General features: G+C 43.4%; 1 protein-coding gene across 3 annotated transcripts; it reads right to left on the bottom strand.

The window, feature by feature from the left end:
• Positions 1 to 41,959: 41,959 nt before the first annotated feature.
• HSD17B6 (hydroxysteroid 17-beta dehydrogenase 6) lies at positions 41,960 to 69,178 on the bottom strand. Of its 3 annotated transcripts, none has more exons than XM_008003714.3 (5): positions 68,952 to 69,178; positions 58,866 to 59,197; positions 48,973 to 49,231; positions 44,743 to 44,906; positions 41,960 to 42,629 (listed from the first exon to the last, which is right to left on the bottom strand). In XM_008003714.3, the coding sequence occupies exons 2-5, from the start codon at positions 59,176 to 59,178 to the stop codon at positions 42,412 to 42,414; spliced, it is 954 nt and encodes a 317-aa protein (XP_008001905.1). In that variant the 5' UTR covers positions 59,179 to 59,197; positions 68,952 to 69,178; the 3' UTR covers positions 41,960 to 42,411. The 3 variants fall into 3 exon arrangements, with proteins under 3 accessions (XP_008001905.1, XP_008001901.1, XP_072876972.1); XM_008003710.3 differs by having other exon boundaries at positions 68,944 to 69,177; XM_073020871.1 differs by lacking the exon at positions 68,952 to 69,178 and adding an exon at positions 67,336 to 67,492.
• Between the last annotated feature and the right edge of the window lie 2,911 nt (positions 69,179 to 72,089).

Below are 72,089 nucleotides of genomic sequence, written 5' to 3'. Positions count from 1 at the left end.
CAGAGGGAAAATGACTTGTTTTATTAAAAGGTTATAAAGGTAAAGAGGTATTTTTGTAAGGAAGTTTATAAAGAAAAGGGGTTTTGTATGAAAAAAGATCTTGTATGGTAAATTTTTGTCCTAAAGTTAAATAACGGTTGTTTAAAGAGAGGGATGCTTAGGACAAGTCAGAAAGTCCAGAGATGTCATAATTAGTCTGTGAGAGTCATGAAAAAGATCCTTGAAAGGGAATTTATGAAAGAAACAAAATATAATTTAAAAGGTTATTAGGCCCTCTAAATGCTTCGTAAACCACTGCTATTACTCTTAACTGTACAACTTGCCTGCTCTAAAACTAGGTAAAGCCTGGGGACATACAGAGTTAGCCATGCCCCCCAGCTATGCTGTAAAGAATCAGACCTTATCTGAACTTCTGTCTGGTGTCCTGGGCGCCACACACCTAGTATGTAATTAAAATCACACCAGGTTTTTCACCAAAAGTAAAAGTTGCTAAGAGTTAACAGTGAAATGTGTACTTGAGACTACTGAAAAAACTTTTCATGCAAGGAGTGTAAGGAAAGTAGAATGTGTTTTTGGTAAAAGATTATGAGAAGGCATGGGAATGTGGAATTTTTTTTTTTTTTTTTTTTTTGCCTAAGTTTAGAGGGTTAAAGGATTGTTTTAAGTTAGATAGGATAAAGCTGAAGGTTTAAGCAAGTTTTGGAAGGTTTATGAAAGATTAATCTGTATGTGAACATACTAGCTAAAATTATAAGGGTATTATTCAGTTTATCCATAAATCGAACTTGGAATAAAAGCACAACAGTGGACTGGGAAGAGAAAAATACCTCAAGTGAGCATGCATTACAACTCTTACGGCATTGTTCTGCTCTTTAACAGAAAACTATAAAGCGTTATAAAAGGTTTATGAGAATATTACCTTATGTTCAAACTGATTAAGATTGGATAGATTTGTCTATAATGTTTTATTAAGAACTGACATCAATGTACACTAATGCAAGGTAATATCTGGCTTTCTTGGGGCTGTATTTGTATAAATGTGTTATTGGTATGTGCTCCAAAATTATGTGAAACTCCTATAATTCTGATATAACAGTATATGTTATCAGTAATAATTATAATTGTTATGTTAAATTATTGTGTGCCACAGAGGTAACAAATTTCCTTGTTGATTGTGTCTTTAAATATGGCTGCCCTAATACCTTTTGTCATCCACAGACAATTGTTGTCTTGTTTTAATACTTTTTAAAAGGTGGTTTCATAATCAGCTGTAGGACTCGAACAGGTGCTTTTTTTTTTTTTTTTTTTTTTTAAACAGAGTCTCACTCTGTTGCCCACGCTGGAGAGCAGTGGTGCGATCTCAGCTCACTGCAACCTCCACCTCCTGGATTCAAGTGATTCTTCTGCCTCAGCCTCCTGAGTAGTTGGGACTACAGGCACACACCACCACATCTGGCTAATTTTTGTGTTTTTAGTAGAGACAGGGTTTCACTATGTTGGCCAGGCTGGTCTCAAATTCCTGACCTCAGGTGATCCACCCACCTCAGCCTCCTGTTATACTGGGATTACAGGGGTGAGCCATGTGCCTGGCCTAATAGGTGCTCTTAAATGCAGATTTCTGATAACTTCAGAGATTGTGACATTAGAATAAAGGGAAAAGTTTCAGGACTCTCATGGAAAGCTGAAATGTTCATGAATATTAAGCAGAACAGGAGTTAACTGCATGAGCTAAACTAACAAAGGACTAAAATAACCATTTTACGACTTTTTGCTCAAAATATTGCTAATCCTTTGTTTTTCAAAGCCAAGAAAACTTTTCTCATGAGCTATTTACAGCTTTTAACAATTGAGTAAAGTGTACTCCTATAAACAAAATTTGGAGCATATTTCTCTCTACCATTTTTCCCCAAAATTTGAAAACTATTTGTGAGTATTCTTAACTTGTGTAAATATAGTGATTTGCATAAGTGCAATAAGCATCTGTTTTCTTTCGTATCAGGACACAATTGGAGACACTGGTTATTTTATCAAGGCTTTGACTAGAATGGCATGCTTTCCTTTAAGAATAAAATTTGACTTACTGAGCCAATAAAAGTCCCTTGGGAAAACCGGCCTCATACCTTGTCTATACAGTCCCTGTACAGAGTTCCTGACCTGTAGTAAGTACAGAATCTCATTTTCTAACAGGCCCAGGAGTCCCAAGTTATCTTGATACCTCAAGAGGAGAGGAATTTACCCAACTCACACAGGTGTTTGATGTCATCAACCCATGGCTAAGCTTAAGGGTTTTAAAAAGTCTTGTCTGGGATTCCTTACAGAACAAAGTTCCATCAAAGCCAATTTAAAAAGGAGCCTAAATGGCAAATAATTATTCTTGCTGTGCTTTATGCAAATAAGCCAAGTAGAATAAAGCTAAAACTTATTTTGCAAACAAATTAGTCCTATCATTATTTGTTTTTAATAAAAATGAGGACTGGAGAGAGAAAAATTATGATTCAAGAACTATGGTACTGCTGTTATTAGATTGTACTCTCATTAGTTGTTTTTCAGTTTTTGTCTGCAATTTAGATTGACCCTGCTTATTTCTGTGAACCAACCAGTGGTCTCTGGCTGCAGCTCAGAAAAAACAAGAGGGATAGGCCATCCAACTCCAGATGATCCTCAGTGAAGGATACCATCCTCTCAATATTCAAGAGTCATCCTTCGACAGGGGACCCCTAGACTGCCCATCAGTGGGACACGACAGACGTGAAACCCTGCCCCTGTCTCCTGTGGACCCGGCTGGATACTGCTTTCACCAAACTACAAAGCCACCTGCCCTGACAGTTAGCAAGAGGCCAAGACCCACAGAACAGCCACTCCCACCCCTCTGTCAGCAGGAAGCAGTTACAGAAGACTGATCTTTGTCCATTTTCCCCCAAAGGATTGGGGTCTGGGACTCTTGAGGGGGAAAATACATTAGGTAGCTAGTCAGACATGAGCAGGGCAACAGAAGGCCACTCCCCATTACCACCAGGAATGTCAGACAACAATCAGGTGATGGTCAGGCAGTTGTCAGACTGTCTCTCTGAAAAATAATTGGTCACAGCCAGCACCAGGGAAAGGCAGTCTTCCAATAGATAGAAACAGCTAAAACTGGTGATCAGCAGCTTCCCAGTTAGATCTCAGGAGTTGGGCAAGTGGGCTCACACATGAGCACTAAGAGGCAAAACAGCAGATGACCTTCCTCTAGGAACACTGGACTGGTAAAGCAAAAACACCTCAAGTGGCCGGGCACAGTGGCTCACACCTGTAATCCCAGCACTTTGGGAGGCCGAGGTGGGCGGATCACGAGGTCAGGAGATCGAGACCACCCTGGCCAACATGGTGAAACCCTGTCTCCACTAAAAAGACAAAAATTAGCTGGGTGTGGTGGCACGCTCCTGTAGTCCCAGCTACTTGGCAGGCTGAGGCAGAAGAATCACTTGAACCCAGGAGGCAGAGGTTGCAGTGAGCCGAGATAGCACCATTGCACTCCAGCCTGGGCAACAGAGTGAGACTCCATCTGAAAAAAATAAATAAATAACACCTCAAGTGAGCATGCCTATAACTCCAGTAAACACGCTGCACATGTGCCCCTGCCCCAAGTGCTAGGAGTCTCAAGGGAAGAATCAGGGGAGAAGAAATGGAAGACCCCAGAAATATGCCAACATATAAAACCCTAAGTCAGTCAAACCATGCGCTTGATCTCTCAAGTCGCCCACTTGGCCCTCTTCCAAGTGTACTTTCTTTCATTCCTGCTCTAAAACTTTGTAATAAACTTTCACTCCTGCTCTAACACTTGCCTCGGTCTTTCCTTCTGCCTTATGCCCCTCAGTCTAATTCTTTCTTCTGAGGAGGCAAGAATTAAGGTTGCTGCAGGCCCGTAGGGATTTGCCGCCGGTAACAATTCTATCCTATAATCCCGTTCTAGATCCTTTCATATTTACTCTCTAACAATGAACACTTTATGTACTTGTTTAATATGCCTTTTATCTAGAGCAAGTTATAAACCCTTTGAGAGAAAGGATGTTGCCATAATTATATGTGTGCATGTTTAGTATGTATAGAAAATCTTTAGGTCTTTCTCAGGAGCTCTTGGTGGTGTTGGACACAGAAGAATCAGCACATATCTCCTGCACCAGTTGGTGCTAGTACAGCACCAGGACTAGATCCTTTGTCCTTTCTCATCTGAGAAGAAAACTCAGTAATAGATAGTGGGTGAGGGGGAGCATGGAGCCAAAGGCGTGTATTGTGCAAGATGCCACCCTCTAGGCTCACAAATCATTAACTCTTAAAAAATAAAAATAGGGAAGGAGGCTGGGTGCAGTGGTTCACATCTGTAATCCCAGCAGTTTGGGAGGCCAAGGCAAGAGGACTGCTTGAGTGCAGGAATTTGAGACCAGCCTGGGCAAGAGAGCAAGACCCTGCTAAGAAAAAAAAAAAGAAAAAGAAAAGGAAGGAAGGGAGGGAGGGAGGGAAGGAAAGAAGAAAGAAAGAAAAACGAAGAAAAGAAAGAGAGAGAGAGAGAGAAAAGAAAGAGAAAGAAAGAGAAAGAAAAAGAAAGAAAGAAAGAAAGAAAGAAAGAAAGAAAGAAAGAAAGAAAGAAAGAAAGAAAGAGAGAGAGAGAAAGAAAGAAAGAAAAGAGAAAGAAAGAGAAAGAAAGAAAAAGAGAGGTGGGAGGAAGGGAGGGAAAGAGAAAGGACAGAAAAAGATAGAAAAGAAAGAAAGTGGTGCTGGCAAGTACCACCACTCCCAGCTAATTTTTGTATTTTTATAGAGACAGAGTTTTGCCATGTTTGTAGGTTGGTCTCGAACTCCTGGGCTCAAGCAATGTGCCCACCTCAAGCCTCCCAAAGTGCTGACATGAGCAACCATGCCCAGCCCCTTTGACCACTTTTTAATGGACTTGTTTGTTTTTTGCTTATAAATCTGTTTAAGTTCTTGTAGATGCTGGATATTAGACCTTTGTCACATGCATAGTTTGCAAAAATTCTCTCCCATTCTGTAGGTTGGTCACTCTGTTGATACTTTCCTTTGTTGCACAGCTCTTTAGTTTAGTTAGATCCCACTTGTCAATTTTTGCTTTTGTTGTGATTGCTTTTTGTGTCGTCATTATGAAATCTTTCCCCATTCCTATGTCCAGAATGGTATTGCCTAGGTTGCCTTCCAGGGTTTATATAGTTTGGGTTTTACATTTAAGTCTTTGACCCATCTTGAATTGATTTTTGTATATGGCGTAAGGAAGGGGTCTAGTTTCAATTCTGCATGTGGGTAGCCAGTTGTCCTAGAACCATTTATTGAATAAGGAATCTTTCCCCCATTGTTTGTTTTTGTCAAGTCTGTCAAAGATCAGATAGTTTTAAGTGTGCAGCCTTATTTCTGGGTTCTCTGTTCTGTTCCATTAGTCTATGTATCTGTTTTTGTATGAGTACCATGCTGTTTTGATTACTGTAGCCCTTGTAGTGTAGTTTGAAGTTGGACAGTGTGATGCCTCCAGCTTTGTTCTTTTTGCTTAAGATTCTCTTGGCTGTTCTGGCTCCTTTTTGGTTCCATATGAATTTTAAAATCTTTTTCTCTAGTTCTGTGAAGAATGTTAATGGTAGTTTAATAGGAATACTGTTGAATCTATAAATGGCTTTGGGCAGTATGGCCATTTTAACGATGTTGATTCTTCCTATCCATGAGCATGAAATGTTTTTCCATTTATTTGTGTCATCTCTGATTTTTTTTTTTTTTTTGAAATGGAGTTTCACTCTTGTCGCCCAGACTGGAGTGCAATGGCCTGATCTCAGCTCACTGCAACCTCCACCCACCAGGTTCAGGTGGTTCTCATGCCTCAGCCTCCCAAATAGCTTGGATTACAGGAGTGTGCCACCATACCCAGCTAATTTTTTGTATTTTTAGTAGAGATGGGATTTCGCCATGTTGGCTAGGCTGGTCTTGAACTTCTGACCTCAGGTGATCCACCCCCCCTTGGCCTCCCAAAGTGCTAGGATTACAGGCATGAGCCACCATGCCCGGTCTTCATCTCTAATTTCTTTCAGCAATGTTTTGTAGTTCTCCTTGTAGAGGTCTTTCACCTTCCTGGTTACTTGTATTCCTAGGTATTTTACTTTTTTGTGGCAATTGAGAATGAGACTGAGTTCCTGATTTGGCTCTCAGCTTGACTGTTAGTGGTCTATAAGAAAACTAGTGAGATGGTATCTCATTGTGGTTTTGATTTGCATTTCTCTGATGGCCAGTGATGATGAGCATTTTTTTCATGTGTCTGTTGGCTGTATGAATGTCCTCTTTTGAGAAATGTCTATTTATATCCTTTGCCCACTTTTTGATAGGGTTGTTTGTTTTTTTCTTGTAAATTTGTTTGAGTTCTTTGTAGGTTCTGGATATTAGCCCTTTGTCTGATGAGTAGATTGCAAAAATTTTCTCCCATTCTGTAGGTTGCCTGTTCACTCTGATGGTAGTTTCTTTTGCTGTGCAGAAGCTCTTTAGTTTAATTAGATCCCATTTGTCAATTTTGGCTTTTGTTGCCATTGCTTTTGGTGTTTTAGACATGAAGTCCTTGCCCATGCCTATGTCCTGAATGGTATTAGAATGGCAATCATTAAAAAGTCAGGAAACAACAGGTGCTGGAGAGGATGTGGAGAAATAGGAACACTTTTACACTGTTGTTGGGATTGTAAACTAGTTCAACCATTATGGAAAACAGTATGGTGATTCCTCAAGGATCTAGAACTAGAAGTAGCATATGACCCAGCCATCCCATTACTGGGTATATACCCAAAGGATTATAAATCATGCTGCTATAAAGACACATGCACACGTATGTTCATTGCAGCACTATTCACAATAGCAAAGACTTGGAATCAACCCAAATGTCCATCAGTGACAGACCGGATTAAGAAAATGTGGCACATATACACCATGGAATATTATGCAGCCATAAAAAAGGATGAGTTTGTGTCCTTTGTAGGGACATGGATGCAGCTGGAAACCATCATTCTCAGCAAACTATCGCAAGAACAGAAAACCAAACACCGCATGTTCTCACTCATAGGTGGGAACTGAACGATGAGATCACTTGGACTCGGGAAGGGGGACATCACACACCGGGGCCTATCACGGGGAGGGGGGAGGGGGGAGGGATTGCATTGGGAGTTATACCTGATGTAAATGACGAGTTGATGGGTGCTGACGAGTTGATGGGTGCAGCACACCAACATGGCACAAGTATACATATGTAACAAACCTGCACGTCATGCACATGTACCCTAGAACTTAAAGTATAATAATTAAAAAAAAAAAAACATAAAAAAAAAGAACACTAGTGATTTTTTGACATGATTTGACCATAGTCTTTTAGAGAGAGAAAAGTTAAGATCCAAGACACATATTGCCCCAGGAACATTTCCTCCAATGTCTACTTCTAAAGCAAACAATCTATCAGCATTGCAGTTATTTAAATTTCAACTAATGTTTCATCTCTGTCTGGAGATGATGCAAACATACTCTGAATCGATAAAGCTTTTGGGTGGAATAAGGTGTGGGAACATGCCTATAATATGCCTACAATTAGCTGAGTGCAGCAAGATTCTCACAGGAACTGCCTCACTCTTGGCAGCACACAAAGGTGCCCTGGAATCATTTCCTCCTCAGCTATGGAAGTCTCTGTAGTCTTGTTCCAGGAATCCTCGTCCTTGACCACCTTTTCCTATCTTTCCAGCTCACACACTTATAGTAGTAAATGTAGTAAATATCCTTACATCCCACCAGGATCTGCACTCACACTTATTCTACCATCTCTTCACTGTCATTCGCACCCTTCATGTATTCACTCCATGTATTCACTAGCCAGCTTACATTCCATGAACAATTGTTCCAATCCCTTGTTAATAATCAATTTATTTGCCTATAATCCCAACACTTTGAGAGGCCAAGGCAGGAGGATCCCTTGAGGCCTGAAGTTTGAGACCAGCCTGGGCAACATAGGGAGACACCATCTCTACAATAAAAATTTTAAATTAACCAGATGTGGTAGTACACCTGTAGTCCCAGCTACTCAGGAGGCTGAGGTGAGCAGATCACATAAGCCCAGGAGTTTGAGGCTGGAGTGAGCTGTGATCGCCGCCACTGCACTCCAGCCTGGATGACCCTGCCTGTAAAAAAAAAAATTAATAGTAATAAGAAAATAATATTATAATTGACACTATAACAAAAGGCAAATACCTTAAACTATTCCTGCAATGTTGTTTTGTCCAGGCCAAAACCAAAACTGGAGCCCCAAAGGCTGTAGCAGGGAAATTCCCAAGAAGGATTATCTGCAAACCATTTGGAGCTGGGGCCAGTTGGGATTCCAAAGAGAAGCACTAAACACCAGGGTAATTAGTCTAAAGTATTTATTGGGGGAACTTAATTACAAAAAGGGGCTGCAGGAATCCTCTCGACAGCAAGCAAAAGAGATGTTCCACCTAGCTATGTCTGCAATAAGGGGGTTGTGTTGTGGAGTTTATATGAGGGTTTGAGAAGTTTGGTTAAGGGCTAGGGCTAGTTTCTTTCAGTGTTCTGGACAACACCCTAAACATGTTTACCAGAGCCTGGGAATGTTCAAGGACCTGACTTAACCCTGCAAAAAAACACGCAACTGGCCAGGTCACAGAGTGGTCAAGGCACTCTGTATTTCTTAGTCGGGACAGATAAAAAGGTTGGGAAAACTAGAGGACCCTATGAATGTATTAGCCAAATAGTATTTGATCAAAAGCATAAATGAAAATTGATGATCCCAAGCATTCATGTGGCAAATCATCTTTTTTTCTAGAACTTATCCAACAGTCTAGACAAAATTCTATTTCTGTAAAAAGTAATCAGCTTACAAGATGTAGCTGAAAGAGTGATGATCAATATTGTTTCAGATTGCCTAGTACATTTTCTCATGTACTGATCTCGGAGTCCTCTCAGTTCACTGTCATCCAACCCAGCCTCCCCCATGTCATTTAAACAAGGAAAAGATATGACTTTGTTTTTATTATCTAGGTTAGACAAAATGTTCCCTTAGTTTCCATCAAGTTTTAATTTTGCCAAAGAAATATGATCACAGTTCTCTTAAAAGCCTGTCCTAAGTAGTCATTCCTCTATCTCTGAATTTATTGGCTATCCAGGTATCTTAAGGTTTAACCAGCACAAGTTTCTTTGACTAATTCTTACTTGCATTTAGAAAAGTCATGTTGTTCAGTTTCTGGAGACTGACTTGAGCTGAGAACAGGCTCCACCAAAGGTCATGGATGGCAGAACGGGCTGGCCATGAAAGACCTCTGAACTCCAGTGGAAAAGCAGATGGAACTTGGGAAGTGAACAAAGTCCACCCCAAAAGAATAGCCTTTGTCTTAGGGCAGGCAAGTCAATAGATTATACGAAAATTGTTCTGGGCTGGGCACGGTGGCTCATGCCTGTAATCCCGGAACTTTGGGAGGCTGGGGCAGGTGGATCACCTGAGATCAGGAGTTCATACAGCCTGGCCAACATGGTGAAACCCCGTCTCTACTAATAATACAAAAATTAGCTGAGCGTGGCGGCACACTCCTGTAATCCCAGATACTCGGGAAGCTGAGGCAAGAGAATTGCTTGAATCTGGGAGGTGGAGCTTGCAGTGAGCCGAGATAGCGCCATTGCACTCCAGCCTGGGCAACAAAACAAGACTCCGTCAAAAAATAGAAAAGAAAAGAAAAGAAAAGAAAAGAAAAGAAAAGAAAAGAAAAGAGGAAGAAAAGAAAGGAAAGAAAGGGAGGGAGAGGGAGGGGAGGGGAGGGGAAAGGAGGGGAGGGGAAGGGAGGGGACGGGAGGGAAGGGAAGGGAAGAGAAGGGAATTGGCCAGGCATGGTGGCTCACACCTGTAATCCCAGCACTTTGGGAGGCCAAGGTGGGTGGATCATGAGGTCAAGAAATCAAGACCATCCTGGCCAACATGGTGAAACCCCGTCTCTACTAAAAATACAAAAATTAACTGGGTGTGGTGGCGCTCGCCTATAGTCCCAGCTACTCTGGAGGCTGAGGCAGGAGAATCACTTGAACCTGTGAGGCAGAGGTTGCAATGAGCCAAGATCGCACCACTTCACTCCAGCCTGGGGACAGAGCGAGACTCCATCTCAAACAAAAAAAAAAAAGAAGAAAAGAGAATTGTTCTATACTGAAGTACCGTTAATTCTCCAGGACTTCCACTGACTCTTTCAGTTTAGGTTCCAAATCTTCAAATGGTATGTGAGATTTAGCCAAATAAAACCAATCAACTACCACGTGGATTCAGAAGTACATGGACTAAAGACGAAAAGGACTTTCAATTGAGAAACCCTGGGCAGAAATAACAGAACAACCAGGATAAACATTTGACCTCACCAAACTGGGAAAGGTAGAGAGAAAGAGCCCAAGCATGAGAGGTTCTTTAAGACAACTCCACCTTGGCTAAAGTGAGATTAGAGACCAGGCACTGTGGCTCATGACTGTAATCCCAGCACTTTTGGAGGCCAAGGAGGGAGGATCGCTTCAGCCCAGGAGTTTGAGATTAGCCTGGGCAATGTAGTAAGACCCTTGTCTCTACGACATATATTTTTAAACAGATATGTATTTTTTAGTCAGGCATGGTGGCACGTGCCTGAAGTCCCAGTAACCTGGGAGGCTGAGGCAGGAGGATCACTTGAGTCCAGGAGTTCAAGGCTGCAGTGAGCAATGATTGAACCACTGTACTGCAGCCTGGGTGACAGAGCCAGACCTTGACTCAAAAAAAAGAAAAAAAGAAAAAGCAAGGTTGGAAAACTCATTGATGAATTTAATATATGACCAGGTATATTATTCTCAATCATATTGATGCTTTGGAATATTTTTTCCTCAAATCAATTCCTTTTTTGTTCCTTACATACCTTAATCTCATATTTCATAAAAACATAAACTCTGGTACTAACCTACTCACCCAAGATAAAGATCTTGACATTAAATAAGTCTCTTTCATTCAAATGATGCCTTGTAATATCTCTGCCCTGAGCAAATGTGAACCATGATGAACATGAAAGCCCAACAGTGGGCCGGGCGCGGTGGCTCAAGCCTGTAATCCCAGCACTTTGGGAGGCCAAGACAGGCGGATCACGAGGTCAGGAGATCGAGACCATCCTGGCTAATACGGTAAAACCCCGTCTCTACCAAAAAATACAAAAAAACTAGCCGGGCGAGGTGGTGGCGCCTGTAGTCCCGGCTACTCGGGAGGCTGAGGCAGGAGAATGGCGTGAACCTGGGAGACGGAGCTTGCAGTGAGCTGAGATCCGGCCACTGCACCCCAGCCTGGGTGACAGAGCGAGACTCTGTCTCAGGAAAAAAAAAAAGAAAAGAAAGCCCAACAGTGTCAAAACCATCTATTTCAATCCATTTGTCAATAATTCACACTTGTAAAAGGTGTTAATGTCACAGAAATGTTATATAACTCACACTAGATGTTCTCCTGGCTGGGTTTACTGAATTTTGCCAGATAGTTTCTGTTTCAGCCTAACCCCAGATTATTTTCTCTGTTAAGAAGTAAAGGGCCAGGCACACTGGCTCACACCCATATAATCAGAGTACTTTGGGAGGCTGGGCTCCCAAAAATCTTTAAAAAATAAAAAATAAAAATTAGCCAGGTATGGTAGTATGCACCATTGTCCCAGCTACTTGGGAGGCTGAGGAATTGCTTGAACCATGTTCACACCACTGCATTCCACCCTGGGCAACAGAGAGAAATCCCATATCAAAAAAGAAAAAAGTGGAAGCAAAAAAAAAAATGGGTTTTTCATAGATGTACACTAGGCAATTTACAAAAGTGAAAAAGATAATTGCTCTTGGTCCTTTTAGATCACTGGCATTTCTCCTCACCATCACTTTATATAATCAGTCACCAAGTCCCACTCATTCTTTCTTCACAGTGTCTCTAGAATCCGTTCTTTCTCTCCATTTCAAAATAAGATAACAGTTTTTTAATGTTTTCTGTAAACTAGAAAGTACCATACAAATGTGAGATGTTATTTCCACTATGTTCTCCTTACTCCAGGTCATCATTGTCATCACCTTCTCTTAGTTAGGTCCCGTACCCTTCTGATTCCCCTTTCTCCAGTCTTACTCCTTATTCCCACTAATTTGACATTAAAGATCATAACTATCTTGGTCACAATTGTGTCCTCTCTCTGGGACATAGAAGGTGTAGCAAACATGATAAGCAAATACTTAATAGCTGTGTCATATAAAATGTCCATACATGTTGGTAGACAAAAACATCAAGACCCCATTAAATTAAAGAGCACAGAACTATGTTTGTACCTGAGAATTGGAAAGTTATCAAAATAATTGATGCTCCTGGTGAGTCCTTCTCCACCAAAAGCTCTTGCTTCCCCTAAAGGTAACCACTATCCCGCTACCTATTTTTTTCCCTGTTTTGTTTTATAGATTTACTGTATGTTAATATATATATATAGATATGTAGACATATGTCTCTCTCCCTAAACAACGTTAGGTTAGTTTTCCTTGCTTTTGAACTTTATAAAAATCTTTTCATGTTACAGTCTTCTGAACCTCCTTTTGTCACTCAGCCTTACATTACTAAGATTAATCCATGTCGATATTGTATAGTTAGTTAATTCATTCTCACTGCTGAATAATTTTCCACCATACAACTATATCATAATTTTTGTCTTTTAAAAAAGTTTATGGTGGCCAGGCACAGTGGCTTATGCCTGTAATTCCAGCACTTTGGAAGGCCGAGGAGGGCAGATCGCCTGAGTTCAGGAGTTTGAGACCAGCCTGGCCAACACAGTGAAACCCCATCTCTACTAAAAATACAAAAATTAGCCTGGTGTGGTGGCGGGCTCCTTTAATCCCAGCTACGCAGGAGGCTGAGGCAAGAGAATGGCTTGAACTCAGGAGGAGGAGATGGCAGTGAGCCGAGATCGTGCCATTGCACTCCAGCCTAGGCAACAAGAGCAAGACTTCATCTTAAAAAAAAAAAAAAAAAAAAAAAAATTTATGTGCAAGAGCAAGACTTCATCTTAAAAAAAAAAAAAAATTTATGTGAGTTTTTTTTTGTTTTTTTTTTTTTTTGATACAGAGTCTTGCTCTGTCACCCAGGCTGTAGTGCAATGGCTTGATCTTAGTTCACTACAACTTCTGCCTCCTGGGTTCAAGAGGTTCTCCTGCCTTAGCCTCCTGAGTAGCTGGGATTACAGGTGCCTGCCACCAAGCCTGGTTAATTTTGTATTTTTAGTAGAGACGGTGTTTCACTGTGTTGGTCAGGCTGGTCTCAAACTCCTGTTCTCAGGTGATCCACCCGCCCTGGCCTCCCAAAGTGCTGGGATTACAGGCGTAAGCCACTGCACCTGGCCACCATAAATAAGAAAACAAAAGTAAGATACATTTATTGTAGGTAATTGGAAAATACAGAAAAATAAAAATAAGGATCATTTGAAATCTCACCACTGTTAGCATCTTGATTTATATATCATTTTGACCTGTATTTTTAACAGAATTTGGATCATACCCAACATAATCTACATTTTACTTAACCATAAACATGAACATTTCCTCATTCATTAAGCATCATCCTTCTACAATTTGACTTTTAATGGCTATTTTTTTTTTTTACCGTAACATGGATGATGGACCCTGAAGTTTTTTGAGCAAGAGAACTGAGGTTGTCATGAAAAGGCGTTCTGAAAAGCAGGATGGGCAGAAGCTAAAGGTGAAAGGCCCATTCAGAGGCCAGTGAGGTCACCTGTAACAGACTTGCACCTGTAACAGACTTGCAATCACCTGTTATTCACCATTTTCTATTCTTCCAAAGGAGATAGTTCTCTTCCCTGCTCCCCTTTCTGTGAGGGGACTCAGCTGCCACTTGTTTTCTCCCAATTCCCTCAGGAAAGATCCAGCCTGAAGGCCCACCAGCACTCTCAAGGGTGACTCAGCATAATTTTTTACCTGATTTCAAATCCTTGAAAATGACTTTCAGCAAGTTCGTATTTGTTTCACCAATCACTTCATGCCTTGTCAGCTCTTCAACACACACACACCACCACCACCACACACATTATTTATTTGGAAGCAAATTTCTGCTTTACTTTCATGGCCTACTCACCTAGTACATTCTCTGAGAAACCTTCCCCAAATTATTTCCTTTCCCTCCCCTCTCTGAGCAATGACTCCTTTCTCTGAGCCCCACTGTCCCAGCACCAGCTGCTGCTGTCCCACATGGGAGGTAGTCTTTTGCTGCAGTTTAAGCTATTTGCCCTCCCAAGACAGGGATGCTTGCCTCCTGACCTCAGCAGTCCCAGTGCCTGGCTCATGGGAGCTCAGTTGTGTTAAATGGTTGCCAATTTGAAAACTAAAAGAAAAAGGAATACAAGAAAGGTTTAGGAGACATCAGATTACCTTGGGTCGAGGCTGAAAAGAACTCAGCTCTAGGTAACTTTGTTATACAATCACATCAGAAGTTTTTCACAGTACTATTTGCCATCGTGTTGTCTCGGTGCCCTGTGTGTTCCACATTAAACTGCCATTTTATTACCACTTCCACCCACGCCAAAAACCTGCAGTACATCTCAATGAGCAATTCTTTATATCTGCAAAGATCTAAAGTGCCTGTCCCTGCTTTCTCATTCAATGAATATTCAGTAAGCAACTATTATGTGCAAGGAACAATCTCTTTGGGCAGCCCTCTTGAGACCCACCGCAAGAAGTAAATAGGGGCATTATTATAAATGTACACCCAGACGCTGAATAATGACGGATGAGGATGAGTCCAGCTTTACCTCTGCAACTTGTGCTTTCAAAATCAGTACATCCTGTCCTAGCTTTCCCTGTGCCTTTTAAACTTTATAACTTAGGCGCCCACATGATACGAGCCATCTAGAAACAGCTTTTAAAATAAGGCAATTTAAGTTTAGAAAAACTTTGTTGTTCATGATCACTCCTATGCCTAATGAGAAGTAACAATATGGGAAAAGTAAAGTGCGTCCTCACGCTGGCAGAACTGAAGGTCTTATCTCCTGTAACAAAATGCATCACTTTTCCTCATAACATTGAATTGCACAGAAAGAGAAGTTCACTTTCTCATGTGATAAAGAAGTTAACAAAGTTCATTCTGTGTTGAGAACTGGGCTGGAGTGAGGTAGAGGAAACCTGAGACACACAGAGGAAGGGGACCTCCTCAGAGGAGACTTAGGAAAACGTGGTGTTATGGGGAAGAAATATAAAAAAGAATGGTAATCAAGGGGCAGACACTATAGCAACCTCAACTGAAGTAAAGGCTGACTAGCATCCACTAATTTTGCAATTCACCAGTTCCAAGCACAGTTTCAGTGCTGGCAATGAAAATGACTGAATTGCATTGGACTGAGGAAGGAATGAGGGTGACAAAGTGGTGGGGAGAGTGTAAATTACTCTTTTAGGAATCTGATTTCAAAGGAAGACTAAGACAGGATAGTATCTAGAAAGAGGTCCCAGGGTACCAAGAGGGGCCTTTTAAAGACAGTGGAGATGCAAATGTGTATCTAGGCTTGGCAGACAGCCAGTAGACAGAAGCTGAGGATGAGGGCGGGGGTGGGGGGCTGGAGATTGGATTCAGAACAGAGGGGAAGGACTTAGACCTCCACAGGAGAGGGTCACTTCTTCCATAAAACTGCAGGGGAAGAAATTATACTGGTCAGTGGGGAAAACAGGAAATGAAGGGATTTCTCAAGTGACTCAATTTTCTCTCAGTGTGACAAGTAGTCAGTGGTGTCAGGGCATTGAAAACAATGGTGAGTGTTTAAAATAACACTTGGGAAAATTGGAGACAGCTGGTTAGCGACATAGCCGCTGCAATAAGCTCAGTGCTAGACTGCAAGCTCAGTATTGTATTAGCAAGTGGGTAACTGAAACAAAGGATGGTGAGCGTGGGGACACACAGAGGAAGAAGCCACTCTCCCTTCTTCCTCCTCCTAGGAAGAAAGTGAAGGCAGGAGCAAGTTGATAGATTGAAGAAAATGGAGGTAATGGTCAAGGGACCTGCAGTTTCCATGAGGTCAAACAACAGGATTTGGGAGGACAGAAGGGAAAGACCTGGAAAGACAGGACTACGGAATCAGGAATTAGGTACTGAAACTTAAGATTTCAGAGAAGGAGTGGCTCCGAGTGCTTAAAGTCTAGATTGAGGTTATGATCTGTGGTTGCCTGAAACAAATGAAGATCACTAAAGTCGGAGAGATCAAGGGTGAAGCTAAGATACTGTATCGTCTTCATGAGCACCAAAGACACTCAAAATGATGGCAGGACTGTGACGGAGAGGAAGGTCCTAAGCCAGGTGAAAGAACATAATGGGTATGGTGGACATTTGGTTTTTGATGGCCCACCTTCCATTTCTTCCTCTTCTAATGTAGCACCCTGATTTCCTTTTGGAGAATTACCTCTCTCTGTGGTCTGCAGGCTAGGTGGGTATGTAAATCCCAACACCTTGTCCTCCCCTATCCACGGTATGGGCACAACACCTCTCTATCCTCTCTCTCTCTCTCTCTCTCTCTCTCTCTCTCTCTGTCTCTCTCCCCCCTACCCCCTTCCTCCCTTCTTGGACTTTGAGCAGTACAGAACAATATAAAAGTGAAAGATGGTTGGGACACATTTTCAGGGTGGTACTCTGACAAACCTGACAAGATTCTACTACTGAAAATCTTTCTCCATGTCTAGCTCTTTAGCCTTCAATTCTGTACACCACCCCCAAAATTATCCCCATAAAGTGTCTTTTTGTGCATCTTGAGAGCCCTAATACAACTGAAAGATGACTACACATTCTAGTTTGCCTGGAGCAGTGCCAGTTTATGCCTGCTGTTCCAGTGTTACATATAGTTTAGCATTTATCCTAAATTGTTCCTTTTGTAATGGAGTTTTTAAAGTAATTATTAAACCAAAATGGATTTGGAAGATTTCTACCTTCCATCATGCTTATCTGGTAGCACTAAAGTTAGTTCTCAGGTAGTTACATCCAAAAGAAAAACAACATTAATGCATTTCTCTTTTCCCAACCTGTTCTAAGGTGTTTAATGATAAAACAAAATGAAAAGTGTGCTTGGTCAGATATGAGCAGATAAGGAGAGCTAATGCCTTCTGGTCTCAAATGGTCAGTGCTAACTGCTGCCCCTAATGGTCACTTGGTGAAAGAACCAGCCAGTTGAACCACATTCTATGCTGTGGCCTGTGAGATACCCTGCAAGAGAAAGTATAGGTTAAGTACACTTGAAATGTGTACAGGAAACAGACTGAATAACACTGCTGAGGTTTGAATGCTCTTGCTTAGAGTGATTTTGTACAAACCTACAACTACATATTTTATGGCTTTATGATACTTTTTTAGTTGAGTAAACCTTTGTTAGCAATGAGTTTAAAAATGCATATTTAATTTTAAAATTAAATAATAAATCTCCATTTCTTTAGAAAGTTAGTGATGAATATAACTTGCACCAAGTATTTGTTGACATATGAGGGCCATAGCGGTATTGCTGACCAACCCCATGAAAGCTGAAAAAGCATCTACATCTACTTCAAAAGTTAGTCATCATTTTAAGAAGACTGCACTGACCTGCCACCATGCCACCACGCCCCGCCTACACATTCTATTTTAAGGCTGCATGTTCAGTTTTCATAAATTCTTCAAGCCCCTGGTGGCTGCCGTCATGCATCGCTATTGCTAGAAAGTTGGCCCCTTCTTCCTGAGATTTTTTGAAAAGTAAATATTATTAACTAATTTCACTATCAAACCACTTAATGTTTTACCTTTATTTCTAGTGTGCATATGAAAGCATGTGGTCAATCCTTGCTGCATTAGAGCTTTGAGAGGCCCTTCTATATTAGGCGAACATTATTTATATACTTTTTCATTGAATATTAAGGACATTAAAATGTAAGATGCATGAAGAAAATCTAAATGGAGAGGCCCTTTGTGGCTGACTTATAAGAATATTGTAAATTATGCATGAGGTAGATGTTCAGGGTAACAGTCCTCTAAATTAAAGAAAGAAACATTTTGATTTTTCAAAATGGAGTGTAGTGGCATGATCTCAGCTCATTGCAACCTCTGCCTCCCAGGTTCAAGCCATTCTCCTGCCTCAGCCTCTTGAGTAGCTGGGACTATAGGCACACACCACCATGCCCAGCTAATTTTTGTATTTTCAGTAGAGATGGGGTTTCACCATGTTGGCCAGGCTGGTCTCAAACTCCTGACCTCAGGTGATCCACCCATCTTGGCCTCCCAAAGTGCTGAGCCACCGTGCCCTGCCTTTTTTTTTTTTTTTTTTTTAATCTTTTTTCTTTTTTGAGACAGAGTCTTGCTCTGTGGCCTAGGCTGGAGTGCAGTGGTGTGATCTCGGCTCACTGCAACCTCTGCCTCCTGGGTTCAAGTGATTCTCATGCCTCAGCCTCCCGAGTAGGTGGAACCACAGGTGCAGGCCATCACACCAGCTAATTTTTGTATTTTTAGTAGAGACAGGGTTTCACCCTGTTGGCCAGGATGGTCTGGAACTCCTCAGATCTGCCTGCCTCAGCCTCCCAAAATGCTGGGATTATAGGCATGAGCCACCATGCCCAGCCTACAAGATAATTGTTTTTAATGTGTGAAAGAAAAACAAAAGATTTTATGTTTTAATATTCACAAATATGTTATTTTAGAAAAAAAATTTTAAAATAGATTTTAGTAGAATTATTACATGTATTCTAATAAAAATAAAAGCTAATTTGTCAGCCAGGCATGGTAGCTCACACCTGTAATCCCAGAACTTTGGGAGGCTGAGGCATGTGGATTACTTGAGCTCAGGAGTTTGAGACCAGCCTGGCAAACATGGCGAAACCCCATCTCTATAGAAAATACAAAAATTAGCTGGGTGTAGTGGTGTGCACATGCTGCTCATGAGGCTGAGGTGGGGGGATCACATGAGTCTGGGAGGTAGAGGTTTCAGTGAGCCATGACTGCACCACTGCACTCCAGCCTGGTAAACAAAGCCAGACCCTGTCTCAAAAAAAACAAAAACGAATTTGTCAGTTAATACGTATTTCAAAGATTATTATTTTATCACCAATTTCATTCCCAAAATTGTCCTGGTTCTGACAATAAATTATTTAGTCACCCTATATTTGTGGTCATACACTATTTTACATCTGGGTTTTTTTTTTCTTTCTTTTTTCTGTTTTTTTTTTTTTTTTGAGTCAGGGTCTCACTCTATTGTCCAGGCTGGAGTGCAGTGGCACAACCATAGCTCACTGCAGCCTCAAACTCCTGGGTTCAAATGATCCTCAGCCTCCCAAATAGCTGGGACTACAGGCACATGCCACCACATCTGGCCAAGTTTCTTTTTTTTTTTTTTTTTTTTTTTTTTGTAGAGATGGGGTCTCACTATGTTACCCAGGCTGATCTCAAACTCCTGGCTTCAAGCATTCCTCCTGCCTCAGCCTCCCAAAGTGCTGGCATTACAGGTGTAAGCCACTACACCTGACCTGGTCGTTTGTTGCAATTAACATTACATCTTCAACATTCTCCCATGTTCAAGTATCTTCAGAATATCCCATTGAGTTTTCTACTTAGGATATGCATGTCTGTCTCTCTGCACTTGTCCCCATCCCTCCTTTAAAATAAACAACTTGTCTTGAAAGTCAAAGATAGGAATTTAACATATTTTGCCATGTTATGATTTGCTCTTTTCAATCTGACATATTGGTGCTGGAAAGTTGTTGACATCCATTTGTTCCACAGAATATTTATTGCGTTTATATCTCGTTAACCCTAGGGCTGGGTACTCAGAGGGGTATACTGTTCTCCAGAATGTTATAATCTACAGTGGCAGGGAAGTCTGTGGGTAGAAAACAGAAAGCAGCTCCGGAATAAAGTTGATGAAGTGGCACAGGAATCCCTAGGAAGGAGAGGACACCTGGGCGGGTCATTCGAGGGGGTAGGAATAGCATGTATTATACTAAGATACAACCTAATACTAAGGTACAAAATTTGGATTATTGTTTAAAACCATACTCCAACTCCAAACCCTTATTTAACATACATGTAGGGAGACAACCGAACCAGAGATGTTCTTTGTATTTTTTATTCCTTCACTCTACAAACCTCTATGTACCAAGTACTGGCAGTCTTCAGGGGAAACTGAAGTCTTCAAAATTTTACAGGCTAGTGGAAGAAATAGCTAAGTTACTCAACACTGAGGTTATAATGTGGTAAATGTTAGGGCAGCCATACACCCTGATGTTGTGCTATGACCAGAAGAGAAGCAATTCATCAAATTAAGAGGAATAGAAGAGCAGTTGAGGAAGTATTCTCAGAAGTGATCCCCAAACTGAGACTTTTTTATTGTAGTAATAAAATATGCATAACATAAAATTTACCATTTTAAGTACTTTAAGTGTACAGTTCGGTGGCATTAATTACATTCACATTATCATGTAATCTGCCCTGAGACTTTTAAAAGTATTGTTATTCCTTTTTTTTCTTATTCCAATCCTCATTGTAGAAAATTTAGGGCCAGGTGCAGTGGCTCACGCTTTTAATCCCAGCATTTTGGTAGGTCAAGGCAGGTGGATCTGCTAAGGTCAGGAGTTCAAGACCAACCTGGCCAACATGGTGAAACCCCATCTCTAAAAAACTACAAAAATTAGCCGGGCATGATGGTGGTGCCTGTAATCCCAGCTACTCAGGAGACTGAGGCAGGAGAATCTCTTGAACCTGGGAGGCAGAGGTTGCAGTGAGCCAAGATCACACCACTGCACTCTAGCCTGGGTGACAGAGCGAGACTCTGTCTCAAAAAAAGAAAGAAAATTTAGGAAATATGATATACAGGAAGAAAGGAAAGAAAAAGTGAAGAACAAGGGTTGGGCACAGTGGCTCATGCCTGTAATCCCAGCTTTGGGAGGCCGAGGAGGGAGGATCACAAGGTCAAGAGTTCAAGACCAACCTGGCCAACATGGTGAAACCCCATCTCTATTAAAAATACAAAAAATTAGCCGGGCGTGGTGGTGGGCACCTGTAATCTCAGCTACTCAGGAGGCTGAGGTAGGAGAATCGCTTGAACCCAGGAGGCGGAGGTTGCAGTGAGCAGAGATGGCGCCATTGCACGCCAGCCTGGGTGACAGAGCAAGACACCATCTCAAGAAAAAAAAGAAGAAGAAATGAAAGAACAAAGGAAGAAAGGAAGGCAGACAAAGGATGGAAGAATTACAATAATCCCACGGGATATAAACCTTGTGAATAATCATTGTGTATCCTTCCAGGCTTTTCTTAGTTGGATGTATGTATTATGTATCCTATTTTAAAATCAAAGTGGGATCATACAATTCAGACTGATTTGTAGTCCCTTTTCATTTTTGAAGTATATTATGAATATATGTATTAAATATTCTCCTGTGATATGACTGCTTCATTTTTCATAAACCATTTCCCCTATTTTTGACAATTCAGGCTATTTCTCATTTGTTCTACGTGTGTGTGTGCATATGTGTATGTGGATAGATAGGTAGGTAGATAGATAGATGATAGATAGATAAGTGAGTTTTTTTGAAACAGGATCTTGTTCTGTCCCCCAGGCTGGAGTGCAATTATGCAATTATAGCTCACTATAACCTCCGTCTCCTGGACTCAACCAATCCTCCCACCTCAGCTTCCTGAGTAGCTGGGACTACAGGCATGCACCCCCATGCCCAGCTAATTTTTTTTTTTTTTTGGTAGAGAAAAGTTTCACCATATTGCCCAGCCTGGTCTCTAACACCTAGGCTCGAGCAATCCTCCCACCTCAACCTCCAAAAGTACTGGAATTGCAGGCATGAATCACCATCCCTGGCCTGTTCCTTATTATATTTTTTAATGCAGCCAGGAACATTCCTTGTAATTTAGTCTTCGTTGGGTCTGTACTTTATTTCCATAGAATAAAGTCTTAAAATTAAATTTCTGTATGTAAAAGTATTCTAATGTTGCAACTTCAAATGATGTATACAAACTGACTCAAACAGAGTTGAATCAATTTATAGTCCCACAGTCAGTGGGTGAAAGTGCCCTGGGCCAGGACTTCAGACTTCCTTACAGACTTGCTGTCCCCATTTGGAGAGTGATAGTTGCTGCTGGCACAGAGTTAAAAGGTCCGAGTCAAGAAAAACCCTGAAAACCATTCTGGGACTTGACTTCCTTTAACAAGAAGTAAAGGCCTGACATCAAGAGCTACTTACTTGGTACTTCTGCAATAAGAAGCTCTGCAGGTGTTATCAACCTGGCCCTCAAATGATTACAGAGGCTTTGGTTGCAATAAGAAGCTCTACAGGTGGCAATAATATGGAAGTGCTGGGAAGGGAAGAGGGTGGTCCCTTTAAATGATACAGAAGCGGGGAAGGGATGTGCTGAGTAGAGGAGGGCATGGTCCCTGGCTAAGGCTCCATCCACATGGACCTAGGTGAGGATAGGCATTTCCTGCCCAAATGTTGCATTTCCCAAGACCTCCCCTGGCCTGCCACACCCCTATTCTGTGCCTATAAAAACCCCTGAGACCCTAGCAGGCAGACACACAAGCTGCTTGATGTTGAGAGGAGGAGATCAGCGGAAGAAGACACAGGCAGCTGGACGTCAAGTGGAGCATATCAGCAGAGGAACACAGGGGCAGCTGGACGTCAAGAAGAATGCACTGACAGGCACTGGTACACCAGTAGACCACTGACCAGCAGAAGCAGAATGACTCAGAATTTGGCCGGGGCAGTTGAAGGAGAGCCCAGGCCACTGAGCAGCCTGACTCCAGGGGAAAATCTTCCCACTCCATCCCCTTTCTGGCTTCCCCCATCTATTGAGAGCTACCTCCACTCAATGAAACCTTGCACTCATTCTCCAAGCCCAGGTGTGATCCGATTCTTCCAGTACTCTAGGGCAAGAACCCAGGATACAGAAAGCCCTCTGTCCTTGCAACAAGGTAGAGGGTCTAATTGATCTGGTTAACACAAACCACCTATAGACAGCAAAACTAAAAGAGCACCCCTTAGCACACGCCCACTGGGGCTTCAGGAGCTGTAAGCATCCACCCCTAGACACTGCTATAGGGCCAGAGCATCACATTCTGCCCGTCTGTATGCTCCCCTAGAGGTTTGAGCAGTGGGGCATTGAAGAAGCGAGCAGCTCCACCTGTCATACGCCCTGCGAGGGGGACAAGATAACTTTTCCCATTCGACTAAGTGTATCAACCGGGCCTTCAAATGATTACAGAGGCTTTGGGTTGTGCTCTCCCTAGCACCCACCCTATCATCTATCCCAAATGTATTTCTCCTACTCCCTAAGAACAAGAACCCCATCATGCTGCAGTAAGGAGGCGCGACTGGGGCTCTATGCTTCATGGAGCCAGCGGGATCCAGAGATAAGCAGGAGCTCCACCACTTCTGAGTTGGTGGGTCAGGAGCTCCCTGGATGCAGCCACAACCACCCAAGTCATGGCTGCAAACCTGGGCCTCCCGCTACATGGAGGAGGCAAAAGCCCTAGCACCCCGAATGCTGTGGACCTGGGCCTCCCTGTGCTCTTAGGGGGGCCAGGACTAGGCAGGAGCCCTGCCTGCCTAGGCACAGCTGCAACCACCCAAACTGCAGCTGCAGACCCAGACTACCCTGCACTCTTGGGGGCCCAGGAAGGTCCCACTTGTCCTCACAGGCTCAGAAGAGTCTGGTCCTGCTGCCTGGCTTTCTCCCTGCTGTTGGCACCTGCTTTGATCTCAGAACAATGTCAGGGCCAAACCTGGGTTCTATCACAGCCCAGTCAGGTGTACACATGCTCAGTGCAGTGCTGACACGCCAGCCCCCTGCCAGCTCAGCCCCCTCCAGACATTGGTCACTGATGCTCCTAGGAGGGAAGTTGACAAGGGGCTGAGGGCAGCTCTGCACTGGCCTGCAGGTGCACTTGGCACCTATAGCCTGGGTGCCATGAATGGCAGCAGGAGGCAGACAGGTTCCTGGGAGGAAAGGGGTAGGTCCCTGGTGAGACCCCACCTTGAGGCCAGGGAGACCCTGAAGACTGGGAGCTGAGCATGCCAGTCCCACGGACCACAGAGGGAAGTTGTGGTGTCTTTTCTAGGCCTGCCCATGGCTGCCCATGGACCATCTGGTGTTCATTTCCTCCCCTCTGAGGCCCATTAAAGCCCTGGGCTCAGCCAGAGCTGAGCAGATGTTGGGACAACCAACTGCAGAGAGGAGCAACCCACTCTAGGGCCTCCTCTCTGCTGAGAGCTGCAGAGTTGATGGAGAGATGACAGGGAGATGACAGGATGAAATGCCTGCAGAGGGGAGCCACCCACTCTAGGGTATCCTCTCCCCTGAGAGCTGTATAGATGACAAGACAACCAGCTGCAGAGAGGAGCTACCCTCTCTGCTAGGATCTGAACACCCATCAGGACAACCTGGCTGCAGAAAGGAGCTGCCCCCTGCAGGTTTCCTCTGAGATGTTGTATTGCTCAGTAAAGCTCCTCTTTGTCTTGTTCACCCTCCACTTGTCTATGTACCTCATTCTTCCTGGTCTCAGGACAAGAACTTGGGACCCACTGAATGGTGAGGCTAAAAGAGCTGTAACACAAACAGGGCTGAGACATGCTTTCGCCTTGCTCTCCACGTTGTAGGCAAAGAGAAGGAAAGAAGAGCTGCAGCCCTTTGGGGAGCCCAGACCTGGGAGCTCCCCAAGCCTGGCCCATGACTCCCTCTTTGGGGCCCTGCAGTTCCTGGCATCTCCAAGCTTCCAGCCACAACCATATTCCCTGGGGCCAGCCATGGAAGCTGCTTGCGGTGCACCTGGTCCAGCCTTAGCCTAGCAGAAAGCCAGCGACCATGCCAGCACCTAGAGCTGCCTGGCCCACTGAAGCAGCTGGCATGTCTGACTGTGCACAGTGGTCAGACCCCATGCTTGCTCATACACCCTATGCCATTCCGCACCTGACTCACCCTTAGCAGGCATGGGAACCAGGCCAGTAACGTAAGCTGAACACAGACTGCCAGGCCAAGTGGGCAAAATGAGCCCAGCAGGCCCAAGCAAAACTCAGGCAAAGGCACCGCCAGCCACAGAAGTTTCCAGTAAGAAAAACAACACCCCAAAGATCCTGTAACATTTTGGGGGCTCATCCAGGATCTGTGGAAGGGTAAGTAAAAGCAGATCTGCTCTTTCTGTCATTTTTTTGGAGCCCCTAAATTCCACAATAGCTAAAATGAAAGAAAAATACCAGCCTCTGTCAGCCAGTTAAAAGCAACTAGTGTGGCTACTGGACTTAAGATACAGAGGACAGGTTTGCTGGAGAGGACACTGTCAATCTCCCATCACCCTCAGGTGTTGGGAATGTTGGCTTTATTCCAACCCGGTTTCTTTTCATGGAGGTCTAGTCATTGAGTGGAACACGAAGGAGGTTGTGGGGCAACTCAGGGAATCTGGCTGAGGCTACGCCTCATTGTTATCCAAAGGATCCTGGACTAACTCCAGTCCCCAACTGCCCATTAGGGTGTTGCCACTAGGACCTCCCGTCTTTTCTATCATTCTTTCTTCTTTCACAGCTGTCTTTATATACAATGTCGAATGTTAAAGATGTTGTTGCAAACCAGAGATATTACTGGGTAGAATGAGCATTTGGCTTAGTCTTCAAAAGTATAAAATGGAAGGTTAAGAGTAGCACAGCTGAAGCAAAGTGAGCCTTGGTGTCTGTATATAAATTTGTGGTAAAAATGTTCTTGCCATTTCTTTGGTTGCCAATTTAGTGCCAAGAGCCTTGAGGCACAGAAGAGAAGTATGGCCTCAGGAAGAAAGCTTTTCTGTAATGCAAGGGCAAATGGTCCAAGGTCCCATGCATGCAGGCCTTCTTTGCCTTGCAGGGCAATCCAAACCTTTGCTGATGTTGTAGAATTGATTCAGCTCACCTCACGGCCTTCTCAGGAGAGCCTGCAAGGGTCAATCCCAGGCAAATAGGGAAGCAAACCCCAGAGGTACCTCCAGTGGGGGAATCAACCCCCTCCACTCCTCCCTATCCAGGTTCTCTCTCAAGGTTGGCCCAGCCTAGAAATCCTCATTTTAGGCAGGTCCCAGTCACAACTGCATCTACAACAGATGTCTGGTAAATATGGCCCCACTAAGGTCCAGGTTCCCTTTTCTCTACAGGACTTAAGGAAAATTAAGGGGGATCTTGGCAAGTTTTTAGATGGCTCTGACAGGCATATAGGAGCTTTCCAGAACTTAACCAAAGTATTTGAGCTTCCTGGAAGGATGTCATGTTACTTGTTTTTTGTTTTTTGGTTTTTGGGTTTTTTTTGTTGTTTGTTTGGTTTTTGTTTTTGTTTTTTTTTGAGACAGAGTCTCGCTCTGTCGCCCAGGCTGGAGTGCAGTGGCCGGATCTCACCTCACTGCAACCTCTGCCTCCCAGATTCAGGCAATGCCTCAGCCTCCTGAGTAGCTGGGATTATGGGTGTCCACCATCATAACCAGCTAATTTTTGTGTTTTTAGTAGAGACAGCGTTTCACCATGTTGGCCAGGCTGGTCTCAAACTCTTGACTTCAGGTGACCTGCCTTCCTCAGCCTCCAAAAGTGCTGGGATTACAGGTGTGAGCCACTGCCCCCAGCTTCATGTTACTTTTGACTCAAACCCTGAGCACCACTGAAAAGAAGACCACCCTGCAAGTTGCAGAGAATTTGGGGGACGAGTTTTGTAACTTTTTCTTTTTTAAAAAAAGATGGAGTCTCACTCTGTCACCCAGGCTGGAGTGCAGTGGCATGATCTCGGCTCACTCCAAGCTCCACCTCCCAGATTCATGCCATTCTCCCACCTTCAGCCTCCTGAGTAGCTGGACTACAGGCATCTGCCACCACGCCTGGCTAATTTTTTGTATTTTTAGTACAGACGGGGTTTAACCATATTAGCCAGGATGGTCTCAATCTCCTAACCTCATCATCCACCTGCCTCAGCCCCCAAAGTGCTGGGATTACAGGCATGAGCCACCACACCTGGCCAACAAGCTTTGTATCTTATATAGGACCAGGAAAGGGGATGAGACTTATCTGATTGGAAAAATAGCATGGAGGTTGAAAATTGGACCCCAATGATGAAATAGGAGAATGGAAGAGGAAACACTTTGAGGTGTGTATACTGGAGGGCTTATGAAGGACAAGGACTAAGGCCCTGAATTACACTAACCTATTCATGGTAGAATAGGGATTTGATGAGACTCCCACTGCCTTCCTGGAAAGTCTAAGATGGAGGGGCCTTGGTAAAACACACCTCTCTATCTCCTGATTCAGTAGCGGAATAGCTGGTCCTATGCAATGAGTTTATCACACAGGTGGCCCCTGATGTCAGGAAGTGGCTACGGAAATGGGCTGTGGGACCAGATGGTACTTTGGAGGGCTTCCTGGTAGGGGCCACCTTGGTCTTTTGCAGTGGGAAATGGGAGGAAGTCCAGAAAAGAGGGGAGATACAGGAAAAAGGCCGAGGCTCTAATAGCTGCTTTGTGGGCTCATGGACCTCAGAGTCCCTGAGATGCACCTGTTGACTGCTGCAAATGTGGCAGGCCAGACCACTTTAGGAGGGACTGTCTGGACAGTGTGGGGAGGCCACCTCTACCCTGTCCAGTTTGTGATGAAGACAATTAGAGGGCAGACTATCCCTGGAGACATATTTGAAGAGGAACTGGTTCCACAGCTTCACCTGCTCATGATAGGGAGGCAACAGAGGAGCAACCCCAGCCAGTTCCTAGCTGCAATTAGGTGAGGGCCACCTGGGACTAATTTAATGGGTCCATACACCCTCTTGAGGCACATTTTTGTCCCAAGGTTTCTGATAATTTTGGAGATTGTGAACAGGAGTTTTTTTTGGTGAACAGCACTAATGGAAGACTGAAGTAATCTTTTTTGACATTTTGCTTGAACCATTGATGATCCTTTGTTTTGTTTTTCAGAATCAAGGAAGCTTTCCTTTTGAGATATTTTTAGCTTTTGACAATTGTGAGGGTGAACCAACCAGTGGTCTCTGACTGCAGCTCAGAAGAAACAAAAAGGATGGGCCATCAAACTCTAATGGTCATGCAAATGGAACCTCAGACAACGGCTCCCTTTTACTGGGGACCCTTATATAGGTCCCTAAGAGAAAATCTGACTGCCATTTTCCCAAAAACAATGCCCCTGTCAGCATGAAGCAGTTAAGAATGGTCACTGTCCCTATCCTAATCGCAGTTAGATGTACCTCTACATAGGAGTGATTGATGGCAGTGGTGGGCCATCTATAGTGGCCACTGCCATCACACAGGCTGCAGCAGGGAGGTGCAGCCAGAGCTGTACACTGCATGGAGCTGATGGGAGCTGCAGACAAGTGGGAGTCCTGCCCCTTCCGAGTTGTTGGGGTGGGAGCTCCCCAGGTGTAGACACAAGTCTCCCCAGGTTGTGGCTGCAGACTGGGCCTCCCAAAGCACAGAGCAAGCAGAAGCCCCACTCCCTGGGGCACAGCTTGAACTGCCCAAGTTTTGACTGCAGAGCAGGACCTCCCACTCCACAGAGCAGGCAGGACCTCCACCCCCCAGATGCAGCTGCAGCCACCAAAACTGTGGCTGTGAACCCAGGCATCCCTGCACTCTTGGAGGCCAGGAAGGTCCTCTCCCTCTTCCCTCACAGGCTTGGAAGTACCTACCCCTGCTGCCTGGCTTCTCCTTGTTGTTGCTGCCCACTCCCATCTAAGAGCAAAATCATGGTCAAGCCTGAGCTCTGTCACAGCCCAGCCAGGTATGCACACACTCAGGGCAGTGTTGACACACCAGCGCCCTGCCACCTTAGCCCGCCTCTGGACCTTGGGTGCTGAAGAGCACAGGAGGGAAGCTGAGGGGGTGCTAAGGGCAGTTTGGCACTGTCCTGCAAGTGCCCCTTGGCTCCTACAGCCTGGGTGTCATGAATGGCAGCAGGAGGCAGACAGGTTCCTGGGTGGAAGGGAGTGGGTCCCAAGTGAGGCCCCACCTTCAGGCCAGGGAGGGCCTGAAGGCTGGGGGCCAGGCTGCTAGTCCCATAGATTGCAGTGGAAACTTGTGGTGTCTTTTCCAGGCCCACCCATGGCTGCCTATGGAACAATCGGTGCTCACCTCCTCCCCTCGGAGGACTATAAAAGTCCTGCGTTTGGCCAGAGCCGAGCAGATTTTGGGATGACCTGCCAGCAGACAGGAGCTACCCTCTCAGCTGATACCCGAACACTTGTCAGGATGACTTACCCAGCAGAGAGGAGCTACCCTCTCTGCTAGGAGCTGAACGTGCATCAAGACACCCTGGCTGCAGAAAGGAGCTGCCCCCTGCTGGTTTCCTCTGAGCTGTTCTATCACTCAATAAAGCTTCCCTTCATCTTGCTCACTCTCCTCTTTTCTGCCTACCTCATTCTTCCTGGTCACAGGACAAGAACTCAGGACCCACTGAATGGCAAGGATAAAAGAGCTGTAACACAAACAAGGCTGAGACATGCCCCTTGCTTACCTCATTGTGGGCAAAGAGAAGGAAAGAAGAGCTGCAGCCCTTTAGGGAACCCAGACCTGGGAGCTCCCCAGACCAGGGCTGTGATTCCCTCTTTGGGGCCCTGTGATTCCTGGCATCTCTGAGATTCTGGGTGCCACCGTGTCACCCAGTGCCAGCCGTGGAAGCTGCTTGTGGTGTACCTGGTCCAGCTGCAGCCTCACAGAGAGCCAGAGCCCATGCCAGCACCTGGAGCTGCCCGCCCCACTGCAGCAGCTGGTATGTCTTACTGTGCACAGTGGCCAGATCCCACACTCACTCACACACTCCTCACTGTTCCATACCTGACTCACCCTTGGCAGGCATGGGACCCAGGCCAGTAGGGTGAGCCAAACACAGCCCGCCAGGCCGAGTGGGCGAAACAAGCCCAGTGGGCCCAAGCAAAACTCGGACACAGGTGCCACCAGGCACAGAGGTTCCTGGCTAGAAAAACAACACCCCAAAGATCCCATAATACAATGAGATACCATCTCACACCAGTCAGAATGACTATTATCAAAAAGTCAAAAAATACTAGATGCTGGTGAGGTTGCCAAGAAAAAGGAATGCTTATACACTGCTGGTTGGAGTGTAAATTAGTTCAACCATTGTGGAAAACAGTAAGGCAATTCCTCAGAGAACTGAATACAGAACTACCATTCAACCCAGCAATCTCATTACTGGGTATATACCCAGAGGAATATAAATCATTCCACCATAAAGACACATGCACACTAATGTTCACTGCAGCACTACTCACAACAGCAAAGACATGGATCCGACCTAAATACCCATCAATGGTGGACTGGATAAACAAAATGTGGTACATATATACCATGAAATTCTATGCAGCTGTAAAAAAGAACAAGATGATGTCCTTTGCAGGAACATTAATGAAGCTGGAGGTCATTATCCTTAGCAAACTACACAGGAACAGAAAACCAAAGACTGCATGTTCTCACGTATAAGTGGGAGCTAAATAATGAGAACACATGGGCACAAAGACGGGAACAACAGACACTGGGGCCTGCTTGAGGGACTCAAGAGGGAGCAAGAGAGAGAATCAGGAAAAATAGCTATCAGGTGTTGGGGGCCGCACCGGGGGTGGTGGAGAATGAAAGAACACACACAAAGACAAAGACACACAGAGAACATGGCGGCCGCACTCAGAGCCTCCGCCTCACTTTATTTATACTCCATAAACCTCAGGTCAGCAGAAAGAATGCAATGCAAAACAAACTTTCTTTTCCCACATGTAACCTTCTACTCAGTACCTTGTTTCTATATTCTTTCTTATCTACCCGCCTTCTTGGCGCCTACGGGAGTTCATTAAAAGTTCAGTTGGAGATACTGTCCTTGAGCCCTATCTATTCTCAGCATACTGTTTTCAAAGGCCCCTGCAATCAGGTACTATGCTTAATACCTGGGTAACAAAATGGTCTGTACACAAAATACCCATGACATACATTTACCTGTATTAACAAACCTGCACATATACCCCTGCCTGAATTAAAATAAAATTGAAAAATAAGCTGGGCATGGTGGCTCATGCCTGTAATCCTAGCATTTTGGGAGGCCAAGGCAGGTTAATTGCTTGAGCCCAAGAGTTTGGGACCAGCCTAGATAACATGGCGAAACCCCATCTCTACAAAAAATACAAAAAGTTGCCAGGTGTAGTGGTGTGTGCCTGTAGTTCCAACAATTTTGGGGGCTGAGGCAGGGGGATTGCCTGAACCTGGGAGGTTAAGGCTACAGTGAGCAGTGAGCTGAGACTACACCACTGCAGTCTAGTCTGGGTGACGAAATGAGACCCTGTCTCAAAAGAAAGAAAAAAGAAAAAAGTTTAATTTTTAAAAAGTTAAAAATAAATAAATACATTTAAAAAATAATCTCTCCCTCACAAAGCATCAGAAAAACAGATTTTACACTTCATATGATTTTATATTTTCTGTGTTTGTTTCATTCAGCAAATATTTATTGAATAACTACTAGGTACAAGATCTTGTATCTAGGTTAAAATTTTATTGACACATTTAATCATTTTCTTCCTCAGGACTAAGGTCTTTTGTAATGCCGATGCCCTCCAAACATTCTATACTTTACTTAGATGAGTTGCCAGGATTAAAAGGTCTTCCTGTTAATAATCAACTTGAAAAAAGTTATTTAAAACAGTGTTTGGCCACAAGAAAATTCCCAGCAATATCCATTACCCACAAAATCAGCACAATCTGGTTCCACTTTGTATAATAAAATAATGTGTTGTTTTTCAATTGCCATTGACCCCAGGTTGCAAGTTATGTAAACTGAGTGTGCCTAGGTGAACCAAGAATGCAACCATGGGCAGAACCTAAGTGTGTGAACCAAGGCAAGGGGATGGAATTAAGAAGTAGGCACCAGGCCAGGCACAGTAGCTCACACCTGTAATGCCAGTCCTTTGGGAGGCTGAGGTGTGAAGATTTCTTGAGGCCATGAATTTGAGACCAACCTAGGCAACATAAGCAAGACCATATCTCAACAAAAAAAGAAAAAAAACGGAAGGGGACACTTCATGGCATGATTCATGATCCAATCAGATTGAACCCTGGCATCACCCCATGGCATGATCCAATCAGATCATGCCTCGTTACCATCTTTAGACTCCAGCTTGAAAGACAAATTTGAGCATTGCCTCCTGTCTCCTGGCCAGTCAATTTGCAATAAAGCCTTGTTTTCTCAAAAGCTGGTGCAATAGTATTGGCTTCTATGCATATCAGACAGCAAGCCATTGCTTGCTAGGTAACAATGAGAACATAGAAAAGCAGATTTAAATTACTAGTCCCTATTGAAAATATATAGTTTTTGTTTTTTAATTCAACAAATGCTTTTTGACTGTTTTACACAAGGCATAGCAGTATGTGTGTAAAGTAGTTCCTATAGAGATTACACAGACCATGACATTTTATTTTTATTATTAAATATTTGAAGAATGCAAAATATTATAGAGAATATTGATTATCACCTATACTGATGCATCTAACCCATAAGGTGATGAAATAATCTGTACAACAAAATCCCCTGACATGAAAAAAAATAATAATAAGGCCAACGTGGTGGCTCACACTGTAATCCCAGCACTTTGGGAGGCCAAGGCAGGAGGATCACTTGAGGTCAGGAGTTTGAGACTTCGTCTCTGTTAAAAATACAAAAATTAGCCAGGTGTGGTGGCGCATGCCTATAGTCCCAGATCCTCAGGAGCCTGAAGCAGGAGGATCGCTTGAACCCAGGAGGCGGGGTTGCAGTGAGCCAAGATCACACCACTGCACTCCAGCCTGGGTGACAGAGCGAGACTCCGTCTCAAAAAAAAAAAAAAAAAAAAAAATACATTACTCACTTCAGTTGACATCTCCAATATCCCTCCTCAATCCCCAAAGGTAACTACTGTTAACAATTTGATGTTTATCAGTCTCTCATTCTCAAAAATATTTTAATACTTTTGCTATATACCTATATATCCATAAACAATATGTAGCACTTTCTGCAAGTTTTAACTTGTTTGTTGTTTTTGTTTTTTTTGAGATGGTGTCTTGCTCTGTCACCCAGGCTAGAGTAAGTGCAGTGGCATGATCTCAGCTCACTGCAACCTCCCCGTCCCAGGTTCAAAGGATCCTCCTGCCTCAGCCTTCCAAATAGCTGGTATTACAGGCACACCAGCATGCCCAGCTAATTTTTGTATTTTTAGTAGAGATGAGGTTTCACCATGTTGGTCAGGCTGGTCTCGAACTCCTGACCACAAGTGATCCACCCGCCTAGGCCTCCAAAAGTGCTGGGATTACAGGGGTGAGCCATCACACCTAGCCAAATTTTAACATTTTAAACAAAATGTCATACCACTATTCACATGTTCTGCAACTTACTTTTTCATTCATTATGTTATTAAATTTTACCCACATTGATACATGCAAATCAACTTCATTCATGTTAACCATCATATAAAAAGGATACGTGGATGAATAGGATGGATAGATAATAGGTGTAAACAGACCAAAGGACCAACCATAGCATGAACGTACTACAAGTTACCCATTCTCCTGTGAATGGGCATATACATTGTTTTCAATTTATTTTGATTCAAATAAAGCAATGAAGATTCATGTACAAGTCTTCTTGTGTGCATGTATGATATCTACCACCTGTATCTGAGATTGGAATTATTTGGTCATAGGGCAAACATGTTTCAAGTTTAACAGATATTTTCCAAATTGCTTACGGAAGTGGTTGTACAAATTCACACTGCCCCAGAAGTGTTTAAGCTACACATTGGTTTACAGCTTTATTCATGGTATTGGCTGACTTTTTTTTTTTTTTTTTGCCACTATGAACAATGTAAAATTGGATCTCACTGTGGTTTTACTTTGAATTTACCTGACTACCAGTGAAAATTAGCATATTTTTATATTTATTGGCCATTCTTTCTGTTCCTCTGTCCACTTTTCTATGAAGATTTGTTTTGCTAATAAATGTATACAAATTCTATTTCTTTTTTTAAAATTATATGTTGTTACTGTAGTTTTTTGGGGTTTTGTTTTGTTTTGTTTTGTTTTTTACTTTAAGTTCTGGGATACATGCGCTGAACGTGCAGGTTTGTTACATAGGTATACCTGTGCCATGCTGCTTCACTGCACCCATCAACCCATCATCTAGGTTTTAAGCCCCACATGCATTAGGTATTTGTCCTAATGCTCTCCCTCCCCTTACCCCCGACACCCAACAGGCCCCAGTGTATGATGTTCCCCTCCCTGTGTCTATGTGCTCTCGTTCGACTCCCACTTATGAATGAGAACATGTGGTGTTTAGCTTTCTGTTCCAGTGTTAGTTTGCTGAGGATGATGGTTTCGAGCTTCATCCATGTCCCTGCAAAGCACATGAACTCATATGGCTGCATAATATTCCGTGGTATATATGTGCCACATTTTCTTTTTCCGGTCTATCATTGATGGGCATTTGGGTTGGTTCCAAGTCTTTACTATTGTAAATAGTTCTGCAATAAACATTTGTACGCATGTCTTTATAGTAGAATGATTTATAATCCTTTGGGTATATACCCAGTAATGGAATTGCAGGGTCCAGTGGTATTTCTGGTTCTAGATCCTTGAGGAATCACCACACTGACTTCCAGAATGGTTGAACTAATTTACACTGCCATCACAGTGTAAAAGCGTTCCTATTTCTCTGCATCCTCTCCAGCATCTGTTTGTTTCCAGACTTTTCAATGACCGCCATTCTAAATGGTGTGAGATGATATCTCATTGTGATTTTGATTTGCATTTCTCTAATGACCAGTGATGATGAGGCTTTGTTCATATGTTTATTGGCCGCATAAATGTCTTCTTTTGAGAAGTGTCTATTCGTATCTTTCACCCACTTTTTGATTGAGTTGCTTTTTTCTTGTAAATTTGTTTAAGTTCCTTGTAGATTCTGGATATTAGACCTTTGTCAAATTGATAGTTTGCAAAAATTTTCTCCCATTCTGTAGGCTGCCTGTTCACTCTGATGATAGTTTCTTTTGCTGAGCAGAAGCTCTTTCGTTTAATTAGATACCATTTGTCAATTTTGGCTTTTGTTGCAATTGCCTTTGGTGTTTTAGTCATGAAGTCTTTACCCACGCCTATGTCCTGAATGGTATTTCCTAGGTTTTCTTCTAGGGTTTTTATGGTTTTACGTTTTATATTTAAGTCTTTATTTATCTTGAGTTAATTTTTGTATAAGGTGTAAGCCAGGGGTCCAGTTTCAGGTTTCTGCTTATGGTTAGCCAGTTTTCCCAGCACCATTTATTAAACACGGAATCCTTTCCCCATTGTTTGTTTTTGTTACTTTGTCAAAAATCAGATGGTTGTAGATGTGTGATGTTATTTCTGAGGCCTCTGTTCTGTTCCATTGATCTATATATCTGTTTTGGTACCAGTACCTTGCTGTTTTGTTTACTGTAGCCTTGCAGTATAGTTTGAAGTCAGGTAGTGTTATGCCTCCAGCTTTATTCTTTTTGAGACAGTTTCTCTCTTGTTGCCAAGGCTGGAGTGCAATGGGGCGATCTCGGCTCACTGCAACCTCCGCTTCCCAGGTTCAAGTGATTCTCCTGCCTCACCCTCCCAAGTAGTTGGGATTACAAGCATGAGCCACCACATCTGGCTAATTTTTTGTATTTAGTAGAGACGGGGTTTTGCCATGTTGGCCAGGCTGGTCTTGAACTCTTGACTTCAGGAGTTCCCTCAGTCTCCCAAAGTGCTGGGATTACAGGTGTACACCACCACGCCCAGCCTACAATTTCTATTTCTTTTTTTTTTTTTTTTTTTTTTGAGACGAAGTCTCACTCTGTCACCCAGGCTGGAGTGCAGTGGCGTGATTTCAACTCACTGCAAGCTCCGCCTCCCAGGTTCACGCTATTCTCCTGCCTCAATCTCCCTAGTAGCTGGGACTACAGGCGCCTGCCACCACGCCCAACTAATTTTTTGTATTTTTAGTAGAGAAAGGGTTTCACCGTGTTAGCCAGGATGGTCTCGATCTCCTGACCTCATGATCCGCCCACCTCAGCCTCCCCAAAGTGCTGAGATTACAGGTGTGAACCACTGTGCCCAGCCCAAATTCTATTTCTTAACAGTAAAACCTTGTGGTTATCTATGGGGTAAATATATTGCCCAGTTGGTGGCTTGTCTTTTTGCTCTAAGTTAAGGGGTATTTTTATGTAGAGAAGTTCTTAATTTTGATCAAATTTAACAATCTTCCTTTGTAATTAAGTTTTGTGTATCTTGTTTCAAGAGTCTTCCCTGTCCTAAAGACATAAATATATTCTCAATGTTTTTTAAAATCTTTTAAAGTTTTGTTTTTCACATTTAGGTTTTTATTACACTGGGATTTGTTTTTGTGCCTGGTATGGGATAGGTATTATTCTCTGTTTTTTAAAAGTTGTCCTTTCACCACTTATTGGATCATTTCCCCACCACCTCATTTTCCTCCCACTGTCATATCAAGTTTTCATATACGTTCATTCTATTCCTTTTTTTTTTTTTTTTTTTTGAGACAGAATCTCACTCTGTCGCCCAGGCTGGAGTGCAATAGCGCAATCTTGATTTACAGGTTCAAGCAATTCTCGTGCCTCAGCCACCCTAGTAGCTGGGATTACAGGCATGCGCCACCACATCCAGCTAATTTTTGTATTTTTCATAGAGATGGGGTTTCACCATGTTGGCCAGGCTGGTCTCAAACTCCCAGCCTCAGGTGATCTAGCCACCTTGGCCTCCCAAAGTGTTGGAATTACAGGCATGAGCCACTGCACCCAGCCTTTCCACTCTATTGCTTACATCCATTTGTCTATCTTTGCCTTGCGCCTATTTGTTTATGTTACTACAGTTGTACTGTAAGTCTTAATGTTTACGGAGGCAAGTTTCCCTCAGCTTGTTCTTCAAAATTGTCTTGGCTCTGCTTGCCCGTTTGCTCTCCCAATTAAATTTGAAAATCAGATTTTAAAATTGAAAAAAAAAAAGCTATTGGAATTTTGATTAATTGAACTGGAATCATACTAAATTTATAAATTATTTGATATATGTTTTTATTATATTAAGACTCTTTATTCATGAGTATTGTATATGTTTACATTTATTTAGGCCTTAATGTCTTCAATAAAATTTTATACTTTTCTTTTTTGTTTGACACCAAGTCTTGCTCTATCACCCAGGCTGGAATGCAATGGAGCAATCTCAGCTTACTGCAACCTCCACCTCCCGGGTTCAAGCAATTTTCCTGTCTCCACCTCCCAAGTAGCTGGGATTACAGGCATGCACCACCATGCCTGGCTAACTTTTGTATTTTTAGTAAGAAACGGGGTTTCACCTTGTTGGCCAGACTGGTCTCGAACTCCTGACCTCAAATGATCTGCCCTCCTCAGCCTCTTAAAGTGTTGGAATTACAGACGTGAGACACCGTGCCCGGCCAGTTTTATACTTTTCTACGTGAAGGTATTATACAAAGTCTGTCAGATTTATTCCTAGGTACCTTATATTTTTGTTGTTGCTATTGCAAATTATAACATTTTTAAAATTGCAGTTTCTATATTATGTGTGAGATTTGCTTCAAGACATAATGATATAAATGGTTTATAACTAATTGAATAAAATAAGAATTAGTCCATTCTTTTTTGCTGGGTGCAGTGGCACAATCTCGGCTCACTGCAACATCTGCCTCCCAGGTTCAAGCGATTCTTGTGCCTCAGCCTACCAAGTAGCTGGGATCACAGGTGCACACCATGATGCAGGTTAATTTTTGTATTTTCAGTAGAGGTGGGGTTTTGCCATGTTGGCCAGGCTGGTCTTGAACTCCTGACCTCAGGTGATCCATCCCCACCTCAGCCTCTCAAAGTGCTGGGATTACAGGCGTGAGCCACCTAACCCAGCCAATTAGTCCATTCTTAAATAAAAAATAAAGGAAATAGACATGTCACCTTTTAAACATAGATGGAATGATGAAGTTAGAAATCACTATTTGCAACCATCATAGTAATAACTGATTTAGATAAGAATCATTAGTAATTCTAAAAATTATTTGTTAAAGTTTGATGAGGAACAGGACATTTATACAATCTCAAGATATCCTCACAAATTACTTATTAATTACAAAGGAAAAAATGTTAACTTTACAGTGGAGAAGCATGGCAGACTCTAATCAAGGATTCAAAATTAACACCAGGAATGAGATAAACACATCTATGCCTACTGATGTGATGCAGTGAGAGGGACACAATATCACTTTTGTGGCATTTCTGCCAAAATGCACAGCCTGGATCTAAAAATGAGGACACAGCATACAATCCAACTTGGGGGCCGGGCGCAGTGGCTCAAGCCTGTAATCCCAGCACTTTGGGAGGCCGAGGCGGGTGGATCACAAGGTCAGGAGATCGAGACCATCCTGGCTAACTCGGTGAAACCCCGTCTCTACTAAAAATACAAAAAAATTAGCCGGGCGTGGTGGCGGGCGCCTGTAGTCTCAGCTACTCCGGAGGCTGAGGCAGGAGACTGGCTTGAACCGGGGAGGCGGAGCTTGCAGTGAGGCGAGATCGCGCCACTGCACTCCAACCTGGGCGACAGAGCGAGACTCTGTCTCAAACAAACAAACAAAAAAAACAATCCAACTTGGGGTTGCTTTACAAAATAACTGGCCCATACTCTTTAAAAATGTCAGAATTGTGAAAGACAGAATTGTGAAAAAGAATTAAGCTATTCAAAATTTAGTGAGAACAGGAACATGACAATTGAATGCAAAGTAAGATCCTGTATTAGATCCTGGGGAAAAAATTTAATTGCTATATAGAACATTTTTTGAACAACTGGCAGAATGTATATAAGAACTAAAGATTAGATAATGGTATTACATCAAAGCAGGGTGACCAGATGTCTCCATTTACCTGGGACAGTATTCATTTATATTTGTTATCCCTGTGTAAATTTTTTTTAATTTTTTGTATGATACATAATCGATGTACTTATTTTGGGGATATATGTGATAATTTGATACATTCATATAATGTGTAAAGATGAAATTAGGGTTCCGTGTAAATGATTAATAGTTCCTCCTGGCCAGGCGCGGTGGCTCACACCTGTGATCCCAGCACTTTGGGAGGCTGAGGCGGATCACTTGAGGTCAGGAGTTTGAGACCAGCCTGGCCAAGTGAAACCCCCTCTCTACTAAAAATACAAAAATTAGCTGGGCATGGTGGCACACGCCTGTGATCCCAGATACTCAGGAGGCTGAGGCAAGGGAATCACTTGAACCCAAGAGGCGGAGGTTGCAGCAAGCCAAGATTGCGCCACTGCACTCCAGCCAGGGTAACACAGCAAGACTCTGACTCAAAAAATAAATAAATAAAAGTACCTCCTTTTACTCTCAAAAGTAACCCATATAGGGGTCACCCATATAAGGGAATGTCTGCAGTGGGGATTTCTGATAAATCTTTTGTTCTCACAGAAGAGGACAGATGCAGACATCACCACCCTTCTCCCTTATACTATCATTGTGTTTTGTGTGAAAGTTGCCAGAATCAAAATGGAGTCACTAATGTTTAAAGAAAGAAGAGCCCTGACAAATCAAGCCAGGGAAGGCCACGAAGAGAAGGTTCTTTAGGCTTGTATGCCTCACAAAAAAAGACTCTGGTAAAATTCATATCCTTGCACAGAAGCCATCTGAAACTTCCATAAAAAACACTGCAAGAACATCTGCCCCAGAACTGCCTGTCCAGCCAGGACTGACATCATCCTTGTTATTTACCTTTGTAGCCAAATATAATTATTTAAAACAATTGTGCAATCTGCCTCTTTTCTTTAAAAACCTTTGTCTTCCTTTACCTCCCTGAATATGCACATAGTTTACTATGACAGGTATATTCTCATTGCAGCACTCTATTCCCAAATAAATGTATTTTTCTTTTAGAGAGCCTCCCTTTGTTTGTTATTTAGGTTGAACTATATGGTGTCATTTGAAATCTTAAGTGATGTCTGGATCTGCAGCAACCATCTTACAACCTTGAGGTGACAAGCTAGAAGAAAAGGCCAGAAGATGCACAGACTTTAATCCTGGCATAGATGAGTCACTGAAGCAATGCCAGTGACCTCCTATCTACTAATTTACTATTAATTAACAAACTTTTTTTTTTTTTTTTGAGACAGGGTCTTGCTTTGTCACCCAGGCTGGAGTGCAGTGGTGCGATCTCAGCTCACTGCAAACTCCATCTCCCGGGTTCAAGCTATTTTCATGCCTCAGCTTCCAGAGTAGCTGGGATTATAGGTGCGTACCACCACGCCTGGCTAATTTTTTTTTTTTTTTTTTTTTTTTGAGACGAAGTCTCACTCTGTCGCCCAGGCTGGAGAACTGTGGCACGATCTCGGCTCACTGCAACCTCTGCTGCCCGGGTTCAAGTGATTTTCCTGCCTCAGCCTCCTAAGCAGCTGGGATTACAGGCGCCCACCACCGCGCCTAATTAATTTTTGTAGTTTTAGTAGAGACGGGGTTTCACCTTGTTGGCCACACTGTTCTCGAACTCCTGACCTCGTGATCCGCCTACCTCGGCGTCCCAAAGTGCTGGGATTACAGGTGTGAGCCACCACGCCGGGCCAATTTTTGTATTTTTAGTAGAGACAGGGTTTTGCCATGTTGGCCAAGCGGGTCTCGAACTCCTGACCACAGGTAATCCACCCCTGCCTCAGCCTCCCAAAGTGCTAGGATTTCAGGTGTGAGCCACCATGCCTGGCCTAAGAAAACAAACTCTTTCTTAAGTCATGCTACTATTTGAAGCCAGTTCTCCCACTTATGCACCAAACTCAATCCTCTCTCAACCTTCTTGCCATCATTTCAGCAATTCTCCAATCTCTCTCCTACATCATGACTTGTACTAAGTACCCAGTACAATAACTGAATAGAAGATCTACCCCTATGTCCATCATTGTGAAGTTTTAGAACACCGGCAATAAAAGATAAAGATTCCAAATAAAATAAACATTTATGTACTTATCTTCTAAATAAAGAGCCTAAAACCTTCCATAGAATAGGGACAAAAAGGAACAAAGGAACAAGAATCAGAATGGCATTAAAGTTCTTACTGGATACAACAAGAAAGTGAAGCAATGTCTTTAAAATCCTGAAAGAAAATTATTTCCAGCTCTAGAAGTCCATACTCAGCCAATCTATTATAAGAACAGAGACCTTTTTTTTTGTTTTGTTTTGTTTTTGAGACAGAGTCTCACCCTGTCGCCCAGACTGGAGTGCAATGGTGTGATCTCAGCTCACTGCAACCTCCACCTCCCAGGCTCAAGCGATTCTCCTGCCTCAGCCTCCCAAGTAGCTGGGATTTCAGGTGCCCAACACTACATCCAGCTAACTTTTGTATTTTTAGTAAGATGGGGTTTCACCATGTTGGTCAGGCTGGTCTCAAACTCCTAACCACAGGTGATCCACCCAGCTTGGCCTCCCAAAGTGCTGGGATTACAGGCGTGAGCCACCATGACTGGCCAATAGAGCATGCCTGGCCAACAAAGACCTTTTTTTTTTTTTTTGAGAGACAGAGTCTCGCTCTGTCACCCAGCCTGGAGTGCGGTGGTGCAATCTTGGCTCACTGCAAGCTCTGCCTCCCAGGTTCATGCCATTCTCCTGCCTCAGCCTTCCAAGTAGCTGGGACTACAGGCACCTGCCACCACGCCCAGCTAACTTTTTGTATTTTTAGTAGTGACAGGGTTTCGTCGTGTTACCCAGGATGGTCTCGATCTCCTGACCTTGTGATCTGTCCTCCTTGGCCTCCCAAAGTGCTGGGATTACAGGCGTGAGCCACCATGCCCGGCCAATAATTTCTTTTTAAAAAAGGAAGAAATGTATTGGAGAAAAAAGACTGCTGACAAAAAGGGAAGAGAAAGAAAAATCAAATATTTATTAAAAGTACCATAATACAGACCCATTTCAAGTAAGGACGAACACATTAACATATTTCTTAGTAGTTTCTTCACAATAGATTATTAAAGCATAGAACAATTATTCATATTCATAAAGAAATGACTTCAAAATAGGTTAAATTGTTTTCCATCTACTGTGTTTAATAAGGCAAGAACAAACGATTCACTCTGGAAAAATAGTCTCATCAAAAAAGGGGTGAAATAGTAAAGATTCATCACCTAAAGTGGTAAGCTTTGGATATCTGAAATATAAACATGTTAGTACTCTGATGATGACAGATAAATGAATTTAGGCAAGAAAATGCATTCTTACAAAAAGCCTGGGTTCTAAATCAGGATTACTGAGACACTAACAATTAATTTCAGATTTTTGTCTTCATTCCAAGAAGCACCAACCCAGTTTTCTTTAGACTGCCTGGGCTGGTTTGGGCCAAGATCTAGTCAAAATGTAGTCTGCAAGTGATGTAGGTAAATAAGATACAGGGATGAAGAAAAATTTAGCATCCCAGCCAGCTGAATATCGAGTTCGTGGATACACTGATGTCAGAGCATGTTCCATGCAGTCAGTGACCAGGTTCAGGTTTGTGCTACAACCCAACAGCCCTTCCTTGATGATATTGCAAACTGTAAACAAAAAAAGAAATGGTGGTCAACAATCTTATTCCTTATATTTTTATGATCATGCAGTCACAGAAGTCTAAGCACATCTAATTTCTACAAGATAGAATGATCTAGAATGTGCGTCCCAATATGATAGCCACTAAGCCACATGTAGCTATTGAGCACTTAAACAATAGCTAATGCACTAGAATGAAAACTAAAGTCTGGATTTTATTTAATTTTAATTTTAAAACTCAATCATTTTTCTTTTTTTGTTTGGTTGGTTTTTTGGGGGGGTTTTTTTGAGACAGGATCTTGCTCTGACACCCAGGTTGGAGTGCAGTGGTGCAATCTCAGCTCACTGCAACCTCTGCCTCCCAGGCTCAAGTGATCCTCCCTCCCCAGCTTCCCACATAGCTGGGACTACAGGTATGCATCCCCATGCCCAGCTAATTTTGTTTATTTTTTATAGACACAAGGTCTCACTATGTTGCCCAGGATGGTCTTGAATTCCTGGGCTCAAGCAATCCTCCCACATCGCCCACATCGGCCTCCCAAAGTGCTGGAATTATAGGTGTGAGACTCCATGCCTGGCCTCAAAATTCATTTCTGATGGCTGGGCACAGTGGCTCATGCCTGTAATCCCAGCACTTTGGGAGGCCAAGGCGGGTGGATCATTTGAGGTCAGGAGTTTGAGACCAGCATGGTCAACATGGTGAAACCCCATGTCTACTAAAAATACAAAAATTAGCCAGGCTTGGTGGTGCACGCCTGTAGTCCCAGCTACTCAGGAGGCTGAGACAGGAGAATTGCTTGAACCCGGGAGGCAGAGGTTGCAGTGAGCCAAGATTACAGCCTGGGTGACAGAGTGTGACTCTGTCTCAAAAAACAAAACAAAAAAACACACACACACACAACTCAATTCTGTTACTAGAGGAATTTAAAATATGTTTAGAACAACACAGATATGGGAATATACTTTTTCAACTGGAATTTTTTTTAACATTCTTGAGATATAATTCATATATCATAAAATTCAGCCATTTAAAGTGTACAAATCAATAATTTTTAGTATATTCAGAGTTGTGCAATCATCATCTACATTTAGAACATTTTCATCATCCCAAAAAGAAACCCTGTACCTATTAGAAGTCATTCCCATTTTTCACTGCCACCTCCTCCTCCAGGTCTTCAGAATAATATTAGTATAGGAAATTGACCAGTCCCACTCCCACAAGGCTCCTATCACCTGAACATGAGAAGTATAGCCTCAGGGAATGGCCCATAAGGCCCTGCAAAGACTTGTCCTCACTGACTTACCTCTTCCCACCTACATGCTTTCTCCTGTCACATTAAGACACATAGTTTGTGGACAAGCCCTTTGTTATCAAAAGGGTAAACAATGATGAAGACTGCACTTTACTTGAGCAGACATCTCACACCAGCCCCACCATGCTACCAAGGGGCACACCCTCTCAAGCTTCCATGCCTCTAAGTATGTAATACCTCCTAGTGCTTAGGTGCCCCGGCCCACAGAGGACAGGGCAGGGAAGAACCTGGCCCCAGGCCGCCTATATGTCCCCTTCCTCAACTGTGATAGTCATCAGACCAAGCCAACCATGAGAGCACTGGGACCTTCCTGACTTCCTTCTGTTCTGGGAAGGTTTTATTTAAGGAACTTTGTTCTGAGAGGATCTGCCAATCATTGTCCACCAACCCTCTTTTCCCTTTCTCATGCAAGGGTACTGATATGGTTTGGCTTTGTGTCCCTATCCAAATCTCATCTTGAATTATAGTCCCATAATCCCCACATGTCGTGGGAGGCACCTGGTGGGAGATACTGAATCATGGGGGTGGTTCCCTCATGCTGCTCTTACAATAGTGAGTTCTCACAAGATCTGATGGTTTTATATGGGACTTTCCTCTGCTTGCACTCATTCCCTCTCCTGCCATCCTGTGAAGAGGTGCCTTCTGCCATGATTGTAAGTTTCCTGAGGCCTCCCCAGCCATGCAGAACTGTGAGTCAATTAAACCTCTTTTCTTTATAAGTTACCCAGTGTCGGTTATTTCTTCATAGTAGCATGAGAATGGACTAATACAGGGTACCCATTATCCCTATCAAAAGAAAAAAGCTTACAGGCATCAAAATACTGCTGTCCATAGGTCTCCTTAATATGCTTGGGGGCTTCTTTCCAACTTTGCTTCATTTCCTCTAAGGACTGTGTCAGGTTTGTCATTCCCGTTCTGAAGTAGCCAGGTTCAACTATGCTGATTTTCACCCCAAAATGTTGAAGCTCACGCCTGAAATAAAACCCCACAAGTTATGATTAAAAACCACCACCATTTCAATGCTTTCAGGAAGGAAAAGCAAAATAAAAAAGATTACAAAATACCTTTACTGAATATTTTAAAGAATAAAGAAATGGAGAGGAAAAAAATTTAAATATAAACATCCCTGGATCCAACAATTAGGAAATTATTACACCAACTACCATAACCATTCAACTCTAGAATCACTCATTTAATAAAGAGTTATTAAGTACCTACTGCGTGCTAGACTCTAGAGGCATGAAGGATACCAATGACAATAAATAAAATTAGCATTTATTATGACTGGCACTGTGCTAAGTGTCTCACAAACTCAGAAGATTAAGACTCAGTTCCTCACCTCAGAAAGCTCACAGTGAGTGAGTCCAATAAGTAGGCAAATAATTACAACACAACTCAAAAGAATGATAAAGGAGAGGCATTCAAGGGGCTATGAAAGTAGAGAAGAAGGTACAGATAGATTTTCTGAGGGAGTCAGGGAAGTCTTCAGTGAGGAGAAAAATATTTCAGTTGAGTCTTAAAGCAGGGATCTCCAAACCTGGGGTGCAGACCGGTAAGTCCGCGGTCTGTTACGGACTGGGCCACACAGCAGGAGGTGAGCAGTGGGCAAGCCAGCATTATTACCGCCTGAGCTCAGCCTCCTGTCAGATCAGCCAGATATTAGAGTCTCATAGGAGCATGAATCCTATTGTGAACTGTGCATGCGAGGGATCTAAGTTGTGCCCTCCCTATAAGAATCCTGAGGTGGAACAGTTTCATCCCGAAACCATCTCTTTCTTCCCGCCACCCCCACCCAGGGCAGTGAAAAAACTGTCTTCCACGAACCAGGTCCCTGGTGCCAAAAAGGTTGGGGACTATTATCTTAAAAGACAAAAGGAAATTTCCAAGTGAAGAAAAGGGAAGAATAACAAACCAGGCAATGCGAATTCCACATGCAAAAGCATGGGCTTGTGGAAAATGACAGTGTGTTGACTAAGAGATCACTAATGAAACAGGATGTGAGCATTAAAATTGCCAGTTCCAGAATATTCAAGTTAGTTCAACAGACAGTTCCAAAAATACTTATCAAGGGCCGATTATAGGCTAAGTACTGCACTAAGTACCACCTACACCGAGAGAAGTAAGACGGCATTGTGCACTATGGCAGAGGCATACTCTAGGAGCTCTAGGGACAGTGATGAGGAGTGTTCCCTAAACTACAGGTTCAGGCAACCTTGCTGGAGAAGACGAAGCTGATGCTGACGGCAAGGAGAAATGTTTGAAATAATGGTCCATAAGGAGGCAGACCACAAAGCATTATGACCTCTAAGCAGTGGTTCTCAAAGTGTGGACCCTGGATCAATGGCATCATCAGCATCTGGTAACATTTTAGAAATGCAACGTATTGGGCCCCAGTCTAGGCTCTGGGGGTGAGACTCAATAATCTGTTTTAACAAGCCTTCCAGGTGACTCTGAGGCATGCTACAGTTTAAGAATTACTGTTCTAAGGGAAAAGCCTCGCTTACCAAACCAAAACCTAAAACCTTCCATGTTAGAGCTTCAAAAAGAGTCTCCAGGTGCCCATATGCAACGGAGAAGAGGAAAGGGCTTTGCAGCCAGAGGTGACTCTCCTCCTCTAAATTTCACTTCTCCTTGGAGTTTTCTCACTCTGATTTCTACCACCCCTTGTCTCCATTCCCCTTTAACACTCCAATGCAAATATAGAACAAAATTTCCTTTGCTTGTTTATCCTGAGCACAAATAGGGTGAACTTGAATTTTCTAAAGGAATTACATAGTCATTGGAATGTTGGAAGGATATATCTTTGCTCTTAGTCTGGGAATGAGTCAAGGAGTCTGAGAGACCAGTCGTAGGTGGTGGTAAATCACACAGCAGCCCTGTGGCAGTACACAGAACGTTAGATAGGCAGGAAGCCAAGTGAGGTGCCTACCACATGGTAACAACGCATGTACTTTCTTGGCTATTTCTCTGTTTCCTCCCTAGGCGTGTAACACTCACATTGCAACACTTACACACCAGTCATGGTATGTGGTAGGCTAAATAAAGGCCCCCAAAGAGATCAGGTCCTAATCCCTGTAAATGTTACCTTATGTGACAAAGACTTTGCAGATGTGATTAAGTTAAGGCTGTTGAGATAGGGGGTTATCCTAGATTATCTGCGTTGGCCCTAAATGCAATCACAAAGATCCTCATAAGAGAAGCAGAAGTGGATTTGACGACTGACAAAAGAGGAAAAGGCGATGTGATCACTGAGGCAGAAACTGGAGTGATGTAGCCACAGCCAAAGAATTTCAGAACGAATGTGGCCCTGTCAACACCTCAGTTTTGACCCAGTGATACCAATTACAAACTGATTACAAAAAAAAAGTGTTGCTTTAAAACACCATATACCATAAATTACCTATGATAATTTATCACAGTGGTCATAGAAAGTCAATACATGTTGCCTTTAATATTCACAGCCCATTTCCAAGTGAAACTGCCCAAAAGTCAGCCCCTGCTAAAGAGGAGTGTGCACAGCAATATTTTGGACCATGTTACTACAGCCTCTTGTCCACAGCTGATTGGACCAGGAAGGGGACTTGATAAGAGGAGAGTCCCTTGCAAGGCTGAACAGTAGCTCTGCCTGTGATTACCAATATGACCACGGGCAAATTACTAAACCTCTGTGCCTCAGTTTCCTCAGATGGATAATAAGAATAAAAATAATGCCTTCTTCATTGGGTTGCTATGAAAGTTAAATGATTTAATGGATGGAAAGTACTTCCAGCAGTGTCTTACCCATAACCATGCACAAAAATGTCACACAACGTGGTGTCGCCTGGCACACACAGAAAACGAACTCAGCCAATAGGATTCTCTCTCAAGAACTGTAAGGAAAATAGGCTGAGTGCAGTGGTACAGGACTGTAGTCCTAACTACTCAGCAGGCTAAGGCAGCAGGACAGCTTGAGCCCAGGAGTTCAAGGTTGTAGTAAGCTATGATCATGCCTGTGAATAGCCACTGCACTCCAGCCCATGCAATATAGTGAAATTCTGTCTCTTAAAAATAAATAAATAGGCCAGGCACAGTGGCTCACACCTGTAATCTCAGCACTTTGGGAGGCCAAGGTGGGTGGATCACATGAGGTCAGGAGTTCGAGACCATCCTAGCCAGCATGGTGAAACCCCATCTCTGCTAAAATTAAAACAATTAGCCAGGTGTAGTGGCACGTACCTGTGGTCCCAGCTACCTGGGAGGCTGAGGCACAAGAATCACTTGAACCCAGGAGTCAGAGGTTGCAGTGAGCCAAGATTGCATCACTGCACTCCAGCCTGGGCGACAGAGTGAGACTCTGTCTCAGAAAATAAATAAATACACATACACACATATATATGATACACACACATATATACTGGGGTGGGGAGGTTCTATAAAAAGAATGAAGCAGCTGGTGGAAGGACATGGAACTGAAAGAATGCATGAATAAAAGCCAGGTCGGGCACAGTGTCTCATGCCTGTAATCCCAACATGTTCGGAGGCTGAGGCAGGAAGATCACTTTAGCCCAGGCGTTTGAGACTAGCCTGGGCAACATAATGAGACTCCATCCCTGCAAACTACAAAAAATTAGCTGGGCATGGTGGTGTGCACCCACAGTCCCAGCTACCAGGGAAGCTGAGGTGGGAGGATCGTTTGAGTGCGGGAGGTTGAGGCTGCAATGAACCATGATGATCACACAACTACACTCCAGCTTGGGCAACAGAGTGAGACCCTGTCTCAAAACTAAAAAATAAATATTGAGAATTAAACTGTGACATAATGGTAGAAGAAAAAGACCTGGGTCGAAACACAGTTCTGCCAAATTCTGGCTATGGTAGGTGAACTTTGGGAAAGATATGTAAATTTGAGGCTGTTGTCTATATAAAATAAACTAGTAGTAATATCTGTGTATCAAGATTTGAGGAGTGATGAAATAAGATAGGTGAAAGCAACTAGTACAATGCCTGGGACATATTTCAGTACTCAATAGTTGTTTTTGTTTTAACTTAAGAGAGTTACCTCAGAATATCTGAAAAGGCTTCCACTCCATACTTGGAGATACAGTAGACTCCTGCAAAGAAAGCAACTCTTCCCAGAATGCTGGAGACATTGACAATCCTTCCCCGTGCTCTCCTCACCAAGGGAAGCATGCTCAAGGTCACCTGGATCACACCAATGAGGTTCACTTTGAGGATATTCATAGAGTCCTCCATGTTCAGCCACTCACATAAGGTCACTGGTTTAATAACGCCTGCATTGTTCACCAGTCCCCAGAGTCCTAAAACAATTAAAAGTCGTATCAGAAGTTTCATTTCAGGCAAAAATACTCTATTTTGAACTTTGGTGGGGAAAGAATCACTCTTGAGGAATCATAACCACTAACCACCCCAGGAGAGTTTGCAGCCCAAATTACATAACATACAAGTTTGCTAAATATAACTTATTTTTGAGACAGAGTCTCACCCTGTCGCCAGGTTGGAGTGCAGTGGCACGATCTCAGCTCACTGCAACCTCTGCCTCCCAGGTTCAAGAGATTCTCCTGCCCTCAGCCTCCCAAGTAGCTGGGACTACAGGCACGTGCCACCACACCCAGCTAATGTTTGTATTTTTAGTAGAGATGGGGTTTCACCATGTTAGCCAGGATGGTCTCGATCTCTTGACCTTGTGATCCACCTGCCTCAGCCTCCCAAAATGCTGGGATTACAGGCGTGAACCACTGCAGCCAGCCTGCTAAATATAATTGTTAAATAAAAGCATTGAAAATATTAATAAAAATACTATAAAATTGATCAAGCAGATTTGAGAAAGAACCAAATAAAACTTCCAGAAATAAAAGATACAACTATTGAAATTTTAAAATTTGGTAGACATTTTTAAATTTTAAAATTTGGTTTGATAGGAGATAGACATAGTGGAAGAAAGAAAATAGCAAATTGGAAGACAGTAAAGAAAATTATACAGACTATGGCACAAATATAAAGAGATGAAAAACATGAAAGAAAAAGGAAGTCAGACCAAAGTAAAAACATTTAACATGTGTTTAATCAGATCCAGAAATAAGGGAGGGAAATGGAATAAAGGCAGTATTTGAAGTAATGATGGCTAAGAATTTTCCAGAACTGATAATGAACAGATTAAAGAAGTCCTCCCTATTTAAAGTGTTTGTTTTTTGGTGTCGTAAAGAAATAGCACTTGAACATAAATTTAATTTTTTTAGTAAGGCCATTTTTTTTACTTTTTGCAGAAAGGGTATACTCGCCAGCAGTTTCGCCATGAGAGTATACGGAACATAGGAGACAGGGCCATTTATAACCCGACTTGTCTGTTTTATTGTTGTGTCTGGTTTTTATTGGCTGCAACGGGACCTCACATTTTGTATTTGTCTTGATTGGCTAGCAACCTAGAACTTCTTTTTTTTTTTTTTTTTTTTTTTGAGACGGAGTCTTGCCCAGCAGGAGTGCAATGGCGGTATCTCCACTCACCGCAAGCTCCGCCCCCCGGGTTCATGCCATTCTCCTGCCTCAGCCTCCCGAGTAGCTGGGACCATAGGGGCCCGCCACCACGACCAGCTAATTTTTTTTGTATTTTTAGTAGAGGCGGGGTTTCGCCGTGTTCGCCAGGATGGTCTCGATCTGCTGACCTCGTGATCCGCCCGCCTCGGCCTCCCAAAGTGCTGGGATTACAGGCGTAAGCCACCACACCTGGCCTCACTTAGAACTTTTTAAAAGAGGCAAAGGCAGAGGAGAACAAAGGAAGGAGGAAGTAACTTGTGGAATGTTGAGAAAGGTAAAAACACCTTCAAAGGCCGGGCACGGTGGCTCACGCCTGTAATCCCAGCACTTTGGGAGGCGGAGACGGGCGGATCACGAGGTCAGGAGATCGAGACCATCCTGGCTAACACGGTGAAACCCCATCTCTACTAAAAATACAAAAAAAAAAAAAAAAAAAAAAAAAGCCGGGCATGGTGGCCGGCGCCTGTAGTTCCAGCTACTCGGGAGGCTGGGCAGGAGAATGGCATGAACCCGAGGGGGCGGAGCTTGCAGTGAGCCGAGATCGCGCCACTGCACTCCAGCCCGGACGACAGAGCGAGACTCCATCTCAAAAAAAAAAAAAAAAAAAAAAAAAAAAAAAAAAAACCACCTTCAAATAAAGAAGAGGAACAGGCTATGACCTAATACTTGTTTGGACCAGTATAAGCACGTCAGGCAAATATTTAGGTTAAATTGTGGGAGTTAAGAACATAAAGTACATTGATTTCTTTATTACAGCTAGCAGATATTTAAGAATGTTAGTACAGGTCTTTGAATAAATTTTGTTTTTTTAAAAAGTCACTATTTATTCCTAATTAGATGGGGAGAAAAGTCTTTGAGGAGGAACCTCTACTTTACTTTTTACACCCCCAAAAAAATAAATCCCAAGCAGTATAAACAGAGAAATCCATACCTAAACACACCAAAATAAAGATCAAAAAAATAAATAAATAAAATCAGAGAAAGAGAATATCCTTAAATAGCCAGAAAGAAAGGACAGATTATTTTCAAAGGAAAAACAATTAGGCTAACAACCGACTTACCAAGGCATGAACAACAGGCTGGGAGCAGGGGCTCACGCCTGTAATCCCAGCACTTTGGGAGGCCGAGGCGGGTGGATCACGAGGTCAGGAGATGGAAACCATCCTGGCTAACACGGTGAAACCCTGTCTCTACTAAAAATACACACACACACACACACACAAAATTAGCCAGGCATGGTGGCAGGCGCCTGTAGTCCCGGGTGGAGACTGAGGCAGGAGAATGGCGTGAACCCGGGAGGCGGACCTTGCAGTGAGCCAATCGCGCCACTGCACTCCAGCCTGGGCGACAGAGCGAGACTCCCTCTCAAAAAAAAAAGGACGTGAACAACAGGAGACAGAAGACTGGAATGGTGTCCAATGTGCCAAGAGAAAGTAATTATAAACATAGACTAGCCTATCTGCAAAAATATCTTTCAAGAATGAGGGTAGCCGGGCGCGGTGGCTCAAGCCTGTAATCCCAGCACTTTGGGAGGCCGAGACGGGCGGATCACGAGGTCAGGAGATCGAGACCATCCTGGCTAACACGGTGAAACCCCGTCTCTACTAAAAATACAAAAAACTAGCCGGGCGAGGCGGCGGGCGCCTGTAGTCCCAGCTACTCGGGAGGCTGAGACAGGAGAATGGCGGGAACCCGGGAGGCGGAGCTTGCAGTGAGCTGAGATCGGCCACTGCACTCCAGCCTGGGTGACAGAGTGAGACTCCGTCTCAAAAAAAAAAAAAAAAAAAAAAAAAAAAAAAGAATGAGGGTAATCAGACATTTTAATAAATATTTTTTAAAAAAAAAAGATTTTGCCCCAGCACCTTCTAAATTCTAATTCTTAGGCATATATTCAGTAAGGAAGAAAGAAATTTTAGATGGAAAATTCAAGAAGGAGTAATGAGCAAAAAAAAAAAAAAGGTAAAAAGAGGATAAATCTAAACAAACATTACACATTGGAGAGCCAAAAACCAGAACTGAAATACACAGCAGCAAGAGTACGTATGTCAGGAAGGATGACTGAAATGTGAGTGTTCTGAGGGCCTTGGATTACTCAGGAGAGAGGTAAAGATGTTAATTTTACATTTGGTAAACCACATATGTATTTAAAATTTCTACAGGAACTACTAGGGAAATAGAAATAGAGAATATTATAGTACTTTCAATTTAGTAGTGGAAAAAGTGGAATAAACAATCAATTCAAAAGAGGATAAAAGAAACAGGAAAAAATAGGACAAATAAAAAGCACAAAATAAGATGAAAGAAATAAATCCAAACATAATAATTAAGGCCAGGCTTAGTGGCTCATGCCTGTAATCCCAACACTTTGGGAAGCTGAGGCATTAGGATCACTTGAGACCAGGAGTTTGAGACCAGCCTGGGCAATGTAGGGAGACCCACTCTACAAAAATATTTTATTTTAAGTTAGCTGAGTGTGGTGGTGCACACCTGCAATCCTAGCTACTCAGGAGGCTGAGGTGGGAGGATGGCTTGAGTCCAGGAACTGGACATTACAGTGAGCCGATCGTGGCACTACACTCCAACCTGGATGACAGAGTGAGACTTTGCCAATAATAATAATAATAATAATAATAATAATAATAAAGCAGTATAGATGAAAGAAATGTTCTACTTTAAAAATAAAAATTGTCAGATTGGATTCGTTTTTATATCAGCTATATGCTGCTTATAAGAGGCTCACATAAAATACAGAGATACAGAAAGGTTGAAAGTATAAGGATTAAAAAAGACTCCAAGGTAAAAAGTCTTTGTAACTGAATGGATAGTAAATTATAAACTGAGAGAAGGACTAGAAAGAAAAGTAGAATTGGTAAAGAGAGGCTGAGCGCAGTGGCTCACGCCTATAATCCCAGAACTTTGGAAGGCCGAGGCAGTCGGATCACCTGAGGTCAAGAGTTCGAGACCAGCCTGGCCCGGTCTCTACTAAAAATACAAAAATTAGACGGGCACGGTGGTGTGTGCCTGTAATCCCAGCTACCTAGGAGGCTGAGGCAGGAGAATCGCTGAGAACTGGGAAGCAGAGGCTGCAGTGAGCCAAGATCGCGCCACTGCACTCCAGCCTGGGCAACAAAGCAAGACTCTATCTCAAAAAAAAAAAAAAAAAGAATTGGTGAAGAGCTGCGAGGAAAATAAAGACTCCTTTAGAATTTGTGAGTTTCAGGCACTAGTAGAATTTCCAGATGGAGAAATGTGGCAGGAAGTTGGAAATTCAAGTGTGAGGAGTGAGAAACCAAGGGCACAGATAAAAAGGGTAATAGACCAAAGTATGAGTATAGAAGATTCATTCAGCATTTGTTGAGCCCTTAACATGTACCAGGCAATATGCCAGAAGTTGGAAATATAAAAATGAGTAAGAGAAGCCCATATCTTCAAGGAGCTCACAGTCTAACAGATGGGAAAACAATAATAATACAATAGAAATAAATGGGTATGTACAGCAAAGAGGCTACAATTACCCATAACTTCTGACTCTGCCTTGGGGAGTTAAGAACATCCTCAGACAAGAAGTAATGTTTTATTATTTTTTTAATTGAGACGGTATCTCACTGTGTTGCCCAGGCTGGTCTCGAACTCCTGGGCTCAAACAATCCTCCCACCTCGGCCTCCCAAAGTGCTGGAAAGAAGTAATATTTTAAAGTACATTTTAGATTTTCAAAATTTTTTTAGCCAAATCAGTAAATTTTCAAGTTTAAAGTAAATTGTTTTTTAAAAAATTTACACTTTGGGCTGGGTGCAGTGCCTCATACCTGTAATCCCAGCACTTTGGGAGGCCGAGACAGGCGGATCACCTGAGGTCAGGAGTTCGAGACCAGTCTGACCAACATGGAGAAACCCCGTCTCTACTAAAACTACAAAATTAGCAGGGTATGGTGGTGGGCGCCTGTAATCCCAGCTACTTGGGAGGCTGAGGCAGGAGAATCACTTGAACCTAAGAGGCAGAGGTTGCAATGAGCAGAGATCACACTGTTGCATGTCAGCCTGGGCAACAAGAGCAAAACTCCATCTCCAAAAAACAAAAAAAAATTTACACTTTGGAAGGCCAAGGCGAGTGGATGGCCTGAGCCCAGGCATTTGAGACCAACATGGACAACATGGAGAAACCTCATGTCTACAAAAAATACAAAAATTAGCCAGGCATGGTGGTGCACGCCTGTAGTCCCAGCTACTCTGGAGGCTAAGAGGTAGAAGGATCACTTGAGCCTGGGAGGTCAAGGCTGAAGCGAGCCGACCATGCCACTGCACTTCAGCCTGGGTGACGGAGCAGGACTCTGTCTCAAAAAATAAAGAAATAGGCCAGGCACAGTGGCTCACGCCTGTAGTCCCAGCACTTTGGGAGGCCGAGGCGGGCGGATCATGAGGTCAGGAGATTGAGACCATCCTGGCTAACACGGTGAAATCCCATCTCTACTAAAAATACAAAAACAAAATTAGCCGGGCGTGGTGTTGGGCACCTGTAGTCCCAGCTACTCGGGAGGCTGAGGTGGGAGAATGGTGTGAACTGGGGAGGTGGAGCTTGCAGTGAGCCGAGATCCCGCCACCGCACTCCAGCCTGGGCGATAGAGTGAGACTCCGTCTCAAAAATAAATAAATAAATAAATAAACAAATAAGTAAATAACATCCTGCAACCCAAGCAAAGCAAGATTTTACTTTTTAGAGATGGGGTCTCACTGTGCTGTCTAGGCTGGAGTGCAGTGGCTATTCACAAGTGCTATCATAGCCCACTTAGCCTCAAACTCCTGCTCAAGCAATGGTCCCACCTCAGCCTCTCAAGTAGCTGGAACTACAGATGTGTAGCCACTGCGCCCAGCCAAAAGAAGCAATTTCATTGCTACTTTGCAACTCCTAGAGTGAGGAGTTATTTAGGAGGTCCAATTACCAGAATCTACTGAATCAAAAAACCAAGGGAGAAGGAGAAGAAGGGAATCAAAGAGGAGTTGAATAATTTCTAGACAAAATAGAACTTAAAAAGAGAATTTATTAATATTGCCAAAAACTGAAAACAACCAAGATATCCTTCAATAGGTGAATGATAAACGGTGGTACATACATACAATGGAATATTATGCAGCGAGAAAAAGAAATGAGCTGTCAGGCTTGGTGTAGTGGCTCATACCTATAATTCCAGCACTTTGGGAGGCTGAGGCAAGAGGATCACTTGAGCCCAGAAGTTCAGTGCTACAGTGAGCTATGATTGCACCACTGCACTTCAACCTGGGCAACAGAGTAAGACTTCCATCTCAACAAAACAAAACAAACAAAAAAACAGAAATGAGCTATGAAACCATGAAAAGACATGGAGAACAGGTATGGTGGCTCATGCCTGTAATCCCAACACTGTGAGGCCAAGGTAGGAGGATCAGTTGAGCCCAGGAGTTCAAGACCAGCCTGGGTGACACAGTGAGACAACGTCTCTAAAAAAAATTTTTTTTAATTAGCCAGGCATGGTGGTGTGTACCTGTACTCCAGCTACTTGAGAGGCTGAGGTGGGAGGATCGCTTGAACCCAGGAGAGTGAGGCTGCAGTGAGCCATGATCAGGCCACTGCACTCAGGACTAGGCAACAGAGGGAGATCCTGTCTCAAAAAAAAAAAAAAAAAAAAACCAGCAAGACATGAAGGAATCTTAAATGCATACTGCTAAGTGAAAGAAGCCAGTCTAAGGCCGGGCGCGGTGGCTCAAGCCTGTAATCCCAGCACTTTGGGAGGCCGAGACGGGTGGATCACGAGGTCAGGAGATCGAGACCATCCTGGCTAACACGGTGAAACCCCATCTCTACTAAAAAATACAAAAAACTAGCCGGGCGAGGTGGTGGGCGCCTGTAGTCCCAGCTACTCGGGAGGCTGAGGCAGGAGAATGGCGTAAACCCGGGAGGCGGAACTTGCAGTGAGCTGAGATCTGGCCACTGCACTCCAGCCCGGGTGACAGAGCGAGACTCTGTCTCAAAAAAAAAAAAAAAAAAAAAAAAGAAAGAAGCCAGTCTAAAAGACTACATATAGTATTATTCCGGCCAGGCGCGATGGTTCATGCCTGTAATCCTAACACTTTGGGAGGCCGAGGTGGACAGATCACCTGAGGTCAGGAGTTCAAGACAAGCCTGTCCAACATGGTGAAACCCCATCTCTACTAAAAATACAAAAATTAGCTCAGCGTGGTGGCGCGTGCCCGTAGTCCCAGCTACTTGGGAGGCTGAGGCAGGAGACTCGCTTGAAGCCGGGAGGTGAAAGTTGAAGTGAGCCGAGATCATGCCATTGCAAGAGTGAAATTCTGATTCAAAAAAAAATATGATTCCAACTATATGACATCTGGAAATGGAAAAACTATGGAGACAGTAAAAACAGCAGTGGTTGCCAGGATGTGGGGAGCAATTAATACGTAAAGTATGGGGGACTTTTAGGGAACTGAAACTTTTCTGTGTGATACAATAATGGTGGCTACTTGTCATTACACATTTGTTCAAACCCATAGAACTATATAATACAAAGTGAACCCTAATGAAAACTATGGACTTCAGTTAATGATGACATATCAACATTGGCTCAGTTGTAACAAATGTACCACACCAGTGAAAGATGTTAATAATAGGGAAAACTGGGTGGGCACAGTGGCTCACGCCTGTAATCCCAGCACTTTGGGAGGCTAAGGCAAGAGGATCGCCTGAGGTTGGGAGTTCAAGACCAGCCTGGCTAACATGATGAAACCCCGTCTTTACTAAAAATACAAAAACTAGCCAGGCGTGGTGGTACGTGCCTTTAGTCCCAGCTACTCGGGAGGCTGAGTCATGAGAATTGCTTGAACCTGGGAGGCAGAGGTTGTAGTGAGCCAAGATTTCGCCACTGCACTCCAGTCTTGGCAACAGAGTAAAACTCTGTCTCAAAAAAAAGGGGGAAATTGTTGAGGGGGTATATAGGAACCCTGTACTTTCTGTTTGATTTTCTATAAACCTAAAATTTCTCTAAGAAATAGTGTGTTGATTTTTAAATGAAATGAAATTTTAAAACATTTTTTGAAGAAGACCAAAGGTTGACTTCAAGAAATGCCTATATTTTAATATTTTAAGTAGCAGCCAAGGGAAGGTAATCAGATTCTTAAGAACGTCTTAGCCTGGGCAATATACCAAGACCGTGTTTCTACTAAAAATAAAAAAAATAAAAAAATTAGCCAGGCATGGTGGCAACCACCTCTAAGCCCAGCTAATTGAGAGGGTGAGGCAGGAAGATCGCTTGAGCCCAAGAGATCAAGGCTTCAGTGAGCTATGATATGCCACTGTACCCCAACTCCTCAAATATAAAGAATTATGTTTATAAATACTCTACTTGCAATATGAGATAATAGCTTCAAATCTATTGAGCTTGTTTTTCAAAATAAACATTGTTAAGGAAATGAAACGCCACAAAAGACCTCAACAGTCCTTCAAATGAAGGCCGGCCTTCTAAGCCCAGCTTTTGATACACACAGCCCTTCATATCCATGGATTCAATCAACTATGAATAGAAAAAACAATTTTTAATTTGCATCTGTACTGAACATATATAGACTTTTTTCCTTGTCATTATTCCCTAAACCAGGGGTCTCCAGTTCCTGGGCCACAGACTGGTACCAGCCCACACAGCAGGAGGTGAGCGGCAGGCAAGCAAGCAAAGCTTCATCTGTATTTACAGTCACTCCCCATCATGGGCATTACTGCCTGAGCTCTGCCTCCTGTCAGATCAGTGGCAGCAGCAGATTCTCACAGGAGCACTAACCCTATTGTGAACTGCACATGACAGGGATCTAGCCTGTGCACTCCTGATGAGAATCTAATGCCTGATGATCTGTCAGTGTCTCTTATCACCCCCAGATGGCACAGTCTAGATACAGGAAAACAAGCTCAGAGCTCCCACTGATTCTACATCATGGTGAGTTGTATAATTATTTCATTACATGTTACAATGTAATAATATAATGAAGTGCACAATAAATGCAATGCACTTGAATCATCCCAAAACCATCCCCACTCCCTGTCCATGGAAAAATTGTCTTCCACAAAACTGGTTCCTGGTGCCAAAAAGGCCGGGGACGGCTGCCCTAAATAATACAGTATAACTACTATTTACATATCATTTACAAAGTATTTAGCATTTTATGTAACCCAGGTATGATTTAAAGTATCTATAACTTAAAGGATGCGCATAGGTTATAACCAAATACTGCACTATTTTATATGAGGGATTTGAGCATCCTCGGATTTTAGTATCCACAAGCAGTCCTTGAACCAATCCCCAGTAGACACCAAGGAACAACTGTATATATAACCTTAGTATCTTCATGCCTAAATAAATGAAAGGAGAAAATATTTCATACCTCTGTCCCCAACATGCTCCTTCACCCACTGAGTAGCTGCAGCGATGCTCTCCATCTTGGTAACATCAAGGGTCACCGTCTCCAGCCTATCAGATGTCTGGCCCCTCAGCTGCTCGGCCCCCTTCTCCGTCAGACACGCAGCCAGCACTCTCAAGCCTCGTGCATCCAGCTGTCTGGCCAGCAGGTTCCCAAAGCCCGAGTCACAGCCCGTGATAAAGACATACTTGTCTTGGAGGTGGCTCACCACCTGCCTCTCCCGGTACCAGCGCAGAAGGTAGTACAGGCCCACAAAGGCCACCAGGTAGAGCCACATGGTGAGGGTGCTTCCTTCTCTTTCAATAGAAAGAAAACATTTTATTCCTTCCTTTTCTTTAACCAATATATCTATTCAATATTCGCCATGTGCCAGGTATTGCAGTAGGTGATAGGGACTCTTTATTGACTAATACTCGGTCCTACCCTCAAGGAGCCACAGTCTAGAGAGGGAAGTCAGTGAGGTAACCAAACAAATCCAATGCGGTGTGAAAGGTGCCATAACAGAAGTATACACACAGTCTACAAAGGAAGATGACCAATAGCCTAGCACAGAAGCAATGATTTTGGTACTACTTCCTACCAAATAGGATAGGTAAGTTCAAAAAGTGGATAAAGATGATGACGTTCCAGGCAGTAACAATGTGTACATGAAGGGAGTTGTGAGCAGCACAGAACTTCTTGAGACCTATAAACAATTCTGCATGAGTGCAGAGCAGAACATACAGGGGAAGAGACTGGAGATGAGGTAGTGAAGGGCCAAATCATGAAGGACCTTGGAAGCCACACTACAGAATCTGGATGTTATCCTGTGGACAGAGTATGCTACTAAAAGACATTAAACAGAGTATGCTACTAGAGTCAGGTGGCCAGATTAAGTTTTAGGAAGATCTGTCTCACAGTGGCAGTGGAGGATAGATGAAACAGGTGTGGTGAAGGCAGTGAGATCCATTAGGAGATCCAATAGTTTGGGTGAGTTATTGCAGCCAAAGCAATTTGTAAACCTAGACCAATCAGAAGCATTGTTGAAATGAGTGTTCACAGATGCCTATGTTTCTATATGAAATTCTGGAGCAAAGTCCACCATTTTTTGGTAATCTATACATGTTGGCTGAACTAACATAATTCATAACAACATAGATAGAGGTCAAAGATGGGTATGGGCCCACTAGCATCATAAGCCCTATACCACAATGCCTGCATGAGGTGAGTCTATGCAATTCAAACTCCTTAGTTTGACATGAATGTCCCCAGCACTCTGGCTACTTAGGCTTCTCTCTTGCATCCTAATCTTTAGCCATAACAAACAACTTTCAGTGCCCTGCAAAGCACAGGTTTTTTATGCCTCTGCACACACTTCTTTCTACTGGAAAGAAGTAGCCCTCATCTACTTGGCAAATAACACTTTCTTTTTTTTTTTTTTTTTTTTTTTGAAGCAGAGTTTCACTCTTTTTGCCCAGGCTGGAGTGCAATGGCGCAATCTCAGCTCACTGCAACCTCCACCTCCCGGGTTCAAGTGATTCTCCTTGCCTCAGCCTCCCAAGTAGCTGGGATTACAGGCGCATGCCACCATATTGGGCTAATTTTGTATTTTTAGTAGGGAGAGACTGTTTTACCGTGTTGGCCAGCTAGTCTCGAACTCCTGACCTCAGGTGATCCACACACCTTGGCCTCCCAAAGTGCTGGGATTACAGGCGTGAGCCACCGCGCCTGGCCATAATGCTTATCTTTTAAGTCTCAGCCTAATCATCATTTTCATTCAGCAAACATTAATTCAACAACTACTTGAGTCAGACACAGTGTTAGTCACTAATATACAAGAGTGAACGATACATAGTCCATTCTTCATTGAATTCACAGTCTCATTGTGAAGACTGACAACAATGCATTATAACAGAAGTAAAAACAGGAGGCTGCTGGAACACTCAGGAGAGGCTTCTAAGGCAGTCTAGAGAGGTCTGAGAAGCTTCCTAGAGAGAATAAACTATAAGTTGAGATCTACAGGTGTATTAGTCCATTTTCACACAGCTATAAAGATACTACCCGACACTGGGTAATTTATAAAGAAAAGAGGTTTAATTGATTCACAGTTCCACATGGCTGGGGAGGTCTCAGAAAAATTACAATCATGGTGGAAGGGAAGCAAACACATCCTTCACATGATGGCAGGAAAGCAAAAGCAAGCAAGAGAGGAACTACCAAACACTTATAAAACCATGAGCTCTCATGAAAACTCTCATATCATGAGAATAACATGGGGGAAACTACCCCCACGATCCAATCACCTCCCACCAAGTTCCTCCCTAAACACCTGGGAATTATAATTCAAGATATGATTTGGGTAGGGACACAAAGCCAAACCATATCAAAAGGATAATTTAAAAAATAATAGCTAGGCCAGGCACAGTGGCTCATGCCTGTAATCCCAGCATGTTGGGAGGCTGAGGCAGGCAGATCATCTGAGGTCAGGAGTTCGAGACCAGCCTGGTCAACATGGCGAAACCCTATCTCTACAAAAATACAACTTAGTCAGGCATGATGGTGGGTGTCTGTAATCCCAGCTACTCAGGAGGCTGAGGCAAGAGAATTGCTTGAACCCAGGAGATGGAGGTTGCACTGAGCCGAGATCATGCACTCCAGCCTGGGCGACAGAGCGAGACTCTGCCCATCTCATGCCCATCTCAAAAAAAAAAAAATAGCTAACCCTTGCTGAGCACTTGCTGTGTATCCACCTCTGTTCTAAGATGTCACATATATTAACTTTTTGAATTCTCACAAGAACCCTATAAGACAGGTCCCATCATTGTTCCTCTGTGTCAGTTCAGATACCAAGACAAAATTGGACATGCAAGAGATTATGGGGGAAACACCCTCAGAGAACAAAGGGGTAAAGCACAGGAATAGGTGGTAATGCAGATCTGACACCTCTGGAAGGAGAGGGGAACAGAAGGAGGAGAAGGTAGGAAGAGCTTTAGACTGGAGTAGAGTCCCAAGAAAGTCTCAGCCAGGCCCATGAGCCTGAGCAAAGACTGCCACTGGAGAAGTCCCACACTGGGTTGAACTGGTCCAGCTCCAGTACTGCCATTCTGCTGGTCACTGGCTGACCAGTGCCCAAGAGGAGCGTGCCTCAGTATAAATACCACAGCAGATGGGAGAGTGCAACAACTGGAGGCTGGAAGTCAACCTCGCTCCTCACAGCAGATTCTCTTGAGTGATCTGAGCAATGCACTTCCATGGCTGCCACACTGTTTCATAGGTGAGCACTGAGAGATTACATAGAGAAGGGACAAGAATGGTCCAGGCAAGAGATTTTTCCTGCCTTCATTTAACCTGCCCCATGGTCCAACAGAATTGACTATACCCTCCTTAGTGTCCCCATTGTGGCCTGGGTTTCATGATGCCTGCTGCACTTCATTGTACTGCTTTTCCCCATTTTTAGACTATAAGGCCCTTGAGAGCCCAGGTTACATATTAGTCTGCACTTGGCCCAGTGAATGGCACATAGCAGATACTTATTAAATGTTAGATAAATTAAGTTTTTCTAAATAAAAATATCCTGAGAAAAAATTGAGAGAAAAAAAGCAGGCAGAATGAGCCAGAGAAGTAGGAAAAAGAAAGCTGATGGAAGCCAAGGGAAGGGGGCCTTAATAAGGATCAGCAATGCAACCAGCAGGTCTGCTGAGTAATAGGAGGGCACTGGTGCTCTTAATGGGAAGACTCAGAGAGTGCAGGGCACAGAAGCCAATCTTCAGTGGGCTGCTGCATGAATTAGAGGGCAGGAAGTGGAGCCGAGTGGAGACTCTTTCAAAAGCCTGGTCTGGGAAGGAGAGGAGAGAAGGCAGTAGCGAGAGGGCAACTTAGGGTGTAGGCAAGTAAAATGGAAGGAGACAGTGAGGGGGAGAAAACAGTGGAGAGAGGCATCTATTGCTCCTCCCTCCCCCACCATCTTCTCTTTCTCTCCTTTTCCCCTCTTTCCCCATCTCTCTCCTTCCTTCTCTGAAGCCCTTTGCTTCTCTCCAATCTGAGAGCTCTGTGTTCTCTAGCCAGCTGCCTCTGTTCTGCCCAACGGGCATTCCCTGGTGCATCACAGTAACAGAGAGAGCTTCATCCTGACTGTGTATTGACTAAAAGGTAATTTTCTGTTGCCAGTCAAAGATGAAAACGTATTTCCCCCGTTAGGGAGAAACTTGGCCCTCACAGCCTCCCCGGGCATTACTATTCAGCCATCGCATGCTTAACAGCAGGAAGACCTGCAGAAGAGATACGCCTGACGGAATCCCAAACCCTGGGCCAAACCTGAATGTGCCTCGAATATTTCAAATATCCAAATGCCCAAAGTGGCCTGCTTGCTTTTACAAACCATTCATCTGCAAAGGCTGTGCAATTACTTTACGTTTTTGCCTTTGACTCAAATTATTTATACACAGTACTTAAGCTGCTATTTCTTGATTTACCAATTTTTGACATTCTCAATTAACTTCCTGCTATGGTAAATGAGAATTCAGCTTTCTTACATCATATTGTCAGTCTCTTCCTTTCTCATACACCATGCTATCTGGTTAATTTTCTTTAATGAGTTTTGAGGTTGAGCCTAGAAAACACCTTCATAATCACACATGCATAGGTTAAGAACTTCCACTGTTTATTTCATGTCTGATCCCCATCTTGGGCTTCATCATTGCTTGAAGCTACTCTCCCACAAAGATCTCGAAAAGCTAGGCCAGGCACGGTGGCTCACGCCTGTAATCCCAGCACTTTGGGAGGCTGAGACAGGCGGATCACCTGAGGTCGGGAGTTCGAGACCAGCCTGGGCAACATGACCAAGCCCCATCTCTACTAAAAATACAAAAATTAGCTAGGTATGGTGGCAGTGCCTGTAGTTCCAGCTAATTGGGAGGCGGAGGCATAAGGATCGCTTAAACCTGGGAGGTGGAGGTTGCAGTGAGCCAAGATCACACCACTGCACTCCAGCCTAAGTGACAGAGTGAGACATTGCCAAAAAAAAAAAAAAAAAAAAAAAAAAAAAAAAAACCTTGAAAAGCTGAAATTGCCCTCTCTGCACAGCCCCATCCTATCTTTGGGGCTCTTCCCCCCCTCCGCCACCTCTTTCTTCCCGCTCTGCCTTCCTTTTCCTCAGCCTCTCTCTATTACTGCAATCCTCTCACAGTTTCATTTGCCTTCTTATTCAGCATAGGTCTCATAGCTGGCCACTTTAGGGGTGCTTCACTATCACCCCAAAGCCTTTACCATCCATGTTCTCTAGCTGCCAGCTACCAAGTGGTGCTAGAGAAAGACCAGAAAACAAACTTTTATACAACAAATCAATGTTATCCTGTTTCAACTGGGCCCCCCCCCCATACAAGGCAAACCTTCTGTTTGCCTCCATTTGACCTTTCCCTTATTATTTCCCAACAACACCTGCTCCAAATCTTTACTAACCTTCAAAATTTCCCAACCTCATGTTTACCTAGCTCTCTTTCCACAGATGAGCATACACGTTGCCTCCCTGCCAAAATCCAGATCAGCTCAACCTGGACACTCTAATTCATACCCACAACATTTTGACTGTCATCTCAGGGGTTCCAGGGCCCAGTGAGGGTACCTCTGCTCTAAATGTCTCTATATTGTCCTCTGTCCTCTTTCTTCTACCTTTCTTCCTCCCTAAGACCATCCTAACCTGCCACCCGTTTAATAACCATTCTCTCTCTTCCCCATATGGCCGAAACATTCAAAGGGCAAACACAGGCCCTCTATTTTCTTGCCACCCATGAGCTCCTTGCACTTCATCTTCCATTCCACTCACTCTCTGGAAACTCTCTCACAGCTCACCAAGGACTTATTAGCAGATAATTCCCAAGGCCTCCTTTCTCTCTTCTCCTCAGACCTCACTGCAATATTTAGCACCTTCTTTTTTCTTACGATTTTATCTGATTCTTAGATTCTAACCTGACCTTCGGTGAAGAAGGAGATTGCTTTCAGATCCTGCTGGGCTCTCGTTGGATTCTGTCTGTGACTCCCTGTCACCCACAGGATAAAGTCAGAACTCTTCAGCTTGACACATAATAATAATAGTGAACAGTTATAGAGAACTTTCCTTGCCAGGCACTGTTTGAAACCGTGTGTGTGTGTGTGTGTGTATGTATATATAATATATACATATATATACATATTATATATATATAATATACATACACACAATAGAGGGTATATGCAATTATTATGCCCATTTTTCACATGAGGAAACTGAAGCACAGATTAAGGCAAAAATTAAGTGACTTTTCCAAGGTGAAACAGAGTGAATAGTAGAGACACGATCAAATCCAGAGTGTTCACCTGCAGAAGCCTTGCATCTAAACACTACACTACATTGCCTTTCCCTTTCGAGACCAGCCTGGGCGACATAACTAAGCCCCATCTCTACTAAAAATACAAAAACTAGCTGACTTTTCATGGTCAGGCCGTGGCCTACATTTGCCCCTCAGCTCCTGTCTCTCACAGTCAGAAACCATGGTTTAATGCTTCTGACTACGCAATATGAAGAACACGCTTCTCCCTTCACTTCTGAGATGCTCTACTCCCGTTCTCCTACAGCAGTCACAGTGTCCCTTTCCCTTCTCCCCTCCCAGCTCCTCGTCTCCCTTCTACACCCTAAATGCAAGGACTCCTCAATGCCCCTTGATTGGCCTATCACAGAAGCTTTCTCACTAACCCCACAGTGTCACTCTCACTTCCCCTCTCATCCACATAGGGCTGTCTGGTTAATTTCCCTAAAGCGCAGCTCTGCCAATGTCACTCCCTCAATAGCATTCAACCTACTGAAAATCTAAATCTAAAACCTTAGTTGTACAAGGCCCTCCATGATTGGATCTTGACCTTTTCTCCCCCTCCTCTTTCTCACACTGCCTATGTTCCATCGAAACCAAAGAGCTTTGAAATGAAGGAAGTATGGTTTGCTGAGCCTTGGAGGACAGATGGTATTTGACATGCAGAGACTGGGAACAAGGGTATTTCAGGCAAAGGGAATAATGAGAACAAAGACCAGGAATGAGGAAGTACAGAGCACTAATAAACAGAGATATCAACAAGACTACTCTGGATGATTCCCTGACTACCTTTCCTTTTCTTTCTTTCCAAGTAACCTCTCTGCATGAGCTTCCCCGCCCCAACCCTGATTTTGTGGATAGTACAGAATCATGAGGCTGGGCACAGTGGCTCACACTTGCAATCCCAATACTTTGGAATGCTGAGGTAGGCGAATTCCTTGAGGAGTTCGAGACCAGCCTGAGCAACATGGTGAAATCCCATCTCTACAAAAAATACAAAAATTAGGCAGGCATGGTGGAGACTGCCTGTAGACCCAGCTACTCTGGAGGCTGACAGGAAGGAGAATCACTTGAGCCTGGGAGGTCGAGGTTGCAGTGAGCCATGATTGCACTACTGCACTCTATCCTGGGCAACAGAGCAAGACCCTGTTTGGAAAAATCAATAGATAGATAATAAGAAAAAAAAGGATTGTTGGGGTTTTTTTGTTGTTGTTTGTTTTGAGATGGAATCTCGCTCTGTCGCTGGAGTACAATGGCATGATCTCGGCTCACTGCAACCTCCGCCTCCCGGGTTCCAGCGATCCTCCTGCCTCAGCCTCCTAAGTAGCTGGGACTACAGCCATGCACCAACATGCCTGGCTAATTTTTGTATTTTTTTAGTAGAGACAAGGTTTCACCATATTGTCCAGGCTGGTCTCGAACTCCTGACCTCGTGATCCACCTGCCTCTGCCTCCCAAAGTGCTGGGATTACAGACGTGAGTTACCGCACCTGGCCTAAAAAAATTTTTCTTAAATAGAATCATGAGGCCAGGCACAGTGGCTCATGCTTTTAATCCCAGAATTTTGGGAGGCTGAGGCAGGCAGATCACTTGAGGCCAGGAGTTCAAGACCAGCCTGGCCAACACAGCGAAACCCCAACTCTACTAAAAATACAAAAATTAGCCAGGTGTGGTGGTGGGCACCTGTATTCCCAGCTACTCAGGAGGCTGAGGCAGGAGAATAGCTTGAACCTGGAAGGCAGAGGCTGCAATGAGCTGAGATCACGCCACTATACTCTAGTCTGGAAGACAGAGTGAGACTCTGTCTCAAAAGAAAAAAATAAAAAATAGAATCATGAGCATAGACTCTGAGGCCAGATGGCCTGGGTTCAAAATCAGGCTTTGACATTTACTTGTTCTGCAGCCTTGGGTAAAAGAATTGGCCTCTGTTCCTGTGTGCTCATCTTCAAAATGGGAAAAAGAAATCTCAGTGATTTATTGAGAGGGTTAAATGAGTTAATGCATGTAAAGCAATACATAATTGTTAGATATTAGTATTATTTTGGGTCGTTGTTGTCTTATTATTACCATCTGAGACCTTTCTCCTTTCTCTCTCTCTTACCACTAGACCTTACCTCTCATGGTAAGAGTCCAGGCTGCTCCACTCCCTCACAGGGTTCTCACCAGTATCGTCCTTGATCAGCTGCAGCAGAATCAGATTTGTTATTGCCAAAATGAAAACCTGTCTCTTCCCCTGAGCTTTCGCAGAAGGAAACTGTGCCATGGGAATGTGCGTTATCTGGTGCATTACACCACCACTTTTCTATAGTATGCATAATTCCACATATTGCAACATCCTTAATCATTTCTATCAGCTCTTTATCACTATTCTGGGCTAGCTCATGCACCTTAACTTTCTTCTGTCTCAAGCAAAGGACCTCTTTCCCTTCTTTGGTTAAAATCTTCAGACCTGGGTTTGTCTATAAACTCCAATCAGTTTAGTCACTGATCCTAAGAGCAAGTCTGTAAACAGCACATGGCTCCCTGAACTGATCCACCATGACATTCTTTTCCTCCCACCTTGGGCATACAGACTAAGTATTCTTCAAGTCAACAATTGTTTTTTCTTTTCTTTTTGATTTTTTTTTTTTTTTTTTTTCTTTTTTGAGGCAGGGTCTGTCTGTCGCATAGGCTGGAGTGCAGTGGTGCAATCACAGCTCACTGTAGCCTCAACCTCCTGGGCTCAGGTGATCCTCCCTTCTTTTTTCTTATGACTTTATCTGATTCTTAAATTCTAACCTGACCTTCGGTGAAGAAGGAGATTGCTTTCAGATCGTGCTGGGCTCTCGTTGGATTCTGTCTGTGACTCCCTGTCACCCACAGGATAAAGTCAGAACTCTTCAGCTTGACACATAATAATAATAGTGAACAGTTATAGAGAACTTTCCTTGCCAGGCACTGTTTGAAACCGTGTGTGTGTGTGTGTGTGTGTGTGTGTGTGTGTGTATGTATATATAATATATATATACACACAATAGAAGGTATATGCAATTACTATGCCCATTTTTCACATGAGGAAACTGAAGCACAGATTAAGGCAAAAATTAAGTGACTTTTCCAAGGTGAAACAGAGTGAATAGTAGAGACACGATCAAATCCAGAGTGTTCACCTGCAGAAGCCTTGCATCTAACCACTACACTATACTGAGGTCCTAGCCTCCCAAGTGGCTAGGACCACAGGTGTGCACCACCACACCTAGCTAAGTTTTTGTAGTTTTTGTAGAGACGGGGTTTCACCATGTTGACCACACTGGTCTCAAACTCTTGAGTTTAAGGGATCCTCGCTCCTCAACCTCTCAGAGTTCTGGGATCTTGGCCCAATCACAGAAGGCCACTTTCCGCTTACCCAAAGTTTCACGAACTTACCCAACAGCTATCAGCATTAACCATGAAAGAGCTTGTTTCCCCCACCGCCAAGAATCCCATTTTCAGAGCATACCCAGGGTCCCTATTTTTAAGTATGAAATCACTCCCAACTTGTAACCAGTACTCTCCCAAACTTCATGGGAGTAAAGATCAAAAAAGCAGAGCAAGCAATCGTGACAAAATTTCTTTCAGGAATCAAAGTTGAAGGATCTTTTAAGATGATAAAAAATCATAATCAAAACGTGTCTCCAAACAGACCGTATCCCCTACACATACACACATACACACACACACACACACACACCACCCCTACACACCTACACACCGGACTTGCTCAGGAAGAGTTCAGTCCTGGAGACTTGGAAGGACTTCTTTGCACACCAGGCAGCAGTCGGCTTTCTCCTGCCCCAACTGCTGCCCACCCCATCCTCTGCACTGCTTTCACAACATCTCCCTCTCGTGGTAGGCGTCCATGCTGCTCCACTCCCTCACAGGGTTCTCACCAGTATCATCCTTGATCAGCTGCAGAATCAGATTTGTTACTGCCAAAATGAAAAGCACAAAGAAAGAAAAGAGTTGCCCTGACCAGACAGAGAGTCTTATATGCTCCTCAGCCCACATCCTCTAATTTTTTTTTTTTTTTTTTTTTTTTGAGACAGAGTCTCGCTCTGTCACCCAGGCTGGAGTGTAGTGGCACGATCTCAGCTCACTGTAACCTCCACCTCCTTGGATCAAGCAATTCTCCTGCCTCAGCCTCTGGAGTAGCTGGGATTATAGGTGCCTGTAGAAATTTTTGTATTTTTAGTAGAGATGGGGTTTCACCAAGTTGGCCAGGCTGGTCTCAAGCTCCTGGTCTCAAGTGATCCACCCATCTTGGCCTCCCAAAGTGCTGGGATTACAGGCATGAGCCGCCGCACCCAGCCCTCTATTTATTTACTGAGACAGGGTTTCCCTCTATCACCCAGGCTAGAGTGCAGTAGCACTATCTGGGCTCACTGCAGCCTCGACCCCCCAGGCTCAAGTGATCTTCCCACCTCAGCCTCCAGAGTAGCTGGGACTAAAGGCGTAGGCCACCATGCCCAGCTAATTTTGGGGGTTTTTGTTTTTGTTTTTGTTTTTGTTTTCTTTTTTTTTCTTGTAGAGATGGGGTTTCACCAGCTTGCCCAGGCTGGTCTCGAACTCCTGGGCACAAGCAATCTGCCTACCTCAGCTTCCTAAAGTGCTAGGACTACAGGCATGTGCCACCATGCCTGGCCCCATCCTCTAATTTAAATTGGAATACTGGAATGCAAATCCCCTGCTGGAAAGGGGTCGGAGGGCAGGTTGATTTTAGCAAAGCCCATTTCTGAAGACTGTCAACCTGAGATCAGCTGCTGCAAACTGGGGCTGGCTCAGTCACCTTTCTGAAAGAACTGCAGCTGTTTCGTAGCTTGAGCCCTGGACCTAGGGTTGTACATATATATATATATATATATATATATATATATATATATTTATTTATTTTATAACAGCTTTATTGAGGCATAATTCACATATCATACAACTCACTCTTTTGAAGTGTACAATTCAGTGGGTTTTAGTATATTCACAGGGTTGTGCAACAATCGTCACTATCTAGCTTCAGAACACTTTTATTACCCCCAAAAGAACCCCATACTCCTTAGCAGTCACCTCCCATTCTTTCCTCCCCCACCCCACTCCTGGCAACCAGTAATCTACTTTCCATGTTTGTGGATTTGCCTATTCTGGACATTTCATATAAATGGAATCACACAATATGTGGCCTTTGTGACTGGCTTCTTCTGTTTAGCATAATGTTTTCAAGGTTCATCTATTTATCAGTACTTCATTTTAATGTCTGAATCATATTCCATTGTGTGGCTATTCCACATTTTGTTTATGCATTCATCAGTTGATAAACATTTGGGTTGTTTCTGCTTTTTTGTGTTATTATGAATAATGCTGAAATGAATATTTACATACAGGTTTTTTGTGTGGACATATGCCTTCAATTCTCTTGAATATATATACCCTAAGAGTGAAGTTGCTGGGTCAAATGATAACTCTATTTTTAACATTTTGAGGAAGTCCCAAACTGTTTTCCAAAGAGGCTGCACCATTTTACAATCTCACCAGCTTCATATGAGGGTTCCAAATTATCCACATGCTCACCAACATTATCTTTTTTTTTTTTTTTTTGAGAGGGAGTCTCGCTCTGTCGCCCAGGCTGGAGGGCAGTGGTGCGATCTCAGCTCACTGTAACCTCTGCGTGCTGGATTCAAGTGATTCTCCCGCCTCAGCCTCCTGAGTAGCTGGTATTACAGGCGCATGCCACCATTCCCGGCTAATTTTTATATTTTTAGTAGAGACGAGGTTTCGCCATGTTGACCAGGCTGGTCTCAAACTCCTGACCTCAAGTGATCCACTCACCTTGGCCTCCCAAAGTGCTGGGATTACAGGCATGAGCTACCGCACCTGGCCATATTATCTTTTTTAATATTAGCCATCCTAGTTGGTATGGATTGATAGCTCATTGTGATTTTGATTTGCATTTCCCTAATGACTAATGATGTTGAGCATCCTTTAATGTGCTTATTGGCTATTTGTTTGTCTTCTTTGGTGAAATGCCTATTCAAATCTTTTGCTCATTTTTCATTTTATATTAAATGTGAGGAGTCACAGCATGACCCCATCGTAAAATCGTACTTAGGGAGAATCACAGCAGTACCTCAGACTCAACACATTCAAAACTAAAATAATGATGATTCACTGTAATCTGGTCCTCCTCTTTATTTTCATGTTATTCCCTATCTGCACATGTATTCAACAAATTTAGTAAGTGTCTAATAGATGCCAGACAACTCCCTTCCATCCAGTTGCCCAAGTCTGAAATCTGGGAATCATCCTAGGCCCCTTCCTCATCCCCCATGTCCAATCAGTATTAACTCTACCTCCTTAAGTCATTATGTCCATCCCATCCCTTCCGTCTCCACTTTACTGCCTTAGTTCAGGCCATGAGAATTTCTCACCTGGATTCCGGCAACAGTCTGCTAGGATTGCTCCACCTCTGGTTGCTCTCTCCTCTCCTATTTTCCCTCTACAGGGCTCCAGAGTTTATTTATAAAACACAACTCTGAGGCCAGGGGTGGTGGCTCACACCTGTAATCCCAGCACTTTGGAAGGCTGAGGTGGGAAGATCACTTGAGCCCAGGAGTTCGACACCAGCCCGGCCAACATGGCAAAACCCCGTGTCTACACAAAATACAAAAATTAGCCGGGTGTGGTGGCATACTCCCATAATCCCAGCTACTCAGGAGGCTGAGGTGGGAGGATCACCTGAGCCTGGGAAGGTGGAGGCTGCAGTGAGCCATGATCATGCCACTGCACTCCAGCTTGGATGACAGAGTGAGACGCTATCAAATAAATAAATAAATAAAACACAACTCTTATTATGTTTCTACTG

The sequence above is a fragment of the Chlorocebus sabaeus genome, chromosome 11, assembly GCF_047675955.1.
Source record: "Chlorocebus sabaeus isolate Y175 chromosome 11, mChlSab1.0.hap1, whole genome shotgun sequence".
Taxonomy (NCBI): Eukaryota; Metazoa; Chordata; class Mammalia; order Primates; family Cercopithecidae; genus Chlorocebus; species Chlorocebus sabaeus.
This window is presented reverse-complemented; position numbering and strand designations above follow the sequence as displayed.

Coding starts and splice junctions, on each gene's coding strand:
- HSD17B6 (XM_073020871.1), bottom strand. CDS start 67,484: ATGGCACAGTTTCCTTCTGCGAAAGCTCAGGGGAAGAGACAGGTTTTC. Junction 49,232..58,865: donor GGAGCATGTTGGGGACAGAG/GTATGAAATATT, acceptor TAATTGTTTTAG/GACTCTGGGGACTGGTGAAC. Junction 42,630..44,742: donor ACAGCAGTATTTTGATGCCT/GTAAGCTTTTTT, acceptor TTTTGTTTACAG/TTTGCAATATCATCAAGGAA.